At 30.2% G+C, this 54,411-nt stretch overlaps 15 protein-coding genes across 15 annotated transcripts; 6 read left to right on the top strand and 9 right to left on the bottom strand.

The window, feature by feature from the left end:
- Positions 1-1,347: 1,347 nt before the first annotated feature.
- OCT59_024251 (uncharacterized protein) lies at positions 1,348-3,616 on the top strand (the record flags this gene model as incomplete). Its single annotated transcript, XM_025310501.2, has 5 exons — positions 1,348-1,575; positions 1,648-1,720; positions 1,818-1,990; positions 2,070-2,427; positions 2,502-3,616. 5 exons carry the CDS (start codon positions 1,348-1,350, stop codon positions 3,614-3,616), a joined length of 1,947 nt encoding a protein of 648 aa, XP_025181834.2.
- Positions 3,617-6,497: 2,881 nt separating this feature from the next.
- OCT59_024250 (uncharacterized protein) lies at positions 6,498-9,389 on the bottom strand (the record flags this gene model as incomplete). The annotated part of the gene is made up of 17 exons (XM_066135297.1): positions 6,498-6,589; positions 6,751-6,783; positions 6,964-6,998; positions 7,075-7,101; positions 7,425-7,460; positions 7,531-7,569; positions 7,646-7,681; positions 7,752-7,791; positions 7,870-7,903; positions 7,996-8,023; positions 8,119-8,155; positions 8,249-8,255; positions 8,326-8,358; positions 8,437-8,473; positions 8,777-8,810; positions 9,132-9,165; positions 9,372-9,389. 17 exons carry the CDS (start codon positions 9,387-9,389, stop codon positions 6,498-6,500), a joined length of 600 nt encoding a protein of 199 aa, XP_065991332.1.
- Positions 9,390-11,588: 2,199 nt separating this feature from the next.
- OCT59_024249 (uncharacterized protein) lies at positions 11,589-11,903 on the bottom strand (the record flags this gene model as incomplete). The annotated part of the gene is made up of 1 exon (XM_025310500.2): positions 11,589-11,903. The coding sequence occupies one exon, from the start codon at positions 11,901-11,903 to the stop codon at positions 11,589-11,591; it is 315 nt and encodes a 104-aa protein (XP_025181832.2).
- A 1,961-nt stretch (positions 11,904-13,864) lies between these two features.
- Positions 13,865-15,517, top strand: OCT59_024248 (uncharacterized protein; the record flags this gene model as incomplete). The annotated part of the gene is made up of 2 exons (XM_025325315.2): positions 13,865-14,350; positions 14,783-15,517. 2 exons carry the CDS (start codon positions 13,865-13,867, stop codon positions 15,515-15,517), a joined length of 1,221 nt encoding a protein of 406 aa, XP_025181831.2.
- Positions 15,518-15,603: 86 nt separating this feature from the next.
- Positions 15,604-15,843, top strand: OCT59_024247 (uncharacterized protein; the record flags this gene model as incomplete). The annotated part of the gene is made up of 1 exon (XM_066135295.1): positions 15,604-15,843. The coding sequence occupies one exon, from the start codon at positions 15,604-15,606 to the stop codon at positions 15,841-15,843; it is 240 nt and encodes a 79-aa protein (XP_065991331.1).
- Positions 15,844-17,846: 2,003 nt separating this feature from the next.
- On the bottom strand, positions 17,847-18,629 carry OCT59_024246 (uncharacterized protein; the record flags this gene model as incomplete). Its single annotated transcript, XM_025325313.1, has 1 exon — positions 17,847-18,629. The coding sequence occupies one exon, from the start codon at positions 18,627-18,629 to the stop codon at positions 17,847-17,849; it is 783 nt and encodes a 260-aa protein (XP_025181829.1).
- A 475-nt stretch (positions 18,630-19,104) lies between these two features.
- OCT59_024245 (uncharacterized protein) lies at positions 19,105-20,010 on the bottom strand. Its single transcript, XM_025331823.2, has 2 exons — positions 19,946-20,010; positions 19,105-19,851 (listed from the first exon to the last, which is right to left on the bottom strand). Exon 2 carries the CDS (start codon positions 19,731-19,733, stop codon positions 19,269-19,271), a length of 465 nt encoding a protein of 154 aa, XP_025181828.1. The 5' UTR covers positions 19,734-19,851; positions 19,946-20,010; the 3' UTR covers positions 19,105-19,268.
- A 329-nt stretch (positions 20,011-20,339) lies between these two features.
- Positions 20,340-21,335, bottom strand: OCT59_024244 (uncharacterized protein; the record flags this gene model as incomplete). The annotated part of the gene is made up of 6 exons (XM_066135294.1): positions 20,340-20,389; positions 20,463-20,521; positions 20,642-20,707; positions 20,796-20,893; positions 20,989-21,004; positions 21,235-21,335. 6 exons carry the CDS (start codon positions 21,333-21,335, stop codon positions 20,340-20,342), a joined length of 390 nt encoding a protein of 129 aa, XP_065991330.1.
- Positions 21,336-21,841: 506 nt separating this feature from the next.
- Positions 21,842-22,835, bottom strand: OCT59_024243 (uncharacterized protein; the record flags this gene model as incomplete). The annotated part of the gene is made up of 3 exons (XM_066135293.1): positions 21,842-22,062; positions 22,151-22,194; positions 22,810-22,835. 3 exons carry the CDS (start codon positions 22,833-22,835, stop codon positions 21,842-21,844), a joined length of 291 nt encoding a protein of 96 aa, XP_065991329.1.
- Positions 22,836-23,117: 282 nt separating this feature from the next.
- OCT59_024242 (uncharacterized protein) lies at positions 23,118-23,552 on the bottom strand (the record flags this gene model as incomplete). Its single annotated transcript, XM_025310499.2, has 1 exon — positions 23,118-23,552. The coding sequence occupies one exon, from the start codon at positions 23,550-23,552 to the stop codon at positions 23,118-23,120; it is 435 nt and encodes a 144-aa protein (XP_025181826.2).
- Positions 23,553-34,421: 10,869 nt separating this feature from the next.
- Positions 34,422-37,658, bottom strand: OCT59_024241 (uncharacterized protein; the record flags this gene model as incomplete). Its single annotated transcript, XM_066135292.1, has 6 exons — positions 34,422-34,900; positions 35,039-35,756; positions 35,874-36,007; positions 36,092-37,175; positions 37,272-37,406; positions 37,608-37,658. 6 exons carry the CDS (start codon positions 37,656-37,658, stop codon positions 34,422-34,424), a joined length of 2,601 nt encoding a protein of 866 aa, XP_065991328.1.
- A 3,499-nt stretch (positions 37,659-41,157) lies between these two features.
- OCT59_024240 (uncharacterized protein) lies at positions 41,158-41,782 on the bottom strand (the record flags this gene model as incomplete). The annotated part of the gene is made up of 4 exons (XM_025315909.2): positions 41,158-41,172; positions 41,241-41,468; positions 41,544-41,557; positions 41,755-41,782. 4 exons carry the CDS (start codon positions 41,780-41,782, stop codon positions 41,158-41,160), a joined length of 285 nt encoding a protein of 94 aa, XP_025181825.2.
- Positions 41,783-44,474: 2,692 nt separating this feature from the next.
- OCT59_024239 (uncharacterized protein) lies at positions 44,475-44,834 on the top strand (the record flags this gene model as incomplete). The annotated part of the gene is made up of 1 exon (XM_025325312.2): positions 44,475-44,834. The coding sequence occupies one exon, from the start codon at positions 44,475-44,477 to the stop codon at positions 44,832-44,834; it is 360 nt and encodes a 119-aa protein (XP_025181824.2).
- A 408-nt stretch (positions 44,835-45,242) lies between these two features.
- On the top strand, positions 45,243-46,826 carry OCT59_024238 (uncharacterized protein; the record flags this gene model as incomplete). Its single annotated transcript, XM_066135290.1, has 4 exons — positions 45,243-45,599; positions 45,665-45,941; positions 46,008-46,016; positions 46,096-46,826. The coding sequence occupies 4 exons, from the start codon at positions 45,243-45,245 to the stop codon at positions 46,824-46,826; spliced, it is 1,374 nt and encodes a 457-aa protein (XP_065991327.1).
- A 5,497-nt stretch (positions 46,827-52,323) lies between these two features.
- On the top strand, positions 52,324-53,724 carry OCT59_024237 (uncharacterized protein; the record flags this gene model as incomplete). Its single annotated transcript, XM_025315908.2, has 4 exons — positions 52,324-52,467; positions 52,556-52,852; positions 53,029-53,367; positions 53,458-53,724. The coding sequence occupies 4 exons, from the start codon at positions 52,324-52,326 to the stop codon at positions 53,722-53,724; spliced, it is 1,047 nt and encodes a 348-aa protein (XP_025181823.1).
- Positions 53,725-54,411: the final 687 nt, after the last annotated feature.

Here is a 54,411-nt window from a genome sequence, read left to right as displayed (position 1 = left end):
GTAACTGATTAATCATTTCATCTTAGTAATTATTAAGCACCGATGAAATGATTATCATTCATTTTTACTTTATCACAATTTTGTTGATCATTTGTCAATCATTTATTTAATTTTATCACTTCCTTTACTTGAAAATATGAGCGATGTTGAATTGATATGGATATGATATAAATTTCATGTCATAATGGTATCAATTCCATAATTTATCGCGAAAATATCATGATGATATTTATTCAAAAGAATATCAAATCGGCACAGCCTTAATAATCATTACGATGTTGGAAATTTCAAAAAAAGGATGATATATTTGCAAGATATCATCACTTCATCCCACAATTTATCGCTGAGATATTGTGACAACATTTAATTAAAAAAAATATCTGATCAGTATAGTCTTGATATCGTTACGATATTGGTAATTTCAGGGATAAAAAAAGATGTATTTACGATATTGATTTGATATTGTCACTTCATTGCCGCAACTCATTTGTGGTATCACAACTCATCTGCTATACCGCTTTTTTTTTTACAACTTTTATATGTATAACGTACTGCCATATTATTAAAATAAAATTCTGATATTTTTATACGGTTAAGCAAGATTACATAAAAATATACTAATATGAGACTTTGACTACTTCCATATGTCACCGCCACAGAGATTGTTGAGATTGCAGTTGCAAAGGCTTCCAAATTTTAATAATTCTTTTTACAAATTTCTTGTTCTTGTATGGGTTTATTACAATATTGAGAAGACATTGTTTGATGATGATTCTACAGGTTAAAATGTGAGTCAAAAAATTTTTTTTTCTTCTCATTTTTTTTTATTATTATTTAAATTAATTCTTTCATTCCTTATTTTTGCATTGATCTTACCACATCATGATCGAGTATGATTAATATGATGGTCAATTTCGAAAGAAAAAAAATATTTTTTTTGATATACTTTGATGTATTTTCCATATAATTTTAGATATTGAGAATTTGGTAAGAGAAAAGTTTTTTTAATTACTACTTGCTTCTTTATATAATTCAAATGCTCTAATTTCATTTTTTTCAGTTTCTATTCCATTTTAATAACAATATCCAAGATTACTGGTTTAATTTCATGATGACGTCATTATACTTGTAAATGAAATTACTGCGGTAACTGCGGTACCATGTTGATTGGCTGTAACAGGTAATACTAAATCACGCTGTGCGTTTGTACGACTATCATTGAAAAAAAAATATATATATAATAGGCACACAAATAAAACTTTAATAATTTTTACTTTTCATTTTTTTCTAACTTTACTGTTAACTTATCATTATTCAATTCGTTCAGTAACGTCCAATAATATCAAAATGCAAGATACCGAACATACAAATGAATGGGTTAATTTGATTGAAGAAGTTGTGGATAAAGAGCATTTTAAGTCATATGAATACAAACAATTTAATAATATTCAACATATTGGTACTGGAGAATTTGGAAACGTATATCATGCAAATTGGAAAAATTCAGGAGAGCAATTTGCGTTAAAATCTTTTTTTAGTCTTAATAAAATCACTGTGAAAGAAATCGTTCGTGAGGTAATTTAATATGAAATAATTTTTTTCGTCTATGATTTTGTCTAATATACTAATTTAAAAAATATTATTTAGTTAAAAATTCAACATGAAGTTAATTTTCATGATAACTTTATTCGTTGCTATGGAATAACAAAACTCGAGTCAGGTATTATTAAAGTTATCTTAATAAATATAATATTATTGTAAATCGCAAAATTCAAAGAATTGGACTTAATAAACTTAATAAGTATTTTATTCGTTAGATAATCATAATGATTATTGGTTAGTAATGGAATACGCCAACGGTGGTAGCCTTAGAAATTATTTGAAGGAAAATTTTAACAAGCTTACTTGGAATGACAAATATAATATAGCATACCAGTTATCTTGTGCTGTATCATGCTTATATAACGAAGGAATATTGCATAATGATCTGGTAATTCACTTAATATTATTTGACCATTAATATGAATATATTTGTATTACTTATTTGAATATACATGTTTCTTAAATAGCGCTCCTGTAATATACTTGTCCGTGATGATACAATCAAATTAGCAGATTTTGGATTATCTAAAAGAATTGGAGCATCATCCAATTTTCAATCTAAATTATTTGAAGTGGTTCCTTATGTTGATCCAAAAAGTTTTAGTAGACTGAGGAATAACAACCAATCAACACAAGTATACTCATTAAATGAAAAAAGTGATATTTACAGTTTAGGCGTATTATTATGGGAGATTTCTAGTGGACAACCTCCTTTTTATGTTGAAGGTAAACAATATGATATTGGTTTAGCTTTGGAAATTTCACAAGGTCTTAGAGAAACTATTGTTACTGATACTCCTGATGAGTATGTTAAAATTTATACCAGTGAGTTATATTTTAAATTTTAAAATTCTGTAAATTTAATATTATCTTAATTTTTAATTACATATGGTTTACAGAATGTTGGGATGGTGAGCCTGGTAATCGTCCAACAATATATCAAGTAGTTGATTGGCTAAATGACATAATTACAAAAACAGATGCAATAGTAGAAAATCATCAAATGTCAAATGAGCAGGTACTTAATGAGACTTTAAGTACTAATAATTCAGAATTACAAGAAGATTTATCTCAACTTACTCAAAATTTTGATAAAATAAATATAAAAGAAATTGATCCTATGGCAATATTAAGCAAACAAGAAAATCATTTAATGGAAAAAGATTTTAACATGATAGCTGATGAAATGAATGATTTTATTACTGAATTAAATATTAAAGGAATCGAACAGAAATCAAAAAAGCAAGTTATTGAATATTTTTATAATCATAATATAAATTCACAAGAATTTTATAATTGGTTATTAAATAATCAAAATGCTTCAGATTCTATTTTTATTCTTGGATATTTTAATTATTATGGAATTATAGCAAATAAAAATAAAGAGAAAGCATTTAATTTATTTATTGATGAATTAGAAAAAAATAACATATTGGCACAACATTTTATTGGACATTGTTATTTTTATGGACATGGAACTATGAAAAATAATAAATTAGCTATTGAATATTATGAAAAAGTGGCTAACAAAAATTTGTCATATGGTCAATTAAATCTTGGTTATTGCTATAGAAATGGAATAGGTATTAAAAAAGATTTGGAAAAGGCTTTTTATTGGTATGAAAAAGCTGCAAATAATGGAAATGTGATAGCAACGTATAATCTTGGTAATTGTTATGGAGATGGGTTTGGTGTTAAAAAAGATCATAATAAAGCTTTTGAACTATATAAGCAATCAGCTAAAGTAGGGCATTTAAGTGGAATAATGATGTTGGGATATTGTTATGATAAAGGTATCGGAACTATAATTGATAAACAAAAAGCATTTGAATTGTATCAAAATGCTGCAAATTTAGAACATAATATAGCACAATATAATCTTGCATTAATGTATGAAGATGGAGATGGAATTGCAAAAGATACAGATAAAGCAATTTATTGGTATAAAAAAGCTGCTGAACAAGGAGATCAGGATGCACAAGATAAACTAGAGATACTTCAAAATAATCAATAGTAATTTATGATAATTTTCCTTTAGTTATTAAATTATAAAACTTTAAATTATTTATTCACAGTAATTAAAAAAAAAATTTATACAGTTGTAAAGAAAATACAAATAAATAAATTGCTATATTATTTAAACATTCTTATAAACTTTAAACATAATTTGTGTCTGTTTTAAAATCTTACATTTTAATTTGGAATGTCATTTAACATCAAAAATTTAAAAGTGTAGAAATTTAATGCTACATTTTTCTATTTTTAAAAATAGATTATAGGACAAAGCTTATTTGTAAAAAAAGATAATAAATAAATGAAAAATAAATCTAAAAAGAATATTACTAATCAGTTTTTGATTTGATATAAAATGATTTTTGAAAAAAAGGATAAATAAATAAATAAATATATTTAAATGAGTAATACAAATACATTATTATTAATGATCAAATAATGTTAAATGAATTACCAAGTAACGATGCACTATTTCTTCATTATGTAAGCATGATACGGAACAAGATAACTGGTATGCCATATTATATTTATCATTCAATTTCGCGATTAAAAGAATATCATATTTATTAAGTAACTTGATAATACCTGACTCAGGTTCTGTTACTCTGTAGCAATATCATGAAAATCAACTTCTTGTTGAATTTTTAACTAAATAAAAAACAAGTATATTGAACAAAATCATAAATGAAAAAAAAAATGTATTTTATATTTTATTACCTCACAAATAACCTCTTTAAGATTAAAAAAATTTTTAACGTAAATTTTTTTTCTGAATCCTTCCAATTTGCACGAAATACTTTTCCAAAGTTTCCGGTACCAACATGTTGAATATTATTAAATTGTTTATATTCGTAAAATTTAAAATATTTTTTATCAGAATCTACTTCTTCAATCCATTTAATCCATTCGTTTGCATTTTCAGTATCTTGCATTTTGAATGTATTGAAAGAAAAAATAAATAGTAAAAATTATTATTTTGAAATTTTACCAAACAAAAGTCGATTTCAATCATGGTATCACAGTAATTTTCATTCATATAATGACGTAATCATGAAATTTATAGTGACAGAGAAATACATTATATCAATACATTGGATGAGACGGTTGATACTTGCGGTACTTTAAACCCTTAATTTTGGCGAAATTCAACCCAAATGATGGGACAGAATTTAGATCAGTTGAGATTTGGAATGGAAGAATATGAAGTTTTCAGAGAAAAAATAGAAATGGATTTTTTTTTATAAAAATGATAGCTAAAATTAGACTGCCTTTTAATAATTTGATTATTTTTAACCAAATAAATCAAATAAATATAAATTTATGAACCTTATATAAATCTGTCACTTTATTATTATAATCATAGAATTAAATAATAATTAATATTTTTATTCTATAAATAAATCGTTGTGTAAAATATTAAATAGAAATTTAAGTGTAAATTTATAATCATTACTATCTTATTTTATTTTTATTTTTTTTGATGCTTCAGGCAATCGAACTTAGTTGAAACATAATTTCCGCAAACGAACTTTCAATTTAGATATTTTTTTAATTTAAGTCAATTCTCAAATACTGTACCGTACACAAATTTGATTTAACTCGAATCTCGTACTAACTAACGAAGTCTTGTACCACATACGAGGAACCACCAAAAAAATCATTATAATTTACTACTTATCTATATTTTAGAAAATAATTTATTTATACAAATTTTTATGTATTATATGAACGGGTGATCAACAATATCAAGATAAAGATATATAAAAAACCAACCATTTTTAAACGTAAAAAACAATATATTATTAAAATAAAACATTAAGAAACATCAACGAATAATTCCCACAGATTCAAATCGCGTCTCAGACGTTAATTTTTTTTGTAACCTCGCACTGACACGTGAAAGTGACTGTTGATCATGTTGATCAGCTAAATCTCATGAGTCATCTCTCACTCTGACTAACAAATTTATAAGCCTTAGTTTGGTTATGACATAATTTTTTGCACTTTGACTAACAAATTTATAAAACTCACGTTACTATTCTTTCTCCTCCCTCTTGTCATTTCTAGCGAAGTAATCAAACATATTTAATTTTTTTTATTTCTATTTCGCAGTATTTTACTCCTTTCCTTAATAAAATTTTTTCATTTTATTTTAACTTTTTTTGTTTTTATTTTGTTTTGCTGTGTTAATACATCCTCCTGTTCCTCTCTCATACACTTCGGAGGGACTGTTCGGTTGTATGGGTTCCTGAAGTAATAACCATTATTAAAAGAAATGAAATTATAAGGAGGTGAAACTGAAACACCTTTGATTTACACAGTTAACTTGTAATTTTGGTTTGAATACTCTGTCATTGTGGTAAGTATCATTTTATGTTCTTACAAGAGAAAGGAATTCATGTGTACATGGCTCTTTTTGCTAGGTGAAATTATATTTCGCTAATGACCAGCTGTAGCCTGAGAGAAACTGAGGTTCTATAGTTTGTTTTAGTGATGAGCAATGTGGCAAGTGTTTAATAGTTATTTTTATATATATATTTTACTATAGATTTCATTCATTTATTTGGTTAGCACTGGTCGGAATAGTCCATTTCGGCAAAATTTTAAATTGCCGAATGTTGGACGAAATTTGGTCTGACCTTAGCCGATCAGTACCAAAAAAATCGGCAACTAATTTTATAGGCGATTTGCACCGTAACGCCTGCCACTTGCCAACAAATCGATCAGTAAAAATTGGTAACAAATCGGTAAAATCAAATTGACGATTGTTAATATAAATCAACCTAATTATTACCGATTTTGTATATTTAGCACAATTTATTAATTAAATTTTATTAATTTGCTTTATATATATATTAAAATTACATATTAAATCTATCTATCTAATCTACTATCGTCCACCATTCACTACATGCACCCGCCACATTACCCACTATCCACCACAATACCCATTCAACAAAAATCCAAAGAAAATCTAAAATAAAAAATAAAGAATTGGTTAGTATACCGATTCTTTAATAAAAAAATAAGTTTCGAAAATTTTTTTAAAAACTTTACTACAAAAATAAAAAAAAAACGTTTTTTATTGTTAAAAAACGTTTTTTTTAAGTTTTGAAAACCATTTTGAAACTTTACCTGGGAAACGGTATCCACGCCGGAACTGATTCCCTACAAAAAAAAATAAAAAAAACGTTAATATTTAACGTTTTTTTATTAAAGTTTCGAAAATTTTCGAAACTTATCTTTGGGATTCGGTATCCATCTTGGAGCCGATTCCCTATAATATAATAAAAAAACGTTAATTAACGTTTTTTTTAATAGTTTCGAAAAAAAAATTTCGAAACTGACCTATGGGATTCGGTATCCATCTTGGAGCCGATTCCCTATAATAGAATAAAAAACAACATTAAAAAAAAAGTTTTTTTAAATAGTTTTGAAAAAGAATTTTTCGAAACTAACCTATAGGATTCGATAGCCGATTCCCTACTAAAGAAACAATAAAAAAAACGTTAATTAACGTTTTTTTTTAATAGTTTAATAGTTTTGAAAAAAATTATTCGAAACTAACCTATGGGAATAAAATAAATAAAAAAAAAAGAAAAGTTTTGAAAACTTTCTTTTTGGGATCCGGTTCCAACTTCGGAACCGTTTCCCTACAAAAACAATAAAAAAAACGTTAAAATAAACGTTTTTTTATTAAAGTTTCGAAAAACAACTTCGAAACTTATCTTTTGGGATCCGATTTCCAACCTCGGAAACGTTTCCCTATAATAAAATGAAAAAAAAGAAAGTTTCAAATCGAAACTTACTTTTTGGGATTCGGTATCCACGCCGGAACCGATTCCCTACAAAAAAATATAATAAAAAACGTTAAAAATTAACGTTTTTTTATTAAAGTTTCGAAAAATTCGAAACTTATCTTTGGGATTCGGTATCCACGCTGGAACCGATTCCCTACAAAAAAATATAATAAAAAAACGTTAATAAACATTTTTTTTAAATAGTTTCAAATTTTTTTTTCGAAACTAACCTTTGGGATTCGGTATCCACACCGGAACCGATATCCCTACAAAAAAAATAAAAAAAAAATGTTAAAATTAACGTTTTTTTGTTAAAGTTTCGAAATTTTTCAAAACTTGCCTTTGGGATTTGGTATCCACGCCGGAACCGATATCCCTATAATTAAATATAAAAAAACGTTTCATTAAAAACGTTTTATTAAAAAAGTTTCGAAACTTTAGTTTTGAAACTTACCTGGAATATCGGCGTCCACGTTGGAGCCGATTTCCTATACAAAAAAACAAAAAAAAACATTTTTAATATTAAAAAACGTTTTTTTTTTATAAAGTTTCGAATTTTTTTTCGAAACTTATCTGGAACATCGGTATCCATGCCGGAGCCGATTTCCCTGCAAAAAAAAATAATAAAAAATAATAATAAAAACGTTACTTTAAACGTTTTTTTTATTAAGTTTCGTAAAGTTTCGAAAATTCGAAACTTTACCTGCAGGATTCTGGTATCTGAATTGGAGCCGATTTCCCTGCAAAAAAATTAATAAAAATAATAAAAAAACGTTAAATTAAACGTTTTTTATTAATTTTTGTCAAAAAGTTTCGAAAATTCGAAACTTTACGGTATCCCTACAATAATATTAAAAAAAAAATGTTAAAAAACGTTTTTTTCAAAGAAGTTTCGAAAATGAAACTTAACTGGAATATCAGCGTTTACGCTGGAGCCAAATTCCTATACAAAAGTTAAAAAAAAAAAGTTTTTAATATTAAAAAACGTTTTAAAGTTTCGAAACTTTGTTTCGAAACTTACCTTTGGGATTTCGGTATCCACGCCGGAACCGATATCCCTACAAAAAAATAAAAAAAAATGTTAATTTTTAACGTTTTTTATTATAGTTTCGAAATTTTTCAAAACTTATCTTTGGGGTTCGGTATCCACACTGGAACCGATAGCCCTACAATTAAGTATAAAAAAAAAACGTTAAAAACGTTTTTTTTTAAAGAAGTTTCGAAAATAGTTCGAAACTTATCTGGAATATCGGCGTCCACGCTGGAGCCGAATTCCTATACAATAAAATAAAAAAATAACGTTTTTTAATATAAAAAAAACGTTTTTAAAGAAGTTTCGAAACATTTATTTCGAAACTTACCTGGAATATCGGTATCCACGCCGGAACCGAATTCCTAAATAAAAATAAAAAAAAAAGCGCTTTTTTTATTAAAAAACGTTTTATTAAAGTTTCGAAACTTTAGTTTCGAAACTTAACTGGAATATCGGCGTCCACGTTGGAGCCGAATTCCTATATAAAAAAATAAAAAAAAAAACGTTTTTTTTTATTAAAAAATGTTTATTAAAGTTTCGAAACTTTAGTTTCGAAACTTAACTGGAATATCGGCGTCCACGCTGGAGCTGAATTTCTATATAAAAAAAATAAAAATAAAAAACATTTTTTTTTATTAAAAAACGTTTTAAAGAAGTTTCGAAACATTTGTTTCGAAACTTACCTGGAATATCGGCGTCCACGCTGGAGCCGATTTCCTATACAAAAATAAAAAAAACGTTTATTAAAAAACATTTTATTAAAGAAAGTTTCGAAAATTTTTTTCGAAACTTTACCTGTAATATCGGTATCCACGCCGGAACTGATTTTCTTCACTAAAAGTATAAAAAAGAAACGTTTTTTAATGTAAAAAACATTTTTTTAAAGAAAGTTTCGAAACTTTTTTGATTTAATAAAAAGTTACCGAATTCAATGTGTACATTTACGGATGAAAGAGAGAGGTGAAAAGTTTAAAAAGTTTAAAAAAGTTTATTTTAAAAAGACCCGTAAAATGTTGATCTGGATCATCTGATTTTTTCAGTCATTTACCAACTGATTTGCCAAATTATTGCCAATTAGTTATTGATTTTTACCGTTTGGAAAATTTGGCAAAATTGTGTTGATTTATATGACCAATCAGTATAATTTTACTGAATGATCTTAAAAGAGCAATTTTTCGTATAACAATCGGTATAAGTTGATTTTTCACCAAAAGACTGAATGAGTTTTCGTTTAACAATCAGTATTAGTTGATTTGTGATTGATTTTACCGATTTTTGCCATTGGTCAAAAAATGTGACGAATCACATGACCAATCGGCAAAAATTATGCCGAAAGCTCTTAACGGTCGAAAGTTTTGATTTCGACCAGTGTAGATTTATTTATTATTATAGTTAGTATTATATATTTCATTTATTTTTTTGAATTTAGAGTTTCTAGTGAAAATATTTTATTCATTTATAGATATAGATTTATTTTTATTTAATTATAGTTTTTATAGTAAGTAACTATAGCATGTGATTGTATAAGATACCTCTATGCACCTTACTCTCTTGCATGATACTACTTTCTCATAGATTTATATGATTTGCCACCATACTAATCCTTTTGTGTTTTTAATTTTTCTTCACTAACTTGTAATTGCCCAGGCACACTATTCAATTACACAACATAAAGTTGTCAGAAGATGATGAAGCAAAATACATGAATATAGGCATATATGGGGGTTCTGGGACAGAATCCCCATATATGCCGGTGATCCCTTATAGTCTCCCAGTTGTTTTCCTGATATACAAAAAAATCTGTAATCTTATTGAACCCCAATCCGCTCTTCATTATCAGAAAACATATCAAAATCTGATATTGAATTCAAGCTTAAAATCATGCTGGGCTCAAATTCTGTTAACATATCTCTCTTACCCAAATTTTTTGTTTTCAAGATAAAGGAGAATACCATCTTTGTTAACGCGCTGGCCTTTTTTTAATCCCAAATAATATAACGAAAAAAGTATGCCATATTGCTTGCCCCTCAGGAGAACCCTGAACACCGAGGACCGAAGTGTCCGAGCGTGTTCGGGGTTCGACCTGTCAAGCCTAATTTACATACCTTATTTTTATGTTATCCTAGAATTAATTCTAGAGCTGATTCATTAATGTAAACAAATTCAAGATAAGTCTAACCTCGTAGAGGTTAGATTTATCCTGTTCAGGTATCCAAATTCTTGATTAAAAAAGTATTGAGCATATTCTAGTATACCATTAATTTCTTGATATGCTGAAAACCATTCTAAAGACGATTCATTTTCACATACATAAGGACAAAAAAAGTCTAACCTATAAGTCTAACCTCAAAGTCTAACCTCAAGAAGTAATCAAATTAGTGAATCAAAAGCGTATTAACCAAGTTTTAGTATACCATTATTTTCTCGATATACAGGAAACAATTCCGAAGCCATTTCCATGTCACAAAGCTAGGGTAAAAAAATATCCTCCCAATAGCATACAATATATAGGTAGCAAGAAAGAATAAGTATGAGCTGGCAAAGCCCTTTAGGGTGACGCCAGTGAATACGCATTCGACAGGAGGAACGATATAGCAGGAACATGAGCCAGCCCTTTAGGGTGAATGGGCGAATGTGGATGCTATATCGTTCCGACCATATCTACCATATTTTAATGTATGCTAAATATATGAGCCAAATAGATCTCATTATTTCTGGCTCTAGCTCATAAACATATTAAAGACTCACCTTTAGGGCAGGCGGAACATGTAAACAAGATATGTTCACGACTAAGTCTAACCTCTAAGTGTAAAAAAAAATATCCTCCCAATAGCATACAATATATAGGTAGCAAGAGAGAATAAGTATTAGCTGGCAAAGCCCTTCAGGGCGACACCAGTGAATACGCATTCAACAGGAGGAACGATATAGCAGGAACATAAGCCAGCCCTTTAGGGTGAATGGACGAATGTGGATGCTATATCGTTCTGACCATATCTACCATATTTTAATATATGCTATAAATAAGGCAAATAAGAATGCCAAGTCTAACCTCTAAGTCTAACCTCTAAATCTCACATCTAAGTCTCACCTTTAGGGCAGGCAGAGCATTGTACACAAGATATGTTCACCATTAAGTCTCACCTCTGCAATGCGCATTCGGCAAGTCTAACCTCTTCACTATATTGATCGAACATCTGGGCCTTATCCCGAAGCATATTCACATGCCGGATCTGATATTTGCTCTTATTGCAATAGCTACATAGGCCATTATCAATCCCTGTAGGTTTATTTATCTTTGTAGGTCTACCACAAGCAGAGCACGACTGGCGCAACTTAGCTTTAAAGTGTGATCGACAACCTTCAGGTCTAGTACTACGCCTGCCACAAATTTCACCAGTATTAAGAAGATAATAACAAATAAATTTTGCTTTTGCTTTAGCACCTTCACCCATTTTATAGTTGTATAAATAATTTTAATTGAATAAATCTTTACACAATATAGTAATACATATACTAATTACATAATGAGTACACAAATCCAATTACCCAAAACCAAGCCCACATACCAGGAAGTAAAGCAGGCATTAATAAATGTAGTCAAGGCAGGAATCTATTATAGAAAGCCAAAGGATGGCAAATTCATGCAAAATTATAAAGAGAGAGTTAAGAAATTACGCCAAGCAGAAGACCCTGAAGAATATGTACTAAAGCTAGCCCAAACCATATTCCCTAATAAAGATAAATATCATCAAATTATGGATGACTACAAATCATATTACGGAAAAGATCCAAAGATTCTTAATTCCATTATGGAACTATACAAGCTATACTATAGATTAGCTAAGGATTATTTCGTTATAGAAGCCAAAATTGATGAAGAAGCAGAAGACTTCCTTAATTCGTGAGCACCCACTGGGGAGGCAATTCTGTATCATAAGGAATAATCATCAATTCTTCTTGAACAAAAGATCTTTCAGGACGTTTGAGAATATAATCATCATTATCAATTAGCCCAAAAGGGACTTCTTCCAGCCAGTATAAGACCGGCTGATTTTTTTGTACCATAGATTGACAGATATGATAAATATGAGGTGACCAATTCAAATCACCAGCACGGCGTCTCCCACCCTCCAATCACTAGGATATAGTAAATATCGAACAAGAATATCACCAGAAAGCTTCTCTTCATCAAAGCCTATAGAACCATCCCGAGGATAAGAAGGCTTAGCAAAGACCTCTTCTTTCTCTATTGCATCAACAGGAGAAATACCAAGCTGATCTGTATTAGAATTGTTAATATATTCAACAACTATAGCCAAATTCTTTAACCAAACCCTGGATATCTTATTTAAGTGTAAAGTCAAAAGATCAGATGCGTCCTGGGAAGGAAATAATTTATCAATCAAAGTTCGATTATATCTCTCGACAATACCCATAGTACGTTTAGATTTAGCCTTCTGAATTTTCACACCATGCTCTCTCATTAATTTCTCACAATCACCCCTGAACTCTGGCCCCCTATCTGTTAAAAATGTTTCCGGCCAAACTAGAGGACACTCAGGATCATCATAGATTTTTTCAATAGCCCTAGCAATAGTTTTAGAAGTTAAGATGCCCTCTCTATCCTTAACACTATATGCACCAATGGGGACAGAAGCTTTAAATCTCGAAGCCACGTCAACCACATTAAGACAAAAAAGATAGGTGACTCGTCCTACTTTATCATAAGGCATGTAGAGAACATCTGCCTGGTGAACTTTATTAGGGGTGGTAATAGAGCAAAAACTTGCTCGAGGAATATATCTGGGACGAGGCTTATGTATCTGGTGTACAGCCTGTCTTTCGAGCCAATCATACATTTCATTTAGAGAAAAATCATACCCAGCTTTTAGAGAAGCTTCAAGCAATTTTTTAGCATTTCTATGATAGCCGATAGGCTGGTAGTAAATTTTTTGCAAAGTAGTAGATACAAGTTCGTCTCTTCTAGAGGTATTTATGTGGATTATAGGAATCAATGGGAGTTGAGCAGGCATATATCGATTTACTAGACAGCAATTTAGAATTGCGAATAAAGTTGACTAAAGAGGAAACTATTACCATTAGAAATAAGGAGAAGATTCGCAAGCTCACAAATGATCTAGAGCGATGTGAGCTATATATCAAATATCTTGAAAAAAATCTTATCTCACGAGAGAATGAGATAGATAGATTAAAAGCAGAATACTACTCCACCTTATATAATCTCAAAAAATGTCAGGATCATTTAGAGCTAAAGGAAGAGGCATTAGTCGCTCAAGATAACTGAATCATTCTGCTAGAAGATACAGTAGAAAAGCTCAAAAGCCAAATTCTCAAGATATCACATTTTCAAAATAACAGTAATAAACCTTCTGAAGAAGAAGAACAAGAAAATATGGCACTGCCAGATATCTTAAGGAATGTTGGTACGGCTCTAGATCGGATTGAAAGATATATTAATGGAGATACATCATTTGATCCAAGAAATACACTGAATGGGATATGGATCTCATTAACAACTGTTCGTAGACATATGCAAAGGCATGCTCAAGATGCTATTAACTTACAAGGCCAGCTTAATACTGCTCATAATTTGCTCAATAATGCTAATGGGCAGATAAATAACTTTATTAATGATATGGCAAATGTTAGAAATGAATGTCTTCGAAGAGCTCAATTATTAACTATAGCATATAATAATGAGGCAAATGAACGTCGTCGTTGGTATCAAATTGCTCAGGAAAGGCAAACTAATGGTCAAAGAATGGCCTTTAGAAAGCAGAATCAGATTAATATATTAGTACAAGAGAAGGCAGTTCTCCAAATATTAGCTAGGAGGCGCAAAGCTAAGGCCGACTTGGCAGAATTCAATCGGGCATGGGTATTTAATAGATACCAAAAATGGAAGGCTAGGGAATTAAATTCACGACAAATTATTTTGAATTTACAAAACAACCCACTCGGAAACATGGCTACTATTCAAGATGTTATGCATACATTATCACCTTTACTTGCACAATTACCCAGTTATGATAGGCAGGAACCACCAGATGTATATTATCAAAGGCTTAGAAATATAAATGAGACGGCACGTCCCTTAGCTGTTGTTGGTTTTAATGCTGGTGTAAGATGTCAAGTTATGATAAATAAGATGACAGGTAGATTTGCACCTGTTCCTGCTAATGATCCATATGCCGGAGGTAATCCAGCTATTGTTACTGAACCTCTCTTCCTAAACTGGTTGCGTGAAAGATATAGAGAAGTTATGGTAGGGACTAACCGAAGTGCTATATTTGCTCTTGTTAATGAAAAGTTTTTAGAGACAGATACTCCAGATAGTTATGAAAAACGAATCAAACCGCTAGTACAAGCAATGCTAGATGCTGATGCCTTACCTTATCTATTTAATCAATTGCCTTCCGATTTAGAAATGAGAGTTAGAATTGCTAATCCTCCTACAGTCAATGCATTTTTTACAGAATTATGCAATATATGGCATGAAAGTGCAGGCAAAAGAATACAAGCTCCTGCACCAACCTCAGTTAGCTTTACTACTCAACCACAAAAAGATGATTTTAAAATTCGGCTAGCAAGAGATTTAGCTTATACAGGAATAGGAATAGATGACGCTACATTAGAAAATTTTATTTATGAAGAACTTAAAAAGAGGTTAGGAGGCACAACTGCCCATGTTAGAAAAAGCCCTTTTACATCCAGAAGTGCTTATGCTACAAAGAAAGTTATTCGAAAGGTAGTGCCAAAAGCATCTGCAAAGCAAACTCGGCATTGCTCAGCATGTGGAAAGGCTGGTCATACAAAGGTTAATTGCCCCAAAGGCAAGCGGACTAAAAAAGTTAACTATGTATACCAAGATGAGGTAGAAGATCCTGAAGACTCCGAAGAATACATAGTGGAAGAGGAAGAGGATCCCAAAGAAGAGGAAATCGAAGATGATGATGAATATGTTGAATATGTTGATGAAAATGATGACGAACCTCGAAATTGTTATGCTACAAAAAAAAAGTGGTGCGAAGTGGAATACCTATGAAAAAGAGCATCAAATCGAAAGAAGGAGCAACCAAGAAGTCCCCTACTTCCAAATCTCATGCTAGCAAAGCATCAGGCAATATAATCATGGCTACAGACCTAATGTATCAAATAGCCTTAAAATCTTCAATATCATCATTAGTCCCTTATTGTCCTAGAGAGATTCTTATAGAAATTTCGAAAGTTATTAATATGATATTCCCCAAATTAAAAGACCATTGCTTGAATATTGTTATGCCAAATGATACAGTTAAAAGAAGGGAATTAGCATGGGGAACGTTGCAAGTAAATTCGAAGACATCTTATTTCCTCTATTGCAGGCAGTAAATAGTGAGCAGAAGCCTCTTTTACAAGTTCCAGATAATAATGAATCTATCCTGAATGCCCCCAGTCTAAAAGAAGATATAGTTATGGCTGATTCGACTAAAATTAAGGAAATTAATACTACATCCACTAGTCATGTTTTACCAGAGAACATCCGGCTAGAACATGCTATTAAGGCTTATGCATCGGCTCAAAAAAAAAATAGCCAAATATATTGGCCCAAGCCCTTAGAGATAAATTTTTTACAAATAAAGGATGCTGACGACGTTGCAACCATCTCCTGTAAGGTGGGGAGCGTGACTATACCCTATGCAATGATTGATAGTGGATCAGACTCGTCAATAGTCTCAGAAAATGTTGCAAAACATTTGGGTCTAAAAATAGATAAGAAAAAGATTCATAGGCTTAATGGAGTTGCGAGTAAGTCCCATTCCCTTGGTACAGTTGATAGTGTTCCTGTAACTATTGAGGATGGAGAAAATAGAGACACCATTCCGGATGAATTCTCTGTCGTCCCTACAGAATATGATGATAGTGGAAAAGAACTATCCCTATTTATTCTTGGAACACAATGGCAGTATCGTGCAGGATGGGAACCCTTAGTGAAGGGGGAATTTAAGGCAAGCCGAAATGGGAAGACTATTACTATCCCCTTATCAGTTCATAAATCCCAGCGTAATGTTTTTACTGTAGGGAAGGATCCAGAACCTATAAAAAAAAACTAGCTGATCGAACTTGTATGTATTGTGGAAAGGAATTTAGATATCCTGCTAATCTTAGGCAACATTTTTTACGAAAAAATCCATGCGCAGTTGAGAAATCCCATGTAAAGCCCATGCAAAATTTGACAGACCCATGCGCAGTCAAGAATTCTCATATAAAGCCCATGCAAAGTTTATCAAACCCATATTTAGAAAAAAATATGGTACCCATTCGGTTAAGCCTTGCCTAGACACGAGTTCGAAAAGTATATTTTTTTCGGATGTTTAGATCATCTTTAGCGTCATCATGCCATCTAGTCCACAATACTTTGGCTTCTTTTTCATAAAAGATAGTTGGCTCTATAGTATTATCTATACAGTCAGGATTGATAGAACAGATTCCATCATAATAGGCAATAATTGTTTGGTCTTTAGAATAGATAATATCATCCAATGTCTTGATAGTTTTTTTAACTGAAGAAAGGACATGTTTAAGATCCTTTATTTCATTTTTAGATCGTGATAGGGATGCTGATAACTTGCCAATCTCCTTATCTTTCACAGCATTAGATTTATCCAAAGCACAGATACGAGATTTGTATTGCCTCTCCAAGTCATCTGAGCCGGATTTCTGTTGCTCTTCTAGCTGATGTTTGAATGAATATATTTTCTGTTTCATATCTACCATACAATTATTATATTCACTCTCCAGACGAGACTTAAGAGCATCATATTCATCTTTTAGATGTTTACGTTCCTCAGCAACCTGGGCCTCAATAGTTTTCTTAATATTATTCTCCCGTTGCTGTACATGAAGCTCACGTTCCTCTAACTGTTTCTCAAATCCATCTAGCCGAAATAAGGTGGAGGATCCCTCTGGGATTCAATCTTAATCTTCTGGCGATTTTTTTTGTTATGGTATCTATTAACCTCCCTAGTAAGCAACTCTTCAATGTCTGGATGGATACCCCTAACCTGCTCCTCAGATAATGGTTTATTTTTGCGGTTTGTAAGGCGTAACCATACATCCTTTTTCATGGATGGGGGTAATTGGTCAAGCAAACTCTTATAGTGATCATTGAAATGTAGTTGGCTGGCCATATGTTTGAATAGGGTAAGTATATAGTCTTGGAAAATTCCCGGAAAAAAAAAATATTCCAGGAAGTCCAGAAATTCCATATTTTCCCAGAAGTTTAGGTATTCCATTTGTTTCCAGCAAAACTTTCCGCCTAAAAAATTAGCCAAAAAATTAGCCAGGCCTAGATTCTGGGAAAAAATACTAAGAATATTCTCAGAAAATTCCTCCTAAACAATTGTGATTTCCGTTCCATCTTCTAATTTTAACACTGGCTGATTAAGATGGTTTATGGATGGTAGTAAATTATTTTGTTTAGCATACAGAGACGAGATAAATATTTCACTTGTATTAATTCTACAATTCGATGATTGATAAGAAGTTGGTGAAATCATTTCTTGCCCGGAAGGTGGAATATAAGCTGGCTCGAAATTTGAAGCACTTAGCATAGTATTTTTTGTTATAGTTGCAGTATTAGCCTTGAAGCAAGAGTAATTCCAATGATTCTTCATCAAATCTTCGGACTCAACCTCATAGGCCCATCTCCCCCAGCCACTATAATATTCCTTTCTAGGCTCTACTTCGGTAATCTTCACCAATTTCCAGCATTTAAAGCAGATAGCCATCTGACTTTTATGGACATTAGGTCTACAATATTCAAAGGGGGTACTATTTAAATCACCATTAACATAGTATGTTGTGGATTTTACTTGCCCAAAGGAAGCGAAGAGGCAGTACACATGATATAAACTATATTCTCGCTTAGAAAGTAGTTCTTGCAGAGGACCTCTTACACGATTAGCCCATTGCTGGGAAGTTTCATGAGGTCTAATAATAGATAAATAATCATATTGTTTTTCTATTTCAACCACTTTTTCATATCGATAGTTATCAGTTTGAAGTCGATAGTTAAAAACATGTTCCATATCATACCCAGGGCGGAGATTGATAGGTTTAGGTACAATTTTATTATAAATCTTATCTAATATGATCTTAACCATATCACCTGGCATATTTATTAGTAAATTAGTGTTTATAGCGATTTCAGAGTTTTATAGTGTTTTAGCGATTCTTTATTAACTTATACTAGTGAATAACACGTTTCAAATTTATACAGATTTGAGGCGGAGTTAGATTATGTGTATTCATATAGAGCCGGGATTATGCTGGAGATTGTGTGTTTTAGTTATTCGATGAGCGGTCACACAGGATTTATAAATTTAAAAAATATAGCCCAATACCATACATACAACGTAAGTCATATCATACTCAATATCGTTTCACCGGTACAGTATAGTTTATATGTATACTCATGATCAATAAACACATTGCTTATCTCGCTCCAAATCAATGGTTGGGCAAAATCACGGAGTTATTGTTGGGATAATGTATTGTATAGATATTTTAGACAAATGAAAAACTGGTTGTTATTTCTAACATGCATACAGTTTTGAATTGCAAAGACACTCACGCAAATCATAATCATAGACCAACCGTAGTAATTAAAGAATTAGTTTACTTTATTGGTTTGTAATTATTATTAGTTTGGCAAATTTAGCAAAAAAAAATGACTTATTAAAAAAGGATTAATTCATCAAGAAAAAAAAAACTATTTTAATTGATATGAGGCGATAGGACACCCGTCAGCAATTTCATTGGCCAACAAAGGCACGTGCACAGGCCAACCATTCCGGCCCCTTCGACGTATAATTCCCATCCCAAATAAAGACTAAAAGTACGTAACTGCTGTCTAAATAGTCTGGCACCTGAATCGTCATCGTTGTATTATAATCGGTAACTGGACACTTGGGTATGTCACTACTGCTGACACTGCTGTCACTACAAATATCTTGATCATAGGTTGCTATATAAGCAAAACCTTCACCAATTGCAATATATTGCTTGAATTCTGACGTTAACGGATGTGTGGTAAAATCTCCGGAAATGGTAAAGGTTGCGTTTTTTCCTGCTTGGATAGGATCAGGCGTCATTGATTTTACATCGAGATGTAGGCCTTCACAATCTGAAAATTCAGTTTTTCTTTTATGAAGTGGAAAAGCATTGATCATGGAAAGCATGGCCAATAAAATGACCGCAAAAGTCAAACTTTGTTTCATAATTTTTTGTGTAATTGTAATATTTTCTCAACTTAAAAAATTTTATGTGCAATATTCATTAATCCGTTGTCTTTTTATAAGAAAAAATTCATTGAAAATTTTTTTTTGAATATGAAACCTTGTGAAATTAATTTCATTCAAATCGTTAGTATCGGGTGAATGCTGTTCATATTGTTCATATTAACCCCTTGTCAATATTAAAAAATAATTACTTTTATCTCATGTTTACTAATGGTCGCCCGTGATTTTCACAGTAATATTTTCATGATCGTCGATCATTTACTAAGTTCACGCGTCAAGTAAACGGATCTATGGAAAAATTTTTACCCTGCCGTGTGATCAGCCACATTGCATTATAGGTATTATAGGTGCAACAATCGACTAATCACTGCGCCCCACCAACTGTGAAGACTCTTCTCACTTATCACCTGATATAGTGCTACGTTTTTTATGTAGGCTAGAATGGTTCGGATAAAAAATGTTAGATTTATAGTCCTGGACCGCACCATTACACATGACCATTTCTCATGTACAGTACAATAATAATAATACTTTATTTATGAAATAAATCGTTGCCGGATCCCGGCTTACAATACATAAAAAATTCTATTTTTTAACGAGAAAATCTCCTAAATTTACTCTTGCTTTTCGATCATCTGTTATAAGAACAACGCTCAATAAATTTAAGATATAATGATATGCAAAGCGCCTTTCGGCTAAATTACTCACACAGCTTCTTAATGTAGTCCTCAAGCTCCAATGCTGGTCTCAATCCCATTCCGAATTCTCTAAATTCCTGTCTGGTTAACTTGAGAAATAAATGACCGGTAATATTTTCCTCCTCAAGCTTTGTAAAAAAGTCATTGTCAAGTTCTAAGCCTTCTGATTTGGAATCCTCCCGCAAATACTTGATAAGTCTTTCCGTTTCATATTTTTTAATCTTGTCAGCTTGAGTGAATTTGGAAGACATCTTGCTTTATTTGATAAAACAAACCCTATAGTGAGAAAAAAAACTCGCTCCCATACATACTGTACATAACTTCTGGCATATACTGTACATACCTTATTTTTTGCGTTATTTTTACGGGAAAGTTTTTTGCGGAAAGTTGGCTGAACTTCCACATACCTCTACGTGCTTTATATCTTGCTGGGAAAAAGAGCTCCAAGCCGAAGTTAGGGAGGTATGAGGCGTGATTAGCATTGTCGTATGATTCCAAGAGCTCTTTGAAAGCACATGTAAACGGAATCCTCTTACCTTTTCACATGTAGATCTACCGGAGAGACATATTTGGTCTTACGCCTGCGATCTCGAAATTGCGAAGTCCTCAGCCTTTCATAACATATGCTTTTGCCGTCAATATTTACTTTTACGATAGGTCCTGTGTTGCAACTAGACCTCCCTTCGCATTTTTCTCATGTTTGTTTGGGGAAAAAATATGAATAGGAAGTTAATATAATTTCTTTTCGCTTGATATGTGAGAAATTCCCCTGTCGCACAAACCTGCCCGTGTGATCATTTATTTTGTCGCACAATTTGGCCGAAGGCGCAGTGCATGGCTCAGCAATTCTTCCGAGATGATGATCATTTCTCCGGACTAGCATTAATCGATCTGCTTGGGAAATTGGGATCGGAAATATCAATCATTTTATTCACATCGCTTTTAAGCAATTTTACAAGGTTTTCTAGTCCCTCCAAATTTTTCTCAAATACTTTGGTTAGCTCCTCCGGATCGCTAGGTAAAATATTGGATGAGGAAGCATAGCTGGCCCTTTTAGGATCGCTTCGAGTCTCTGACTCCTCTTTTTTATCGTTTTCCATTCCTTATCTGCGGAAATTAGTCTAATTATGTATAAAAAATATAACTATTAATTATTACCGGATCGGACTCTCAGATAATCGCACAGTTCTGGATAATCAAACACGCCTACTACCCTATCTTGCCTTATATTCTTAACAATGATAAAGCCAGTTGCCCTATCATATGTGTGATCATATTTGGCCGGATTGCATAATGGTAAGTACTGCGTGGGATTAGTAGTGAACTTACCTGCGGTCTTGCGCCTATTATTCCTCGATTTCTTAGCCATTACCAGATAGACTGATCGATTCAATATTTTGTTGATTTAACGTTAACAGATCGGGGTGGATATCTTTTACGTTTCACCTTCTTATTACCGGATTTTTCAGGGGCGGTAGGTTTGCATGGCTCATAATCTGACTCGGATGAACTGGACTCGGATGAACAATAGAAGGAGGAAAACAATGTATCTAAACGATTATCTATAACATCCAGCCTTTCCTCTAGCGCTCTGATTTTTTCAAAAACTACTACACGATCGACTGATCTCATTTTAGTAATATTTTTATAACTGTATATTATTGTACCAAAAAAATATGTATAATATCCTAGAAATACCTGAGCTACTTGAAGCTATCTTTGCCTTTCTCAGTCGGAAAGATCTTTATAGGAGTTGTGCCAGAGTAAATCATCAATGGAATGTTGTATCTAAGCATGTTATTCGGAAAAAAAGAAAAGCCGAGTTTATTAGTATTCCCAGCATTCGTGATAATATTCTTTTTCACCTATATGATAATCATGTTAGCCTAGCTAACTTTGTTAACTATTGCAAGGTTAGTGATATATGGAGTAATATTCTTTATCGGTTAAGTGCAAGGACTATTTCTCTTTCTATGTTATATCACCATAAAGCTTTCTTAAATGCTTTTCACTATAGTAGAAGAAGGCAATTTCTTCATAATAAAAATCGATTTATAAGCTATTTTACAAGACGTGATATACAATATCATTTAAAACATGACCATGAACTGAACAGGTACTACCAGGATATCTGTTTGCTTTACGAACTAAGGGATGAATTTCTTAGACTGGCCAGAGTCTTCCGTTCCTATGACTATATACCAAATACTGCGGATGAATTTCGTAGGCTAGCCAGAGTTTTTCGGACTATTAGACTTCCTTGAACTATCGATCTATGGCCTGAAAAAAAAATAACTGATTAATTATCACTGGATTGTATTTCTTTTCCCGAATGAATATGAGAAATAGAGTTGTACATTTCGTCTATATCACTTCTTAACATTTTTTTCGAAATCTTCGGGTGCCATAGCATTATATAGATAATAGATAATAGATTTCTCGGGCAATTGTTTTAAGATTTTGATGTATTTTAGTTACATCACGTTCCAGCGCTATAATAGACTCTTTGATATTCACAATAGTGTATATCTTTTCTTTTTCCGAATTTGTGTAATATTTTTTAGAAGGCATTTTTATAATCTGGAAAAATAACTGAATATTTATTGCGCCAGAAAAAAATAAAATAATTATGTAAGTGCTATGCGGAAGTCATCACTAGTCTAGCTTATTGCTGGGAGCTGGCTATGTGAGACGTACTTTCATTTTGATATTTCTCTGGGAGCTTAGCCCTTATAGCTCTTTTTTCGGCCTCTTCATGGGGGATACCATCTTTGACCATATTCTTATACACCTTGATGCGGAAATGGTCATACGGCAAAGAGCTAATCCCGTCTGATAATATCCAGCGCTTAGTATCTATGGGACACAAGGCCTTTTTCTCTGATTCGACCAGGGATAATACATGGTCCTTTGATCGAATGCCATCATTCTTGGCGTAGAATACTTCTTTGCCAAAGAGACAGTCCCGATATACTAGAGTCATGGGATCTGCCTCAGTTCGCATAGCTTCTTGTTCCGTTAATGAGGACTTATCTATCGGATCATTAAGCAGAGATCTCTCTAAAGATGGCATGTATGTATCTGTAGCCATCTCATTCATCCCCTTCTTGCTAACCCCCTTGTGCTTAGACTTCGTGGACTTATCTGCCAATACATAGTGGTAAGATTTGGCTCAGATATGATAGGATTCTGTGATTACATTACCAGGGGTTTCATCTTTAAATTTGCCAACTGTTTGATCTCCATTAAGATTAAAGAGATCTAGTCGCTCATCCATATCTTTATAAACATCTTCAGTCTCAACATGATATATAAAGGAGTCTGTATCCATATAGCCGAGCTGGGATTTATCCCCATATTTTTCCTTCACATATCCATACCAGAATTCGTACATGTGAAGCTTGCTAAGTCCCAAAACAGATGCTCCAACTATGATAGGCTTGTTGAGAGTCACGCTGGCTTTTCCCATATGCGCTCCTATAAGTGTATTTCCAAGTTGCCTAGCATATTTGAATGAGGGCTTGCGGATCTTTTTCAAGAAAGCTTTTTCATTTCGCTCGTTATTATTCTTCATAATCTTGACATCTTGGTACTTGCGAACATTCTCCATAGTCTTGCCATATACTGATACATTCATAAGTTTGAAAAAGTCACTCAGGAATGTATTTCCAACTTTTTTAGCCTCATTACGTTTCTCAGTATTAAAAGATATATATGGTTCAAGCCAGTTAGTCTGGTCGAAAAAGAGTATCTCTGAAACTTCATCTACAACCATACCTAATTTTACATAATATTGGAGCTCTTGGTAATGGATAACATAGTTCTTTCGTGGTCCAAGATGGGGAACTAATTTTTCTGTGGCAGAGAAGCGTCCACCATCTAATTGTTCTACAAGTTTAGCATTATATGGACATAACCAATCCTTTTCTACAGTGACATTTTCCACGGCTGGAGGCAGGTCGCTTAAATAATCATGGGTCTTTAGAGGGAAGTGAGAGTTAATATTTAAGTAACATCTTCGTTTTGCATCTGGCTTGATCCTAAGAGCCATGTCGAGGAGTTTCTTTTGCATAGCCAGGTTCTCGAGTAAATATCCCCTGCTGGCTTCCCATTTATAATTTCCGATAGGCAAATATTGGCTCATAGAATGTCCATAAAGATTTGTTGCGTCTACATATGAGATCCAGGATGTGGGTTTGGATGGGTCATAGGCTTCTCCCATCTTGGGATTATTAGCCTTAAAATATCGCTTACAAGTCTTAGATATACCACCACATTTAGCTTTTTCAGTAAAATCATGCATGGCCATATCTGTGAAAAGTTCTATCCTAACTCCTGTCATCTTAAGCATTCCATCCCAGGATAGTGATGGGGCAGAAATATAGTGACTGGGATCAAGTTGTGACACGCCGCCCATAGGATATTAAAATAAAATATCGTATGTTGCCACCGACGTGTTGAGTTCGTATAGTTTCTATGCTTGGTTTTAAAATAAAGATTAGTTACAAAAATTACAAAACATAATTTCTTACTCAAAATTAATTTTGCGATAATTTCTCCAAATTTATAAATTATTTTTAGGTCATTAAAAATGACACCTCTTTTTCATCGTAAGAAAAAGGTTAAAAGAATGTGTTAGTTTTTATTAAACGACGAAATAATTTTTATTTTTCAAAAAAAAAAAAAAATTGAACTACCGAATTTCCTATCGAAATCCACTTGTATTTATACATTTTAAGAAAATCATTTCTACTATCTACTACTCTTTCTCTCTATCAAAATTCTAAGAATAATAAGAAATAAAAGATGTATTATCATATGACTTTCTTGTTACACTAAACTAAACTATAAATATAATTTTATTGGCTAATTATTTATCCATCGGCTAAATGTTTATCCGTCATTTACTGCGCCATGTGACTTGTCACGTGACTTTTGTATTCCCAACCATTTCTTCTTGTGTAACCATATCATGTGACCTACTGCGCCACAGGATTTACTGCGTCATTTATTTATTATATTTTCAGTTATTACATTTATCCTCCTCTTAAAAAATTTATGTCCCATAAATTAAGAATCGAATTCGGGTCTCAAACTTATTATATTACTATATATGGTTTAAATATTTCTCTATCAAAATATTCCTTTAATAATTCTCCATTTACTGGTCTTCTTAAAATTCTTCCATTTAATTCTTTAATTTTGTACGATCCATTTATTATTACTTCATGTATATAATACGGTCCCTTCCATTTTTCTTCTAGTTTTCCTGTATGTGTTTTGTATTTCGCCGCATCAAAGTATAATACTTTATCTCCTATTTGAAAGTTTTGTTTTCGTTTTCCAATTTTGTCATGATATTTCTTTTGTTGTTCTTGTGCTTTTTCAATATTCTTCTTTGCTTCATGTCTTTTTATTGGTAATTCTTCTATTATATGTTCTATTCTTTTAATCATTGTAATTCCTTTAACTTCTTCATCATTCGGTAATATTACTCTTCTTCCATAAGTTAAATAAAATGGTGTCATTTTACTTGATTTCTGTATTTTACTTCTATATGCAAACAATATTGGTGCTATTCTTTGATCCCAATTTTTATCTTCATATTCTCTATTTCTATATATCGTTAACTTTTCTTTTACTAATTTCGCCAATGATTCTATTAATGTTTTATTAAATCGTTCTACTAATCCATTTGTTTTAGGGTGATAAGGAGTCGAGAATTTATGTTGAACATTAAATTTTTCTGTAAGATTTTTAGTTAATTGATTATTAAATTCCGATCCATTATCTGTAAGTATTTTCTTTGGACATCCATGTCGACAAATTATTTCTTCATAAATGAATTTTGATATTTCTTTTGCATTTGCTTCTTTTATTGCTTTTGCTTCTGGCCATTTCGTAAAGAAATCTATTGCTACTACTATATATTTATTTCCTTCTTCTGTTCTTGGTAATGGTCCTATTACATCTATTCCAATCATATGAAAAGGTTCTTTTACTTCTATTGGATGTAATTCATGTAACCCTTGTGGATTATTTCTTCTTTGACAATTATCACAACTTTTTACATATTTTTCTACATCTCGTTTCATATTCTTCCACCAATATTTTTCCTTTACTTTTTCATATGTAGCTTGAATCCCAAAATGTGCTGATAATTCATGATCATGCATCATATACATTATTCCTTCTAATTCAAATCTTCTTATTACTCTAAATTTATTTTCATCTTTAATTTTATATAAAACTCCATTTTCTTGTACGTATTTTTCTTCTTTTTCTATATTCTTTACAATTTTATCATATTCTTTTTCATCCATTTGTTAATAAATTTTCTATTTCGTTTTCAAATGGTAAAATAAATTTTATTTCTTTATCTTCAAATAATATGCAATGATAATTTATATTTGTATGAATTATAAATATATATATTTCTAATCCTATTCTTTCAACCATTTTTTAATTTTATTTATCTCGTTATTCATTACTATTTATTATTTTCTAAACTTTTATCTTTCTCATATTAACCTTGACATCGCATCAGCATTCTTATTTTCTTTTCCTGGTCTATGTATTATCTCAAAATCATATTGTTGTAATTCCATCATCCATCTTCCTCTTCTTCCTTTAGGAACTTTTGATGTACTTATAAATCCTTTTAATGCTGCATGGTCTGTTATTACTTTAAATTTTCTTCCAAATAAATATTTATGAAAATATTTTATTCCCCAAAATACTGCTAAACATTCTAATTCTGTTATCGGATATCTCTTTTCTGCATTTACTAAACTTCTACTTGCATAACTAATAACTATTTCTCTATTATTTTCATCTAATTGTTCTAATATAGCTCCTAATCCTTCTCCTGATGCATCTGTTATTAATATAAATTCTTTTTCAAAATTTGGATGTTGTAATATCGGATAATTTATTAATTTTTCTTTTAATTCTTCTAATGCTTTTTGTTGTTTATCTGTCCATACAAAAGGAACATTCTTTCTCGTTAATTCCATTATTGGTTTTACTATTTTTGAATATCCTTTCACAAATTTTCTATAATATGAACATAATCCATTTATTTCTCTTATTTGTTTGATATTCTTTGGCGGTTTTAAATTTTTAATCTTCTCTATTTTCTTATTATCTGGTTTTAATCCATCTGTTCCTACTATATGTCCTAAATATTCTACATTCTTTTTCGCCCATTCACATTTCTTTAATTTTAACATCATATCCGCTTTTCTTAATTCTTCTAATACTATCTTTATATGTTGTAAATGTTCGTTCCAATTTTTCGAATATATTATAATATCATCTATATATACGTTCATAAATTTATCTAAGTATTCTTTAAATATTTTATTCATTGTTCTTTGAAATATTGCCGGTGCGTTTTTTAATCCAAACGGCATAACATTAAATTCGTATAGTCCTTGACTACAAATAAATGCTGTCTTTTCTTTATCTTCTCCTTTCATCTCTATTTGCCAATATCCACTTGCTAAATCAATTGTTGTAAACCATTTTGCTACTCTAAATTTTTCTAATAAGTCATCTATCCTTGGCAAAGGGTATGCGTCTGTTATAGTCATTTGATTTATTTTTCTAAAATCTATACAAAATCTTTTATCTCCTGTCTTCTTATTTACTATTACCACTGGTGACGACCATGGACTACATGATTCTTGTATTATTCCTTCTTTTAACATTTTATCTATTTCTCTTTTTATTATTTCTCTATTTTCTGTACTTTCTCTATATGCTTTTTGATTTATTGGCGTTTCATCTTTCAATCTTATATTACATTCTATTATATTTGTTTTACTTATTTTCTTATCCCCATATATACAAATATCTTCGTATTCTTTAACTAAATCTTTTAATTCTTTCTCTTGTAATTTCTCTAAATCTTTATATTTTATTTCGTCTGTCCAATCTTTGTGCATCTTTAATGTCTCTCCATTATTATGGCCAAGACCTAGTAGTTTTCCTCTATAATATGTCCTTTTTCTTCATTATTTATTAAATATATTTCTCGTTCACTTGTTTCTTCATATTCATTTTCACTATCATCATCTTCACTATCATCACTATCATTATCGTCATTAATATTTTCGTCATTATTTTCATATTCTATTGGTATTTCAATATCTTTTCCATCTTCTCTTAATATTAATATCTTTTCATTATAATCTATTATTCCTTTCTTTTCTCTTAACACATCATTTCCTAATATTAATTCTTTTTCTACTGATTCAATTACGTCCATAATTATTTTCATTTTTGTATTTTCATTTATTTCTATTGTTATTTCTATTTTTCCTTTTGATGCAACTCTTGTTCCATTAGCCATTATAAATCTAATATCACTCTTTTCTATTATTGGAATATTTAATTCTTTTCTTAATCTATCTGATATTAAACTAACTGATGCTCCTGAATCTATTATTATTGATACTAATTTTCCTTTTATTATAACTTCACTTCTCATTGCTCTAGTTTCACTTTTATTATCTGCACTTTTTATTTGTTGGTCCGAGTGTAGTCATGCATTATCATCTTCATTATAATTTCTAGCTATTTTTCTAAATTTTGGATTTTCATTGTAAATTTGTCCATATGTTATATTCGCTTTTTCATTATACATATCCATTACATATTTTTCTGGTGGTACATTAACTCGTACTCTAATATTTTTATTTCCTCTTTTCATTCCTGGGTTTGGACATTCTCTTATAAAATGACCTGTTACTCCACATCTTTCACATCGGTTATGTCTTCTTCTTGATTGATATGCTTTATCTCTATCTTCTTTATTAGAAAATCCTCCTTTTCTTTCACCATCAATATCCATTTTCATATCATATTCTCTTTTTGGTGGTATTGGGACATCTTCAATTTCCATTTCATTATAGTCATTATCTAAATCTCTTCCATATTTTCTACCACTTCTTAAAGTTGGAAATATTTCTTTTTCATAATTATATATTTCGTGATTATTATAATATTCATTATCATTATATCTATTATTATCATAATATCTTTCGTGATCCATTAAATTTATATTTCTATTATTATTATTATTATTTCTTCTTTCATTATTATTCCTATTAAAATTATTTTGCGTTCTATAATTATTTCTTTGTCTTAATTGTGGACATTCTGGTCTTATGTGACCTACTTCATTGCATTCATAGCATCTCATGATCCTTGCATTTCTTGTATTTGTATTTCTATTTATATTTCTTCTTTGTTGATTTTTTATTTCATTTAACGTTTCTTCCATAGCTATTTTTTCTGCTCTGAACTGTTCTAACGCTTTACTTAATTCATCAATATCTTTTTCATTAACTGGTTTTTGCATTTTCTTATATATTTCATTCTCTTCTTTTTTATTTGTTTCTTCTTTTAAAATTTCTTCTATATTCTTTTCCTGTCTTATTTGTTCTATATTTATACCTGTTGTTTTCATTATCAATTCATTTTTAGCTTCTTCTTCTCTTCTTGCTGTATTAATTGCATCATTTAAATTCGTTGGACTACTTCTTCTAACTTGGTACCCTAATGTAGGTTCTAACCCTTGAATATAATAATTTACTTGATACATATCATATAATGCTTGGCCTCTAGTTGCAATTCTTAATATTGATCTAAATCTTCTAGTATACTCTTCAACACTTTCATTTTTTTCTTGTTTAATTCTTGTCAATTCCATCATTTTTCTATTTTTAACATCTTCTCTAGTAAATCTATTAATTAATTTGTTTTTCAAATTTCTATCATCGTTATGATCACACCAGTTTACTAAATTAGCTGCTACTCTTTCTTTTTCTTCATTATACCATTGTAATGCGGTTCCTCTTAAACATGTTATTGCTACATTTGCTTTATTTTGACTACATACACCTCCTCCAACATTTCCTTCTGTTCTTCCACTTACTGTAAATGCTACTTCAAATTGTCTAATCCAATCGTTAACATCTTCATCTTCTTTTCCACTAAAAGTTGGCATACCTACTATTCCTCCCATTCCTGCAGTTTGAATTCTATCTAATAAAGTTTGTCCTGCTCCTAATGCATTATCTAATGCATTAGGTGCGAGTCCTGTAACATTTTCTACTATTCTTCTTATTTGTGCTTCTGTTGCCATATTTAATAATATATTTTCTTGAAATAAATCTTGTAAATTATAATCAGATATTTCACTTTCGTTATCAGAATCTTTAATATTCAATGAATTATTCGAATCTGAATTTTGATTCAAACCAAAACCTCCTGTATTTATAACATTTTCATTTTCATTCTCAAATTCATTTTTATTAAAATCTTCAGTATTTTCTTCCCGAATCTCATATTCTTCTGGATCTAATATTTCTCCAATCTTTTCCGAATTATCTGTATCATCATTTTCTTCTTCAACTTCTTCTTCACTTTCTTCAATTTCAAATTTCTTTAAATATTCGTCTAATATTCTCTTTATTTCTTTTTCTGATTCATTTTTATATTCTTGAAATTTTCTTATAAAGTCTGCACTTAATATATCAACATTTCTATATCCCATACTCATTAATCTTAATAATTCTCCATCGGAAACTTCAATTTCTAAAACTTTGATTAGATTTTTTAACTGTTCTAGTCTTTTCTCTATTTCTGTTTCATCATCTAATTCATTCTCATCTTTTACATTTTCTAATTCTTTTTCATAACAACTTTTACATATTCTTTCTATAAATTCTTTGTTGTATTCTACCGCTTCTATTGCTTCTTTCTTTAATATTATTTTATTACACGTTGGACATTCTATTGTATACATATAATGCCATATTCTTAATTCTTCTTCTATTCCTTTATCATCTAATTCTTCAATAGTTTTGTAAAAACTCATAAATTCTTTAGTTTTTATTATTTCATATTCTACTTTAAAATTTATTATTCGTCTTATTTCTTCAATATCAATTTCATAACCATTCTCTAACCAATAATTTCTGTATATTCTTTCTATATGTTCATCTCCTTCATTTGAACTTGATTCTCCTAAATCATCTGAACTTTCTAGTTCTCCTACGTCACTTTGTTCTTCAACAAAACCTTTTGTTTCTACAATTTTCTCTATTATCTTATCTGTTAAATCATCATTCATCCATGGTTTTGGATATTTATTTCCATCCCACCATTGATATGTTATACTTTTCTGAAACTTCTTGATTTTCTCTCTATTTTCTTCTTCTGCAATATTTTCTTCTAAATGTAATATTTCTTTAAAATTTTTCATAGTACCATATCCTTTATTCTTAATAGTTACTGATTCTATTTTTTCTAACCATTCTTCAAATTTTGCAAATCTTATATCTAATTCGTTATCTTCTATAATATATCTATATGTTAACAATTCCTTATTTCCTAATAAATTTTCTTCTGTTCGGTCGTCTAATATATACTCATTATCTTCACTCAATATGTAATGTTCACCTATTACTTTTATTACCGATATAATTCCTATTTTTCTATAATCTGGTTTATTCCTATACCTAATTGACCTTACAACTATATCTAACAGTTTTTCTCCTTCTTTTCTTATTTTCTCAAATTCTTTATTTCTTTTCTTTCTACTAGATGGATAACTTTCTTCCTCATCCTTTTTTGTTAGTACTATGTACTCCATTAATTTCATATATGTATTTCTGTTATAACTCATCGCTTCTAATATTACTTTTTGAAAAATCTTCCAAAATCTTTTAAACCAATCTCCTATCTCTATTTCATCAGTACTATAACATTTTAGACATGAAGGGTCTATTTGATATTCCTTTCTTAGTTCATTATGTTTCTCTATTTCATGTCTATTCTTAATCTCTTCTAACTCATCATATATATCAGACATTTTTTTTTTTTTTTATTTATTTAAACATTTCATAATTTCACTTTTATTTATATTTTATAAAATTTTTATCATCATTTAAATTACTATTTATCTTTTACTTCTTTTAAAATACAATCTAAATTTTAATATTTTCAAAGTTCCAGCTTTGATTCTATAATTTCTTTATACATTCTATAATATAATTTATAATCTATAATCGCGATTTTATTTATAAACTTTCTATATCTTGCGCAAATAAACTGTGATCAAGGCTAGGGATTATTTATAACTGGGGCCACCCAGTGTCAGACTAATATGATCACCAACAAAGGCTTATTTATACTGGGTCCTCCCAGTTCCATACACAACATTAAACTTTTAATGACTTTTAATCTTTTTCTTATATTAACTTCCAAAATATTTATTTCAAATCTATTTCATATTATTTTATTTCTCGCATTTCATTTTATAATTCATTAATATTTTCTTATTATAATTGGATAGCCACGGATTTTTAAGCGATCAACGTACTAAAATTTCTGTTGACATAACGCCCCTGGTGACACAACTATTTCTTCTATTATATTCTTATTCATTTATATTTTTATTAATCAGTCACCTCTGCCCAAGGGGCAGCTATATATTTCTTTTACTGCGCTTCATCACGTGATTTACATTATTCACGTGATTTGTACAACATTTTATTTCGTTTACGCAACATGCTTACACAATTTCTTTTATTATATCATTTTATTTCATATTATTCATTATTATCTTTTACAATCTTTCATATCATTCTTTTATTGTAATAAAATTATTTTTCGTATATTAAATAATAACATTTCTATATTTCTTATATTTACAATATCGTTTAATTTCCTTTTTCATTTAGTAACCTGTACCGGGCTTGCCTTTACCTTCTTTATAGAAGTATAGTAGTTTACGGGTTTGTCACTAATAACTCTTCTTTTCTTATAATACTTTTCAAATTTTTCAATCATTTATTAACTTCTTATTATTCACAAAATTCATTCTCATTATAAATTTTTATTTTCATTCAATTTTTAAATCTTTTCATTATTATCTTGAATATTTCATTCATCTTTTTGATATATACTTTTTCAATATATCGTATATTTCATTTCTCATATATTCTGTAATATTCCTTTTTCATAATATTACTTTTACTATATCCTTTTTCATATATAGTAACATTTTTCTCATATTTCAGATAAGTCTTCCTTATCTTATCATTTCTTTGATGATTTTACATATCATCCTTCCTTTCTTATATTTCTTTGATGATTTCTCATATCATCTTTCCTTTCTTATATTTCTTTGATGATTTCTCATATCATCTTTCCTTTCTTATCAATTTTACAAATTTTTTCTTTCATTTTCTCATATACTTTTCTTTTATTTCTTATTTAGATTTTGTATGAAGACAACAATCTTTTATTTTCTCGTGAGCATGCACTAAAAATGTGACACGCCGCCCATAGGATATTAAAATAAAATATCGTATGTTGCCACCGACGTGTTGAGTTCGTATAGTTTCTATGCTTGGTTTTAAAATAAAGATTAGTTACAAAAATTACAAAACATAATTTCTTACTCAAAATTAATTTTGCGATAATTTCTCCAAATTTATAAATTATTTTTAGGTCATTAAAAATGACACCTCTTTTTCATCGTAAGAAAAAGGTTAAAAGAATGTGTTAGTTTTTATTAAACGACGAAATAATTTTTATTTTTCAAAAAAAAAAAAAAATTGAACTACCGAATTTCCTATCGAAATCCACTTGTATTTATACATTTTAAGAAAATCATTTCTACTATCTACTACTCTTTCTCTCTATCAAAATTCTAAGAATAATAAGAAATAAAAGATGTATTATCATATGACTTTCTTGTTACACTAAACTAAACTATAAATATAATTTTATTGGCTAATTATTTATCCATCGGCTAAATGTTTATCCGTCATTTACTGCGCCATGTGACTTGTCACGTGACTTTTGTATTCCCAACCATTTCTTCTTGTGTAACCATATCATGTGACCTACTGCGCCACAGGATTTACTGCGTCATTTATTTATTATATTTTCAGTTATTACAAAGTTCATAATATTCCATAGACATTTTTCGAAACTCTGTCCAGACATCTGCTAGACTAAGTACGTCGGTCTTAAGATAGAGATCATGGTACTCACCTAAATTTTGACATCTAAATTCCTTCCATACTTTTTGGGCGTGTTGGTAGTCATCTTGTGAGATCTTACCTTTAAGAGTACTATGAAATTCATGAATAGGAGGAAGTTCTGTCTCCTTAAATCTATCATGCGAATCGATGTAGTCATAGGGATTAACTCCTTTGCGATATACTAATGCTAATTGTTCCTCTGTATAACCTAATTTTTTGAAATATTGGCTTGTTATCGGGTGGTTATCACCCAAATTTTTTGTAAGACTGGCCAAGCTACTATTCATGAACTGCATGCTATCAATATACTTGAGCTGGCCCACCTTCATAGACTTATACCGCTCAAATGTTTCAGCTATAACCCTGATATGTTGTGCATTAGCTGAACGTCCAACAGATTCACAGACCAAGTGAGAGTCATAGCCTCGGAAGTTATGAAAGATGACTGGGATCGGTGTTTTCCAATCCTGTATCTGGAGTTTGAGATTGCAATCCCTATGGGCTGATCCACGAAACTTACCTGTGATATGGCAGTGATCCCAGACCTTATTAGCCTTAGCTTTTTCGCTGGCAATTGCCTTGGTTGCTTTTTCTATGGTTGTTTGGATACCATTATATTCTGCTGTCACTTTTTTAAAGCTTTTTAGTTTTTCTTTAAGATAGGTTATTTTGACTTCTAAGCGCTCGATTTCATCTGTATCTATATCGAACTTACCTTTGCAAATCCAACAGCTAATAGCATCTGCAAATCTTTTCTTGTCTTCCTTAGTCTCAATTCGCTCATGCTTGATAACTAGGACCTCATTGATTTTGACCAGTTCCTGATCGATTCTTCGAACAAATTCCTGTGTGGCATTTTCTCCCCTGTATAGGAACGGACCCCATACATCTCCGGTATCGATCCAGTGGACTAGGTAGCAGAAACTATTAGCCTTCTGTTCGGCAAGTTTTCGCATACTTCCACCATATGCTTCATCACACTTCTTATTGTCGGCCTCGAAATCGGCTATAATAACACATGGGGCATTGATCATTCGGCCATAGTTCTTGAACTCCTCGAAATCATTTACCCCTTTCACTGACATTGTGACTCTCTGGGGTGCATTTTCGTGTATTCCGGGACACCATTCTATATGATGTTCTAGAGCTTTTTCGGAGGGCCAGCTTTGGGTGCATCCATCACATAGATGCTTCTTTTCTTTATGCGCACTATCCCCATATATTAATCTACTGGAATTCTTGATCCAGAGAAAGTGGTTCTTTTGCCCGTACTTGTCATCCTCAGATTTGGTTATATCTGTAAGAGCTAATAGTCAAATTTTATGTTGTCTTTTAAAGTTTTTACTAGCAATTACAGGCTTTGGTGTAGCTGTTTCTTCTTTCCATTCCCAGACACTGATGGAGATATCTGGATTCATCTCCTCAATCTTATCGAATATACGTGAACAGATTGGAGTAGGCATTGGAATACCATCTAGCTTGACCTTTTCTAGATATAGTTTTAGATTTTTAGCTCAGAAGATTCGTTCAAGATGGTCTGTATCAGGCTTATCCTGATGTGCGAAATAGCAACCTAAAGCCCCTTGGAGACATTTTTCAGAAGGCCTATTCGTTTCTGGATCAATGAGACCTTGATTATCTGGATTGATGGTAGACTTAGTATTGGCTAATTTTTTGGGGGTTGGTTTGTAAGATCCTCCTGTGCCTCGACGGAGGGTATATGCCTCAATAGATATTTCTTCAATTCGTTCGAGAGTATATCCAGATCCCTTTAGTAATGCTTCTTCAACCTGTTTATCTATTTCCCTAACAGTTAGAGTTATATGCTCATCTATATCCCCCTCTAAAAGAATTGGTCGCATCTTACCTCTATGATGTTTTACTTTATAGACTCTATTAGCAAAATCATCATTATCTTCTCTTTCTTCTTTATCTTTTTTAGTAAGTTTATACAAGCATTTTACTACTATAGCTGATTTTATTTGATCTTTTCTATGGAGCTCTGTTTGATAAACTTCTTTTATTTTTGGTCGAGATGCTGATATAAGTTGGGGTATATATGGAGCCTCTGCATATTCATGACCAAATACTGGAACATTAAAAGCATATGCTGGATTTTCTTCTGGATGAGGAACTATACCCACCCATTTGCTCATTAAAGATTGGTTTTGATGTGGTCTTTCTAGATCCCTACCAACAGGACATTCTTCAAAGTGGATGTCTACTGCCGTAATAGGGATTACTATCTTCCTTTCCTTTTTTCTATTAGCTTGGGTTGTTGGGCCTGGTCCTGCTTCAGGATCCTCTGCCCTTTGGTCTTCGTTCTGTTGGGTGGGATGTTGTTCTGGCTTGGTTGAAGGAGTTGAAGCATGAACATTTTCAAAAGACTCATCATCTGCTTGTAATAGGTCATTATGTAGGCGCTGACATTCTTTTAAAGTTTTTGGCAAATCACATTCTTCTCCAGTTATTTCAGTCCATCTTCGGCGTAATCTTGCACCCCATGTTCTCAAATGCTCACCAGACTTTCTTGCATTTCTATCGTGAGCATCTTGTCGCTTAACCTCACCAGGTTTGGAAGATGTGATTACAGTTTTGGATTTGGGTAACTCCTTTTCTGGTTCTGGCTCGGGAACTGGAGTAGGGGTTACCTTCTCCTTTCTTCAATCCTTTCCTTTAGTATGGACTACTGGAACTGGGACAGGGCTTGGTGAACAAGGTCTAGGTGACTTTGGTCGAATAGGTCTAGTTACCTTAGGAGTGTTTACCCTTCTTTGGTTAATATTATTCTCAGAAGGTAAACTACATTGATTTTTTGTACTTGAATAATGCTGACGAAGCTTTTGTGGTGTAGCAAGAGTTTTGCCACAACATTCACAAATATGATTCTTTTTATCTTTTCATACTATGATATTATGTTAAGTCTAACCTCTAATATATGTGTAAACTTTTTCTCAATTTAAAATATTTAATCCTATTACCCCATAATGTTTAATTACTTTTATATATTTTCGAATTTATGGCCTCCTTTGTCCAAGGTCTGCAGGAGAGATTTCGAAATCAGTTAGTATATTCTGGTTTGAAATTACCCACCCTGAAGTTCTTTGAACGAAGGGGCTAGCAAATATCAGATCCGGCATGTGAATATGCTTCGGGATACGGCCCAGATGTTCGATCAATATAGTGAAGAGGTTAGACTTGCCGAATGCGCATTGCAGAGGTGAGACTTAATGGTGAACATATCTTGTGTACAATGCTCTGCCTGCCCTAAAGGTGAGACTTAGATGTGAGATTTAGAGGTTAGACTTAGAGGTTAGACTTGGCATTCTTATTTGCCTTATTTATAGCATATATTAAAATATGGTAGATATGGTCAGAACGATATAGCATCCACATTCGCCCATTCACCCTAAAGGGCTGGCTTATGTTCCTGCTATATCGTTCCTCCTGTTGAATGCGTATTCACTGGCATCGCCCTGAAGGGCTTTGCCAGCTCATACTTATTCTCTCTTGCTACCTATATATTGTATGCTATTGGGAGGATATTTTTTTTTACACTTAGAGGTTAGACTTAGTCATGAACATATCTTGTTTACATGTTCCGCCTGCCCTAAAGGTGAGTCTTTAATATGTTTATGAGCTAGAGCCAGAAATAATGAGATCTATTTGCCTCATATATTTAGCATACATTAAAATATGGTAGATATGGTCGGAACGATATAGCATCCACATTTGCCCATTCGCCCTAAAGGGCTGGCTCATGTTCCTGCTATATCGTTCCTCCTGTCGAATGCGTATTCACTGGCGTCGCCCTAAAGGGCTTTGCCAGCTCATACTTATTCTTTCTTGCTACCTATATATTGTATGCTATTGGGAGGATATTTTTTTACCCTAGCTTTGTGACATGGAAATGGCTTCGGAATTGTTTCCTGTATATCGAGAAAATAATGGTATACTAAAACTTGGTTAATACGCTTTTGATTCACTAATTTGATTACTTCTTGAGGTTAGACTTTGAGGTTAGACTTATAGGTTAGACTTTTTTTGTCCTTATGTATGTGAAAATGAATCGTCTTTAGAATGGTTTTCAGCATATCAAGAAATTAATGGTATACTAGAATATGCTCAATACTTTTTTAATCAAGAATTTGGATACCTGGACAGGATAAATCTAACCTCTACGAGGTTAGACTTATCCTGGATTTGTTTACATTAATGAATCAGCTCTAGAATTAATTCTAGGATAACATAAAAATAAGGTATGTAAATTAGGCTTGACAGGTCGAACCCCGAACATGCTCGGACACTTCAGTCCTCGGTGTTCAGGGTTCTCCTGAGGGGCAAGCAATATGGCATACTTTTTTCGTTATATTATTTGGGATTAAAAAAAGGCCAGCGCGTTAACAAAGATGGTATTCTCCTTTATCTTGAAAACAAAAAATTTGGGTAAGAGAGATATGTTAACAGAATTTGAGCCCAGCATGATTTTAAGCTTGAATTCAATATCAGATTTTGATATGTTTTCTGATAATGAAGAGCGGATTGGGGTTCAATAAGATTACAGATTTTTTTGTATATCAGGAAAACAACTGGGAGACTATAAGGGATCACCGGCATATATGGGGATTCTGTCCCAGAACCCCCATATATGCCTATATCATGAGTTTGGTAAGGAGTAAGACAATAAAAAAAATTCCACTTAAATTTTTTTTTTTTAGGTTCATAACTGTATTTTTTTTAGTATAACTGTTTAAAAATTAATAAAATTTAAATATTATATTATACTTATTATTACTAAATGATAATAGCTTTCAGATTGATTTTATTTATAGATTCAATTTTTCCCAGACTTTATTTGTCACCAATATAATAATGATAAATAAAATTCTGCTTCAATTTTTTTTTTTCGTAATAAATTTATTATTCAAAAATATATATGATTTATAATGGCAAATGTATTCGTAGTTAAAGTTTCAAAATAATATAATATAAAAAAGTTATAAATAACGTAATAAAATCACATTTTGCAGATTTTGCTTTAAAAAATTTGCCGATGAATATCTGCGATAATTCGATAAACATATTCCACATTTTATCACATGCGAAATAAACAAATCATGCGGAGTCAATCAGCCAATCAATACTCCAGATTTAGTTTGCAACTTGCCATATGCCCAATAATGTTAATCACATGAATATAAATACTCATTATTCATTCATTGCCAAATCTGATGCAGTCGGATAGTATTGCTTAATTTTCGAATTACTGCATTTGTCATATTATACTTGAATTAGAGAACAGAATTCTCCAGTATTTGAGAAGCTAAAAGCATGTTCCAATGATTGGATTCAAGATTCTTTTTGAAAAATATTAAAAAATTTTTGTTATTAATAAACAATTATTGTTTCACTTCTTCATAGAATTTCTGCATGTGAATTACTGGCTAAAACGCCAAATGAGCTTTTGGAAAAGATTGCTTAGGGCAGTGACATTTATTACGTAATATCCATTTATTATAAGCCCATACCCCATGTAATATGTAAAATCTTACGTTACACTTATATGTTACTTCTTCAATACCCGCCACCGACGTGCATCCAAGTTTAGAATCAAGATGACAGAGCGTTCCTATAAATTTCAGGATAATTTTCGAGATCAGTATAAAAAAGAAGGGGATCAAAAGATTTCGGTAAGTTCTTTAATTTAGATAGGATAAATAATTTACATAAAAAATTTATACAAAAATTAATTTTAGTAACACGTTAGTTTTAGTAAATTTATTAGATAGTTAGGCGCAAACTGTTTAGTGATTTCTTTGTAATTTTTCATTCATGTATTGTGGTGGACATAGATAGTGCCATAATGCTAGATAATAACATAGTATATGTAGATAGAGAGGATATATGTAAAATTCTTCGTTGTTCGCTTTTTGTAATATGTTCCTTATTTCCTATTACAAGACGTGTCACCAGAAAAAACAACATTATTAAATATTATTGTATTTCAATTTTTTTTTATCGTAGAATAGTAGTCATACTATTTTGCAACGCGGAACAATTAAAATTTTTTTAAAATATAATTGTGTTACTTTAATCAATTATAACTTTAATTTTAATTTTTGTCTGTTAAAATCATTGAAAATGAAATTTATGTAAAATCTATAATCCATAATTTTACTAAAAATATATACTGTATATATATATATAACAAATCATTGATGAAAATAAAACCTAAACTAAAAATTAAAACAAAATACGAATTAAAATAATTGAACAAAAAAATTATTATGTTTAAGACAATAACGTGAACCTTATAAATTACAAACTTTGATGAAAAACATTTATATTATTGTATTGAATTATGATTGTCAAATATTGATGCTTTTTGAATTTCATTAACTGTTAATTTGATTATTGACTTTTAGTATAATCTATTATTATTACAAGTTGTCACCAACCATGAAGAATTAAAGAAAGTATAGAATTTCAAAATAATATAATTGAAGTTACAGGAAAATAAGGATAAGATAATAGTTGATTAAGAGGTTTACATGAAAGTACAAAATTAGCTCAATTAATGCATCATCTAAGATTCTTTGAATGCTTATAAAATTCCAAACAACAAATAATGGGGATTTATCAATTGCTATAATTCTATTATAAAAATATTTTTAATCATAAATAAAATAATGCATAGTAGATAAAGAACTTTTAATACTTACAATAAGATTAATAATTTTTTCATTAACTCTTTCCATTCTCTTTTTAATAATGTCCATTCTTTTGTGTAGGAGATCAATATTGTTATCCATCATATCTGTTCTTTTTTCAATAACAGTTATTCGTTTAAATAAAACATCAATTCTTTTATCTATAACATTAAAATTCCCCCCTATAATACTTAATCTTTCATTCACATTATCATGATTTTCAATTGCATTATCACATTTCTAAGAAAAAAATAAGACACTATTAGTAATTAAACAATATTGCAATAATTAAAATTTCATATTTTTTTTACGTACATTATCATGATGTGCTGTATTAATTTTAATTAGCCATATAATTGAAAAAAATAATGTTATAACACTTATTATTACAAGGCATATAATTTTCCAGTATTGGCATCGTGATATATACCAAAAAAGAAAGTCTAAAATATCTAAAATATATATGATAGCATTTATTAATGTAAAGTTTACTTCTCAAAAAAAAAAAAAAACCTGCGAAACTTACCGTTAATAATATTTACAAATGAAGTCATCGAAAATTATTTTTTTCTTTCATTAAAATTAAAATTATAATTTAAAAGAGTTATATAAAAAAAAAAACCAAAAAAAGTACATCTTTTTTTTTAGTATTTGCCGATTGGTGATCTTTTATGATGTCATATCAAATGATTCATCATAAATAACATATGATTAATCCATATTTACAGCTAGGTGCTACGGTATATCCCGTGGATGATCATATAAGGATGGTAAATAGTAAATTAATCTTTCGCAATAAAAATTTTTTTCTGTAACTCAGTGTCTATTAACAATGAACCTAAAGTTACTGTAATTCAAATGTATGGATTAATTGGATTGATGAAAACGTATACATTCCATATAATGAGATGTTGCGAAATGTGAGCTTCACTCCGCATTAGAGAAAATATTAGGCAGCAGAATTTACACAACACATCTTTTCATTTATAAGTCATTGGATAAGGAAATTAAAAAAAATGAATTTCGATAGTAGTAAAAAAGTAGTAAAAATGCACAATATCCGTCCAAAGTTAAATGATCACGTGATACTGGTCTGGAAAAAAAAATTTCTGTCAAAATTTTATAGATACTCTTCTCCAAACAAAGAAAGCGAAAGAGCGATTAGGGCATGGGTAACCAAAGTAAGATGATTATATTGTTCCAAAGTTATGATGGAAGTTATTATGTGTTCAAATGGTTATATTTTCTTTGTTAATAGCGATAAAATAAAATACGTAAGACGATGAAACTTAATTATAACAAAGGCTGATAATTGTCGCGTGGAATCGAGAGTGATCATTTTTTAAAAAATATATTAATGATATTTATTTATTAAGATAACTTGATAATACCTGACTCACGTCGAATTTTTAACTAATAAAATTCAAATTTTTAAAATAAATATAATGTATTAAAAAAATTGAATTACCTCACGAACAATTCTTTTACGGTGATGTATCAAGAAAAAATGATTTTAACGCAAATTGTTTTTTCGTATTTCTAATACTTACTTTTAGTTCTTTAAATTTAAAAGAATATAGTCTATGAATAATTGTCCGGAACGAAGCGAAGGACAATATATGTCTACGCACTATGAAAAAAAATCGATCACGTAAATTTCTCTGTCCGCCACGTGATCGTCACCCAATGAAATCACAAATTTTAGTTTTTCGCTGGACTTACAACGGTTCCCGTTTCCTAGTTTTTGTTTAACTAATAGATTATTTGATTTTAACGCTTACTACATCCGTTTAATATTCTCAAAGTTACGTGATTATCTATTTCATCGCGCCATCCGGCATAAAAAGTTACTGTACATACATAGTCGTGTAAGAAAAATGATGCAATTGTCGGGTTAATTAGTTTTTTTTTTATGGAATATAAAATTATGATTGGTTCTCAATTTTAGAAATAATATGCATTTATCTATGTATGCAGATGAGCGTGGGAAATCTATCCGGATTTCCTAAAAATTTATAGTTTGCTTTGTTCAGTTCAAAATTATAATCATTTATTGTGATTATAAAAAAAACAGGAAAGAATTTTCAATTTCGGACAATGTATACCGGTTAAAAAAACCAATATCCGGAATTTTTATGCTTTACCGGAATTTGTCCGAAACTTTTCAGGCTTTTTTTCCGCGCTGGTGAGGACCTTCTTGGGCCTGATTTTATAAAGGTCATCAAATTGTGCAACATGAATTCATTTACATCGATATCTCAATGTAATAAGTGTAACGAAAAATATCTAATAAAAGATAACGTATTACGTATACATACCCATTTACGTGCTATTATAGAATCCAAAATTATTAGAAATATTTTATTGTAACCATACATTGTAAATTATCGTATTTGGATTCCTAACGCAACTGTTACGAGGAAGGATGACCGAACTGCGCCACACCGAAACTATTTAAAAATAATTATAATTGTGTATCAAGAAATTCGCAGGTAATCTAAATGATCGGCGGCGTAACAGTATAATTTATACTTGGTGTAATTTAGATTTCATATAATTTATACAAAGTATAATTTATATCTAGTATAATTTATACCGAAAATATGAACAATATATATATAATGGGTGAACGTTGAGGAAAGGGGGACTTCAAGAGATTTATTTTAGTATTAATTTTTAGTATTAGTTTTATCGGTAATATTTCAGATCGCCGGTGGAGGCAGCAATATTTTATCTTTTTGTTATGATTTATGAATTAGTATTTATCTATTTGTATTGTTTCATTATTTTAAGTTATTATTTATTTTGAATAAATTTATATTTTAAAAATTAAACATATACACTTTATTTTCGTGATAAACTTACTGTTACTATCACGTGACCCCGACACAATTCGATAGTAAAGCAACAAAAAGTTGGATTACAATGGGGTAAAATTTACCACACCACCTCGCGTAGTACAGGTGATGATTTTGTCACATGGTCACGTGATGGCGGCGGCCTCGTTGTTTATATTTATCTCAGCGACTTAGAAATTCCTGATCTCTATTTGTCACTTGCATAAAATGTCACGCCCTTTATGCAGTGTAACCAACACTATTAATATTCGTAACACGCGAGGTGATGCCTTACAATGGTAACACAGCATATACATTAATAAATAAATTAGAGTTTTGTAGTTTTTGTGAAATAAAAAATCTCTTTTTTTCGATTAAATTATTTATTAAATTAGTATAAATATTAGAAATGGAAGATAATGGATCAAAAAAGTATAGTTTTACTGAAAGTTTAGTAGATAGTGCTTTCATGTTTGTTCCACTTACAAAATTTCTTCCTTTAATTAATGAAATTGGAAATTTTTTTAACGAAATCATCGAATTAGTAGAAGCTGCTGAACACAATAAACGAACTTGTGAAATATTAAAAAATCGAGTTCGTGTTGCACAATTAGCCGTACGAGATCTTAGAGATAAAAGAAAAGACAGAGAAGATTTTTTTAATAAAATAAATTATATACGTTTACAAGAATTATCTACTATTATAACGCAAATTAAAAAATTTATATCAGAAATCTCTCTAATGAAAACTTTAAATAAATCATCTTGATCGGTTTTTAATTGTTCAAGTTCATCAGCAATTTCAACGTTAATAGAAAAAGACAATAAGTTAATACAACTGTCGAATTCCATACATAATTCTTTAAAAATTTTCTCAACACTTTTCTCTTTAAGGTATTTTATCAAAGTAAGATTATAAAAAAATTGAGTTTTATTATACTTTTAATTGAACATAAAATTAATTTTAAATTATTTTAATAATTATAGTATATACTAGGAATGGTGGCTGATATTAATGATAACGACTGCTTCGCAGACTTAAGTGAAAAGTTTTTTTCAACTGTTGTAAAAGTTAATGTAATGAATAATACAATGGAAAAATTTATGAATGAAACTTCTCAAAATCAAACAAAAATTGATAATATCTTTCAGATACATCCACTAAAATTTTCTGATTATGAAAGTGATGATAATGATTAATGAGCAAACACGTAAATACTATAGACGTGTAAATAAATGGCATAAAACAACAAACAAAGGTGAAGTATTTGCTTTTAAAACTTTCTCTGAGGGAGAAAACTATATGATTGTACAAAATAAAGTTACAATTCTTAAAGAACTTCATGATTGGCAAAACATCATAAAATTCTATGGAATAATTTCTGATGGAAATCAATGGTATTTGGTAACTGAATGGGCTGAACATGGAAACTTGCGTGAATTTTATCAAAATAAAAATGATTTCGACCTTAAATTAAAATTACGTATATCCCTTGATATTGCTCGTGGATTAAATTTTTTAAGAACTGTAGAGGTAAATATATTTACTAACCAGCTTTTATTTAATTAACGAAATTTTTTTAATTGTTTTTTTTTTAGATTTTTCATCGAGATATTAGAGCTGAAAACATATTAATTACACTTAATGAGACAGCAAAACTTGCAAATTTCAAATTAATTCGTTCCGTTATATATCTTCCAAACCAAAACTTAGACCAAATTCGTTATCGCGCACCTGAATTGTTAGAGAGGGCAAATTATGAATATGATCAAAGATGTGAGGTTTATAGTTTTGGAATCTTACTTTGGGAAATTGCTGAAGAAAGAGTTCCATATCAGGATAATAATAATATTTTAGATATAACTGATGAGGTGCGTAATAAAACGTACAGAGAACCATTTTCTGAATAAAGTCAAATGCCAGAGGAATTCAAACAATTAGAAATTGAAGGTATGTAAAAGAAAATATTTTAAATTACAATTTTATTTGTTGTAATTAATTGGTTTCTTTTTTTTTACATATTTTTTAGCCGTTCATCATGATCCAGATTTTAGGCCAAAAATCTCGAAAATATTTGAAGTTCTTAATAATTGCTTCAAGAAATATTCACAAGTTACATCAAGTTCTAGTGGCCCAAACCTAAGAGGAAACAGCAGAAACAACTCCATGCAAAAGTCTCGTCCAAAACGAGCAGACAACATTGATGCATACGCCCTTCCAGATCTTGAATCATTTAAATATATGACACTCACTGATGCAACAAAACAACATAAGTTATATGATAAACATGGTAAACTAGTTGGATATGTAAAAACTGCATATAAATGTTTTGAAGCTTATGCAAACCTTGGTAATACAGGAGGTACAGCAAACCGTAATCAAATCAAAGCAAAATATTATAAAGCACTTTACATTTCGAGAGGGTTGGTTCCGAGCCCTCCAAATAAAGATAAAATTATTGCTGAATTATATAAGGAAGTTGCTGATGATGAAGCAAATGAATTCCCTGAAGTAAAAGTAAGATATGAAGATTGTTTGTGTTATGGCAATGGTGTTGAACAAGATGTTTCCGAAGCTCTTAAATATTATGAAAAAGCTGCTGAAGATGGTGTTAAAGTAGCAATGTACAACATTGGAAATATGTATTATAATGGTGTTGGATGTAAAAAAAATATAGAAAAAGCCAAGAATTATATTGAATTAGCTGTTTATAATGGTTACGAAGCTGCAATTAGATTTCGTAATGAATATAAGCTCTGAAAATTGTTTTATTATTATTCATTAAATTATTATGTTATTTAGCTAAAAAAAAAAATTTTTTTATTTGTCATATATTTTATTGTCCGGAGCGAAGCGAAGGACAATATACAGTATGTCTACGCACTATGAAAAAAAATCGATCACGTGAATTTCTCTGTCCGCCACGTGATCTTTACCCAATGAAATCACAAATTTTAGTTTTTCGCTCCGGGTTCCCGTTTCCTAGTATATTATATCTTTTCAAATATTAACTATCAAATATTTAATATTATCGTGACCTAATACCCTGTTGTAACATTTAACATAATAAAGAAGTCTTCAATTTATCACATATTTCTCTGTTATAAAAATTGTCAGTAGCAGCAGACCCAAGTTCATATATTTCATTAATGAAAATTTTACATTTTACTAAAGTTACTAAAGTTGAATATTCGGATATTTTAAATATATCCTTATTGCTATAATCCTATTTAGGTTGTTGATATAATCAAATACATGCGGAAATTTCTAATTTTTTTTTTTTCGTGTTTATACAACAAGAGGTTTTTTTCATGGGGGAGCTTGACATGCTTTTAAAAGATCTTTTAAGTAAAAGTTATTGTATTTATAAATATACAAATTGTTGATCTCTCCTTTATAAATAAGCTTCGTTAAAATAAATAAATTTTTTAGATCTAGCTTTATCTTAAATAAAATGAATAAATTATAATGAGTAAATTAATTATAGAGAAATGGCAGTTTTCGGTTTATTATAAGTTGAAATGGTAAAAGTGAATTTCTAAACGTCGCCTAGGGGGTTTTTTCAAATATGTCACATGATGTACAATACAATGGGGGACTTCACAAAAAACGTGATTGAGATTGAGATTGAAATTTAGTATAGAATTTCAATCTTACTAACATATTAAGATTGAAAATTCTATATGAAATCTCAATCTCAATCTCAATCACGTTTTTTGTGAAGACCCCCAATATACAGTAAAATTTACTCTTAGAGTAAATTTTTAATTTAGCCAATTTTTGATCGGCTAAATTTAAAAAAAATTTTTTGCAAACATATTTATTAAAAATAATCTTATCTAATGAAATTTTATTTGCAAATATTAATATTTAAGTCACACATTTACGATTTTAAAGAAAAAATCACTGTATTTTAATGAAGTGATACAAATAAAAGAAACATAGCAATAAATAGAAAGATAAGTAAATTACAATGATCAAGAAGAAGATGCTAATAAAAAATGAAATAACAATGGAGTAGTGGAAAGTAATAGAAGATGAAAAGGAGCGATGGGAGAAGAAAAGAAGTGATGGGAGACGAAACGGAAGATGAAGGGAATAATGGGAAGATGAAGAGGAGTAATGGAAGATGAAGAGAAATGATGGGAGAAGAAAAGGTGTAATGGGAAGATGAAGAGGAGTGATGGGAAACGAAAAGAAGTGATAGGAAAAGAAAAAAAGTGATAGGAAGATGAAGAGGAGTGATGGGAGACGAAAAGGAGCGATAGGAAGATGAAGAGGAGTGATGAGAGACGAAAAGGAGTGATGAGAAGATGAAGAGGAGTGATGGGAGACGAAAAGGAGTGATGAGAAGATGAAGAGGAGTGATGGGAGGCGAAAAAGGAGTGATTGGAAGATGAAAAGGAGTGATGAGAGACGAAAAGAAGTGATGGCTGGGAGACGAAAAGAAGTGATGTGAAGATGAAGAGGAGTGATGGGAGGCGAAAAGGAGTGATGGGAAGCGAAAAAGGAGTGATGAGAAGATGAAAAGGAGTGATGAGAGACGAAAAGAAATGATGAGAAGATGAAGAAGAGTGATGGGAGACGAAAAGGAGTGATGGGAGACAAAAAGAAGTGATAGGAAGATGAAGGAGTGATGGGAGATGAAAAGAAGCGATGAGAGACAAAATGAAATGATGGGAAGCAAACAGGAGAGAAAAGAGTTAATGGAAAATGAAAAGATGTGATAGAAAATAATGGGAGACGAAAAGTATGGAATAATGAGAAGTAATAGGAGGTGAAAAATGATTAGAGACAAAAAATAAAAATGATCATTATAGGAGGTTGGGTAGTAAAAGATAGTAATGATAGGAAACCAAGTAAAAATAAAACCATGAAGTAAAAAAAAAAATGAAGTTTGTAAGAAATGAAATACTTTATGTATTTATTAATTGGTTGAGATTTATCTAATGAAGGAAGAATAAAACATTGAAACATGTTAGTAAATATAGTAAGAACAAAGATACTTTAATATCTTAGTTCAGCTACTTTCTTAATACTATTTATTAATTATCTTTTCTAATTTTGATCTTTTATAAAAAATAATCCATAAATTATATAGAGTAAGCAAAATTTCGTACTTGCGCCACAATTACATTATTGAACAAACATAAGGCTAAGCACCAAAAATGTGGCAATGTGGAGCTAAATTATGATAGGACCATAATTTATCCCTCTGTATGTACACATTGTACATGTAAACTTTTAAGTTACAAGTTATCAATAGACACCTTATAATCGATCACTATCTTGTGACAATTTTTTATTTTATTCATTATGCATTCTTTTATTTCTCATACATATGAATACAAATCACTATATATTTTCTCATTGAAGCAAAATTTTACTGAATGTAGAAGTATTGAGACAATATAATTCCTATGGATTATAAATATTAACGTTAATAATGCTATATATACGGTATTAAAAACGTTGTACTCTTTAGTATTAACATACCATAGAAATAAAATGCGTAAAGATTTCATATCCATATATATAAATTACAAGTTTGTTTAAAAATTATTGTATTAAATTTTACTTTAATCATTACCTAATACAAATATTACTTATTACTATTCCAACAATAGTAATACTGTAGTCAAAAATATCCAACTTCTCTTAATTGTGATAAATACTATTAAAATAACAATTATTGTTATTGTTGAGATTTAAATAATATCAGCTATATACAGTATTATAATGAAATTTTTACTTACAATAATGAATTAAGTCAAAAATATCCACTAAAGATCCTATAGAATTTGTCACCTTTAAAATTTCTTCTTTAGATTGATGAGTAAATTCACTAATTTCATTCTTTGACTAAGATGAAAATTTTCCAATTTCTGATTTTGTTTCAAGTATTTTTTTTTTTTTTTTGCAATTTTTTATGTGAAATTAAAGAATTTGTCATTTTTCAACTCCAAGCAAATTCTATTAAACAGAAAATTTAGTGTTATTTTATCAAAAAAAGTTTTGGTTTTTTCTTATTAATCACATTTTTTTTCCATCCTTTTGGAATGATGCAATCGACCGCAGCATAAGGTTGACTTAATATTAATATTTTTAATTTTTTTTTTCAAACCTGATTTTTTTTAATAATATTAATATTTTTATTTTAATTATATGCAAATATTACATAAATATGTAACAATTGAATTAAATAAACAAACTTACAATCTGTATTATTAAATGGTTTTGAAATAAAGAATTTAGTGATTGCAAATATTATATATAAATATTGTAATAATAATAGAATTAAATAAATAACTTACAAACTATATTATTAAATAATTTTTAAAGTTTATATTATTTGTAAAATATTGCTTCACAAAATAAATTTTCAAATAAAGAATTTGGTTAGTTTAAATTATGTTAATAATATATAAATTTGTAATAATATAATTAATATAATTACCAACTAAAAGAAATTACCCAATAATTTTGTAAATAGAATTTTGTTAGCTCAATTTACGTAAATAATAGAAATGTTGATAACATATGACTTACACACTGTAGTATTATTAATTATTAGTTAGTTAGATTGATATAATACAAAAGTATTTACTGTAAATTAAGTATATCACTTACAATCTAGTTATTATATAAAAGATATAATTACTTGAGCTATATAAAATGTTAAACAAATAAATATATATATTGTAACTTACCGGCTGTAATGTAATTAATTATTAAATAGAAATATAAATGTCATGATTTACCAAAATCAGGTTTAATTTTTTTAGATTAATTTTTATAACCCCTTAAAATTATTGTAACACAAAATTTATAATTAGAGATTTTTTACCTCTTTTTTTAAAAAAAAAATAATAATTAGAGATTGCGAGATTTTGTAGTGTCATAATTTTACCATAATATAAAAAATGATAATATCAACTCACTTCGTAACATGTGGCCCAGTATTGAAATAACTAAGCTGTATATTGTAAGGTCAAATAATACTTTATTTAATAATAATATAAAAATATATATATAATGCTTTGTTCTAATGCAATACTAAACAAATTGTAGATCCTGAATTCATCACCCCTTTTTATAAATTTCTAAAATCAGTAAAATATTTTCTGTTTTTGTTTTCAAATTCATATATTTCAATATATAATTTTCCACCACTTTCTAATAAAACTTTTCCATTTTCGAAAACATTAAATTTTACCCCTAACAGCTAATAATAATTACTCTTTAACATTACTTTTCCGTCGAAAATATAATTTAATTGATTTCATTTCAATATTCAAAAATTGTTATAAATTGATCTTCAAACTAATTTTCTCAAATAATAAAATCTAAAAATAAAATAATAAAAATAACTATGTAATACTACACATCACATATGGTACAGTTTATACTCTTGTTCTAGGAGTTAAATACGTCATTTATTACACTCGGGACTCATGTTCCCGGAGTTATGTCATTTGTAACACTTTAAAATTATAATACTTTACACTTAAACTAAATATAATACTGCGCCTCACAAGCCTCACAATTAATAAATTCACTAGGTAATTTTCGGCATTACAATATCATTTTATTATGAAACGAAATATGAAAATAAGACCCGCATGGTGATAAACTGATAAACATATAATAATGGCCCGTCCGAAATGTGTGACCGATCACAACTATAATAGGAAGGAGTAATGTTTACGCGTCACCTGATCACGTGCAAGCACGAGTTCAAAATCACTAATTATCTGAGGGGACGAATTTTCCAAAACTTATTTGTCACCGTCATTTGTCACCGTGATCGGCTTAGCCTGTCCCGCATTTCGGACGTGCTAACATTAAAGGATAACAAACAATGAAACAGTTGAAACACTGAAACATTATAAGTTAATAACCCTAAAATAAGTACCCCTAAATTAGTTATATAAAGAGTAACTTTTGAGAGAAGTTTAAAGGAGTTTGGGATGTTCTCACATTAATTAATCCTTTTAACCCAATAAATTTTATATTTTGTTAACCCAAAATTCGTGTCTTATATTTTTCTGTAATAATAAACCAAACAACGCAATTTATTTAATAAAGTTCTTATTTTATTTAACGATATCTAACGTCACTTGTCGTGAAAAAGGTCAGCAATAATATACTTAATAAATCAAAAAGCTTTTATAAATAAATAATCGCTTTACAAAATTTCAGACCATAATATTTTCTAAAATCTCTCGTAACTAATATAACAACACCTGCGAAAGAAATGGTACTTGTAAGAGCAACCACTCAAAACACGCAAATAAGCTGTGCTATCAAGGCGAGCAACGAGCTTGTAAAGAATTTACACCGTGATGGATTAGATCGTGGATGTATTGCAACATTTAATGACTCTATGGTAGTAAGACAGGTAAAAATGATCCTCTTTGATGTCAAATTATTTACTGTTTTCATTCATTTATCTTTTAACACCAACATTCTTTCAATTTATATTCAAGTCCTTCACCAGAGATGAAGCATCACTTTATCGTTCACTTAACGGGTTAAGCAACGTCGTTAGTGGTGGCACTCGCCTTTACGACAGTATGATTGATGTCATAAAAACTTTTCAACGTAATGGTGATCGTTCTCGTCCCTGGATTTTGGTTGTCGTGACTGATGGTGATGACAATCGTAGCAGTCGAGGTTTAAAAAAATGTGCTGAAGAAATATCACGTCTATTTACAAAGAAATCAAATAATTTCCTGTTTGTAGTTGGAGTTGGAGACGGTGTAGATTCAACGAAAATGGAACAGGTATGTCATTCTTTGCTTTTTTTCTCTTGATCAAGATTTAAATTTATTTAAAAAGAGTTTTTCTCACGTCGGTGTTATATTTCTTTTGAAACAAGACATGTTTCGATATTGAAAAGTAAATAATTTTTTAAATCGTTATTGAGCATCAATCTTCAATATTTTTAAAAATGAATCAGATGGCTAGCATTGGCAACTTTATTTACTTTCCCGTCAAAGATTTTTATCTTCTTGAACTTGTATTCTTGACTATTGCTCACGAAATCACCACTTCTCTATCTCTCTCGGTCGGAAATATTTCAGTTGGTAACTATTCCGCATCATGGGCCGAGGTTCAAAGACACAGAAATCTCTGCCAAGTGGCGATAGATTATGCTCTCTTGATCGACGTATCTGCTTCCATGAATAGTGTAATACGTCCGCCACCACCTCAATGTTTTGAAGGACATGATTTGAAAAAGAAATATTACGAAGGGTGTTGGTATTGTGACGTGTGTGGAAAAGATAGTAATTCTACGGTAGTCTTTTTTAATATATTTTGTTTTTCATATTCCTGTTTATTTTTTGAAATATTGACTTGCCTTTTTTTTTGTAAATTGTATGAACAGGTATCCCAATATCATTGTGAACTTTGCAATTTTGACGCTTGCTCTAGCCATTGCAAGTCTGGAGAAGAATGCAAGCCCGAGAGTACCTGTCGAAGTCGTCACCCTCTCCGTTATACACAAACATCAGGAATGTGGATGTGCGATGAATGTGGAAAGTATTATTATGGAAAACGTTTAGGTTGTTATAAATGCGATTATGACATGTGTTCGACATGTTTGGCAAAAGAGGATCTTTCTTTATTGATGACAAGTTTGTTTATCAGATGAATAACGTCATTTAGACATATTACACGATTGAAATTCTTTTTTCTTTTATTTAATTTTTTTATGTTGTAATATTATTAAATTTATTTTTATCATACATTTTGTATTATATTATTTAAATTTATTTTTATTATACATTTTGTATTGTATTATTAAATTTATTTTTATTATACATTTTGTATTATATTATTAAAGCAAGTAAAATTTCTTCATTAAAAATCATGATCAAATAACTGATTAATAAAATCAACAACTACGATATATATATGCTCCTAAACTATAATAATCCATTATTATCGATATATTCAATGTCAAAGGCTGTTATTAACTTTGTTAATGATTATTCCAAAAAGTTTTGTCACAACCGTAAGTCAAATCTTTGCTACAAACTTTACTTGATTTGATCACTTAAAATTCTAAATAAATTTCACTAACGAAGATTTGAAAAGGGAATATACGTTAAAAACAAGTTATAACAGAAATTTTTAAGGTAATTACTTATCTGTTATCATGTCATTATGGCAGCAAACAGTATAACCCACTCCTTCAATATTAGTATAAAATACTGTATCTTTATGGTAGAACAGAATATATTTTCCTTTTGCAAAATTGAATACAAAATAGTAGTATGTTTCCAACTATTTGATATTTCAACTAATCAAATAGTAGTTTCTTTATTGTTACAATTTT

This window comes from Rhizophagus irregularis, chromosome 4 (genome assembly GCF_026210795.1).
Source record: "Rhizophagus irregularis chromosome 4, complete sequence".
NCBI classification, from domain to species: domain Eukaryota; kingdom Fungi; phylum Glomeromycota; class Glomeromycetes; order Glomerales; family Glomeraceae; genus Rhizophagus; species Rhizophagus irregularis.
Note: the sequence above shows the minus strand (reverse complement) of the source record. Positions and strands in the feature narration are given on the sequence as shown.

Excerpts from the sequence above, each read along its gene's own strand:
- OCT59_024245 (XM_025331823.2), bottom strand. The coding sequence starts at position 19,733 with ATGAAACAAAGTTTGACTTTTGCGGTCATTTTATTGGCCATGCTTTCC.